This window comes from Vitis riparia, chromosome 19, assembly GCF_004353265.1.
Source record: "Vitis riparia cultivar Riparia Gloire de Montpellier isolate 1030 chromosome 19, EGFV_Vit.rip_1.0, whole genome shotgun sequence".
NCBI classification, from domain to species: domain Eukaryota; kingdom Viridiplantae; phylum Streptophyta; class Magnoliopsida; order Vitales; family Vitaceae; genus Vitis; species Vitis riparia.
In genome coordinates this window covers 2,430,242-2,495,017 of record NC_048449.1, presented here as the reverse complement: position 1 = coordinate 2,495,017, position 64,776 = coordinate 2,430,242, and the positions used below count along the sequence as shown (strand labels likewise).

At 33.3% G+C, this 64,776-nt stretch overlaps 6 protein-coding genes across 11 annotated transcripts in view; 2 read left to right on the top strand and 4 right to left on the bottom strand.

The window, feature by feature from the left end:
* Positions 1 to 4,299: 4,299 nt before the first annotated feature.
* LOC117909607 (protein transport protein Sec24-like At3g07100) lies at positions 4,300 to 20,632 on the top strand. 2 transcript variants are annotated; one of them, XM_034823675.1, is made up of 14 exons: positions 4,300 to 4,527; positions 6,118 to 7,290; positions 7,438 to 7,576; positions 11,104 to 11,294; positions 12,289 to 12,396; positions 12,505 to 12,708; positions 12,936 to 13,167; positions 15,215 to 15,364; positions 15,516 to 15,672; positions 16,484 to 16,611; positions 16,704 to 17,026; positions 17,116 to 17,292; positions 18,514 to 18,748; positions 20,132 to 20,632. In XM_034823675.1, exons 2-13 carry the CDS (start codon positions 6,175 to 6,177, stop codon positions 18,745 to 18,747), a joined length of 3,159 nt encoding a protein of 1,052 aa, XP_034679566.1. In that variant the 5' UTR covers positions 4,300 to 4,527; positions 6,118 to 6,174; the 3' UTR covers position 18,748; positions 20,132 to 20,632. The 2 variants fall into 2 exon arrangements, with proteins under 2 accessions (XP_034679566.1, XP_034679567.1); XM_034823676.1 differs by having other exon boundaries at positions 18,514 to 18,754.
* An 819-nt stretch (positions 20,633 to 21,451) lies between these two features.
* Positions 21,452 to 25,274, bottom strand: LOC117909608 (reticulon-4-interacting protein 1, mitochondrial). Its single transcript, XM_034823677.1, has 7 exons — positions 24,953 to 25,274; positions 24,191 to 24,418; positions 23,831 to 23,904; positions 22,549 to 22,708; positions 22,279 to 22,398; positions 22,040 to 22,148; positions 21,452 to 21,874 (listed from the first exon to the last, which is right to left on the bottom strand). Exons 1-7 carry the CDS (start codon positions 25,163 to 25,165, stop codon positions 21,693 to 21,695), a joined length of 1,086 nt encoding a protein of 361 aa, XP_034679568.1. The 5' UTR covers positions 25,166 to 25,274; the 3' UTR covers positions 21,452 to 21,692.
* Positions 25,275 to 26,307: 1,033 nt separating this feature from the next.
* LOC117909590 (protein SAWADEE HOMEODOMAIN HOMOLOG 2) lies at positions 26,308 to 35,259 on the bottom strand. 2 transcript variants are annotated; one of them, XM_034823650.1, is made up of 11 exons: positions 35,066 to 35,259; positions 34,913 to 34,994; positions 32,677 to 32,762; positions 32,541 to 32,586; positions 32,182 to 32,458; positions 28,924 to 29,002; positions 28,736 to 28,787; positions 28,174 to 28,317; positions 27,960 to 28,079; positions 26,872 to 27,244; positions 26,308 to 26,656 (listed from the first exon to the last, which is right to left on the bottom strand). In XM_034823650.1, the coding sequence occupies exons 2-11, from the start codon at positions 34,964 to 34,966 to the stop codon at positions 26,550 to 26,552; spliced, it is 1,338 nt and encodes a 445-aa protein (XP_034679541.1). In that variant the 5' UTR covers positions 34,967 to 34,994; positions 35,066 to 35,259; the 3' UTR covers positions 26,308 to 26,549. The 2 variants fall into 2 exon arrangements, with proteins under 2 accessions (XP_034679541.1, XP_034679540.1); XM_034823649.1 differs by having other exon boundaries at positions 34,913 to 35,259.
* An 873-nt stretch (positions 35,260 to 36,132) lies between these two features.
* Positions 36,133 to 39,610, bottom strand: LOC117908395 (transcription elongation factor 1 homolog). Of its 3 annotated transcripts, none has more exons than XM_034821973.1 (5): positions 39,545 to 39,610; positions 38,329 to 38,469; positions 37,723 to 37,793; positions 36,698 to 36,719; positions 36,530 to 36,602 (listed from the first exon to the last, which is right to left on the bottom strand). In XM_034821973.1, the coding sequence occupies exons 2-5, from the start codon at positions 38,439 to 38,441 to the stop codon at positions 36,530 to 36,532; spliced, it is 279 nt and encodes a 92-aa protein (XP_034677864.1). In that variant the 5' UTR covers positions 38,442 to 38,469; positions 39,545 to 39,610. The 3 variants fall into 3 exon arrangements, with proteins under 3 accessions (XP_034677863.1, XP_034677864.1, XP_034677865.1); XM_034821974.1 differs by having other exon boundaries at positions 39,475 to 39,557; XM_034821972.1 differs by lacking the exon at positions 39,545 to 39,610 and having other exon boundaries at positions 36,133 to 36,602; positions 38,329 to 38,441.
* A 4,216-nt stretch (positions 39,611 to 43,826) lies between these two features.
* On the bottom strand, positions 43,827 to 50,603 carry LOC117909662 (RNA exonuclease 4). Its single transcript, XM_034823760.1, has 9 exons — positions 50,525 to 50,603; positions 50,376 to 50,454; positions 50,225 to 50,303; positions 47,832 to 47,916; positions 46,634 to 46,742; positions 45,624 to 45,712; positions 45,485 to 45,549; positions 45,302 to 45,383; positions 43,827 to 44,502 (listed from the first exon to the last, which is right to left on the bottom strand). Exons 1-9 carry the CDS (start codon positions 50,597 to 50,599, stop codon positions 44,332 to 44,334), a joined length of 834 nt encoding a protein of 277 aa, XP_034679651.1. The 5' UTR covers positions 50,600 to 50,603; the 3' UTR covers positions 43,827 to 44,331.
* A 7,341-nt stretch (positions 50,604 to 57,944) lies between these two features.
* LOC117908965 (probable E3 ubiquitin-protein ligase ZFP1) overlaps positions 57,945 to 64,776 on the top strand; it is an 8,900-nt gene continuing 2,068 nt past the window's right edge. The window contains exons 1-6 of one of the 2 annotated variants that reach the window (XM_034822830.1): positions 57,945 to 58,046; positions 58,318 to 58,385; positions 60,444 to 61,316; positions 62,470 to 62,861; positions 63,020 to 63,118; positions 63,205 to 63,369. In XM_034822830.1, the coding sequence (XP_034678721.1) occupies positions 60,476 to 61,316; positions 62,470 to 62,861; positions 63,020 to 63,118; positions 63,205 to 63,369 (1,497 nt within the window). In that variant the 5' untranslated portion in view covers positions 57,945 to 58,046; positions 58,318 to 58,385; positions 60,444 to 60,475. Of the gene's footprint in view, positions 58,047 to 58,317; positions 58,395 to 60,443; positions 61,317 to 62,469; positions 62,862 to 63,019; positions 63,119 to 63,204; positions 63,370 to 64,776 lie in introns of both variants that reach the window. The other variant, XM_034822829.1, reaches the window with a different exon arrangement.

The following is a 64,776-nucleotide window of genomic DNA, read 5'->3' as shown; positions in this document are numbered from 1 at the left end:
CAAATTCAAACCCAAACCCAAAGCCATCATGGCAAAGCTCAAACAAACGTTCTCTTCACCGCTTGCCTCTCCACTTGGGTATCAACCTCAAAGGGAGCTTCCATTACCGGCGGCACGATAAAGAGGGGAGTCGTGGCGGCGGTCCGGTGGCGTCCAAAAGATGCTGCCGCCATGGTGGCTAGTGCCAATGCCCGCATAGCTGAAGCGGGTGATGGCGGCTAGTGACGTGAGTGGGCGCCCTGCAGACGCGGTGCATGCAGCGAAAAGAAGTGAAGGATGGGGTGGAGAGAGGGGTAAGTGGTAGCGTTGGAAAGTGAGACTAAGTTCCTCTTCAACGGTAGCGGAATGAGGCTGGCGAAGCCTTTCCGACTCGTCGATGAGGACGGTGACGGCGGGCTTGGAGCGGAGAACGTCTTCCTGTTCTTTGTTGATGGGTTTGCCTTGGGCAATAGCTCCTTCTATTTGTGTGATACAGTTGTATTTCTTGCGGAGGCCACGGAGTTGCTCGTTGATGAGACTAAGAACAGGTTTGTCGGTCACATCAGAGGCCGCCATTGTCCCCCGTTGCTCTGTTGCTCTGGAAGGTGGCGTTTGGTCGGAGCTCCACCTGTGATCGTGCCCCCTTCAGCGGATGAGGGGAAAGACGGGGTTTTTGAGGGCTCAAGTGGCTGAGAAGAGGGAGAGATGGGCTTGGATATGGCGTGGATATAGGTAAGAGGTGGCCATGCATGACCATGCTAAGACGAAGGCTTGAGGTGCATGGCGTGCTGTAGAGAGAGAAAGATAGAGGATGGTGTGCAGGGATGACAGGTTTGAAAGAAAATGGGTATGAAGGGATCCAAAAAAAAATGGGTATGGTGATTTCTGATGAGAGTGATAAACAGGGATTTGTGAACAAAACATGAGTCAATAATATCAAAGCATACTAATAACTCAAACCTCATCCAAAAATACATCAACTAATAGCTATCCACATCTGGATCAAAGGGAAAGTAACCAGAAAATAACCAAAGAAAGAAAAAAAATGAAACAATCAGATGATGAATAGAAGCAAGGAGTCATCAATGGCATACCTGGGGACGCTTCCTTCTTCTCCCCCCCCCCTCCTCTTCTCTTCTTCTTCAAGTTTCACTCTCCAAGATCCTTGAAACCAGCAAGCCTCCTCCTCTGTAACTAGTAGTCTCTCCAGAAAAAAAAAAAAAAAAAAAAACCTTTGCCGTTTCTATCTTCCTTCTCTGTTTTTCTTCCTCAGCAAGCCATCACCAACCTTCCTGTTCATGCATCAACAAGTATGGTTTCTCCACCACCAGCATGGCCCCTGCCATGCCCATGCAGCAGGTTTCCCGGGAGAAAAGGGGCCCCCTTTATTTCAAAAAAGAAATGCAAAGAAGAGCTAAAAACACTCTTCCGGGGCCCCCCACAAAAGGGGTCTACACTTATAAAATGAATTTGTATTATGTGACTATATTGTATCATCCACAACACTTAATTCTCTAATGATTTGTTTTTTAAAAATGATAAAAATAAATAAATTAAACCCCCGTGGAAAGTAAACTTTTGATTTAAAAAGTTTATTTTAATATATAATTTTAAATTATTTTTTAAAATGAAAGTATTAAAATTATTTTTTAAATGATTTCAATATGAATTTTTATTTCATATAATAACAATATATGTGTGATGAAAATTCTAAAATATAAAAAAAAAATCTAAAAAACAATTATGACTCTCTTTCAAATATATGAAAATCACATTTTGAAAATGCTATTATTAATATTAAATTTTAAGAAAAGTTTTATTAATTACTTTCAATAACATTACTAAAATGTTATATTATTAATAATAAAATAAGATAGGAAAATGAAAATGAAAATAAAACTAAAAATAAATTTAAATTATAGAAAATATTCATTTTTACTTAAAAGTTAACTTATTTAATTATAAAATATAAAAATTAAATTAAATTAGAAAAATAAAAATTTTAAATATATAACTAAAATTTTATTAATAAGCATATTGCGCTTTTTTTTTTTTTTAATTTTTTAATAAAAAGATAAATGAAAAAATATGAAAATATTTTTGGAAAATAAATTAAAAATATGAAATAAATATGATATTTGGAGATAAAAAAGGAAGAGTAAATGAGTCCGATTAAAGAAAAAGGAAAATAATATATTCTTTGAAGGATGAGATTCATAAACATATTCATTTTCCCGATTTGATTTTTGTCTTTCATATTTTATATCCTTAACATTAATTATACTAAATATGTGGATCTTAAATCCATTTTCTGCTTTAATTAGCCTTAAATCATAATTGTTCCAACATTTCATTTTTCCTGGTTTTATCATTTAGATAAAGATTTAACAATTTGGAAAAAAATATTTTTATTTTATTTTTTGTCATATTTTCTACAACCAACCAAATAAGATATCTTATTATTGGTAATTTATTTATTTTTATTTATAATTAAACAAAATATTTAATAAACAATCAAATAAATTTGCAAGTCATTTCTAAAACTAAATATATATACATATATATTTAGAATTTTAGGGCCCCTTTGGCAATGTTTTTTAAATTTTGTTTTCAAAATAAAGAACAAAAAAACAGTTTTTTAAGGGTTATTTGGCAACAGTTTTATGTTTTCTATAACAAAAAAAAGGGGGGGAGGGGGGAAATATGTTTGACAACTATAAACTATTTTTTTTTCCAGTTATGAGAAAACGTAAAATGTGGTGTTTTTAGATAACATATTTTAATTGTTTTCAATTGTTTTTTTAGAGTTGTTTTAAAAAATAATTATATAAACATATGTAATGATTAAAACTAAAGCTATGGATGTAAAAATTATTTTTAAAACATATTTAAAAATATTAAAAACAGATTAAAAACATTTTAGGTTTTCAAACAAACTTTTATTTTACAAAACATTAGAAAACAATTTTTAAAAACTGTTATTAAAAATTATTTTTTAGAACTGTTTTAAAAAACAATTATCAAATAGACCCTTAGAATTTTTCAAAAACTAGAGTGTTTGGTAAGATATTTTAAAAAATAGTTTTTTAAAACTAAAAACAAGAAGCTTGTTTGGATGAAATAATTTGTATTATTTTTTAAAAACAATGTATTACTCTTTTCTTTTAATAAAAAAATTATAAAATTAATTTATAATAATATGAAATCAAATTCAAATCAAGTCTTATTAAAAAAATAAAAAACAAATCCACAATTATGTATGAGTTAAAGATAAATATATATTTTTTAATTATGAAACAATTTTTTTATTGTAGTGAAACAAAATTTTCTATAAGATAAAAATAATTTTAATATTCATTTTTAATACAAATCAATTAAGTACTTTAATTATTATTTTTTAATTATTTGTTTGATCATATTTTTTTATTAGAAACTTTTTTAAAGTTAAAGATCAATTTTTTTATTGTTTTATAAAATTAAGGATATTTTATAAATTATTATTATAAAAGGATTTTAAAAATAAAAAAACAAAAAGTCTTGTTCCGATAGATTGTTTTTTTTTTTAATTATTTTGATTTTGTAAAAATATTTTAAATTCAATTTATATAATATTAATTATTAAATTTAATTGAAGTCTTATTGAAAATGAAAATAAATTTGTAATTATAAATAAATTTAAAAATATATAGTTTTTAGTAAAAACATAAATAGTAATATTATAATAAAATTATAAATTATATTTTTAATAGAAAATATACTATTTTATTATATATTAGAAAAAATATAGTTTTATTATATTAATAAATTTATGGTATTAATGAGTTTATTATTTAAGTTTTAAATTATTTTTAAAAATTATTAGACTTGTTAGTAAATTTAAGACATTAAGTCTTGTTTAATTTGGAGTTAATTTACCTAAAGAAAAAATTTGAAAAATAATAATTTTCTATAAAAGAGAAATAATATAATGCATGTGTTTTTCTATTATTTTTAAAAACCGATAAAAACAATCTTTACTTGTTTTTTAAAAGTTGTTGTCTAATTTCATTTTATTTTTAAAAATTGGAAATAGAGAACAAAAATCAAATAGTGTTATAAATTTTTAAAAATTGTTTTTTGTTTTTAAAAATAGAAAATTGTTTTTGAAAACTTTCTCCAACATGCTCTTAATTTTTTGAGTTTTATTATTTTCTTAAAATAATATAATGAAAAATCTGATAAAAATATTTTAGAAAATATGATTGATTTTCTAAATTTGCCACGTGGCACAGCATTAATATAAACCGCAGGAAACAAAACCGGGGGTGAGCCAAACCCCTTAAGCCGGCTGTGCCTTCTTTCTCCCTTCTGCCAACGAGACCAATACACAGTAGAGAGACAAAGAGGAGAGAGAGAGGAGATAGGAGAGAGAAAGGTCTGCGATTCGCAACGGTAATCTCCCACTGCGAGTCTAGGGTTTCACCAACGCCAACAACATCTCCACACTCCAACGACTGTTCTCCGATCTCATACCCCGATCTACACTCCCAATTCTCCACCACTCTTCTGGTACGCGCCTCTGATCTAGGGTTTTCTTCTGTGTCCACTCGTATTTTTCAAGTTCTGGTAGATCTGGATATGGTTTTTTTCTTGATTTGTGTTGGTATGGTTGTTTGTTGTTTAATCCATGGAGGACTTGAGAATTTGGGGTTGGGATTGGTGTCTGTTGCAGTTTGATTGCTATCTGTAGATTTGGAATTTGAATTGGAATCAATTCCGAATGAAAGCTGGATTTTTGGATTTCAAATCTGTCCATGCAAACTTGGTTTTAGGGTTTTGTTGCTGCCTCTGTGTGATCGAGGGTGGGAGGAACAGCTGGGCTTGATTGGGCTGTTGGGTTGTGTAGCTTTAGATCTCTGTTTTATTGCTTGACATTCAAGAAAGTGTAGATTGTAGAATTAGGGGAAAGCTTGATTGAATTATGGGGTTACGTGCACATTCTGTTGTTGTTTATTTCCAGATGTTAAGGTAATTTCATTTTGTTATGCTCTGACTTGATCATTTAGATTTTGGTTCTGTTTGCATTGTGGCTTGTTATTCATTTATCAATCAACTTAGAAGATGCCCTTAATGAGGAAAAAGCCTTCATGTGTTAAAGCAATGAACTCTGCAATCTTAATAGTTGTGCTTGGCAGATGGCATTCTCAATGAGTTTATGTTTTGGGGATTTGATACTAGTTATAGTTGCAGCTGATGCTCCCAATACAATGACAAAAGCTGTTATAGATATTTGGAGGAGATGAAAAGGAAGAATAACTAGTGACTGGTGCTCCATATTGGCTTATATGCTATCCTTACATTCTAGGAAAAATGGGATCCTTAGCTCAACACTTGTAATTGGGACTACCTGACCACATCTAAAGGCTATTTGTAAACCTTGTAAAATTGGAATTTTATTTCCTTGAGAATTCCTACATGAAATTATGGGGCCAAAAAACCTATGAAATAAGGGAATGTTGCCCATCATAATTTAAAAATACATAACATGGAAGCATTATATTTTAGCACCATTCTCTTTCTCAACATCAAAGTTTATCCACTTAGCATTATATATGCTTCGGGATAAAAAACAATAATTTAGTTAATCTGATGAAGCTAAACTGCCTTGTTTTGATATGCAAGGGTTAATAGTTGCCTTGCAAGAAGAAAAAGGATGATTAGTAGTGCTACATTCATGTGGCCCAATCACGGGATCATATGAACTCTATTTTGATGTGATAAATTTTCCTTGTGTGAAAATATATATATGAACCTCACTGACTATAAAATTTTAGAAAACATCTTTTGCACCTATTTCTGGTTGTGCTTTGATTCAGGTTTCTTTGCGTTGCTTGTTGGCCATCAAACAAATTAATCGCTTGCTTACCATTGAGAAAAAGGAAAAAAAATAAGGGATTTCATCAGTCTTACATTTGAAATACAAAATCTCTTTGACATATTTGTTTTGCATTGATATGTCTGCTTTTGTCCTCTTCAGTGAATAAAAAATTCTCTTAACAAAAGACAGATTTCCGCTTCCTAAACTCTAAATTGGTGTGCTGTGATCATTTATTGTTCCTTTTGTGAATGACAGATGTCATGTATTGCATGTTATGACAGGTTTAACTCATGGGAGTATAGATATTACAAGGAGATTGAGTGAGTGAGACAAAACCAATGGGAACTGAGAATCCTAATCGTCCAAGTTTCCCTGCAAGGCCTGCTGCTACGCCCTTTGCAGCTGGTCCCCAGCCTACAATGCCTTTTCTATCATCTGGGCCTGTGGTGGGATCACAGGCCTCTGGATTTAGACCCACCCCATCATCTACTCCCCAGGCTGCAATGCCTTTCTTGTCATCTGGGCCTGTGGTTGGACCAGAGACCTCTGGTTTTAGACCTACTCCACCAGCTAGGTTCAGTGATCCATCCTTGCCTTCTGTGCCTTCAGCAAATGCCCCACCAACTCTGGGACCTTTCCAGCGTTTCACAACACTACAAAATCCTTCAACAGCTCAAGCACCTCCTGCACGCCCTCTACCTGTGGGGCAACCTGTTTTTCCTCCACCAGTTCAACCTCCTGCAGGTCAAGTTCCACCAGTTTCTTTCCGTCCACAGTCTCAGCTACCTTCAGTGCCTATGGGATCTCCGCCACAAAGCATGAATAGTGCACCATTACGTGCAAATGCTCCCCAGCCTCCACTAGATTCTTCATTTTCAGCTTCCAGACCATCGTTTCAGCCATCTTTTCCCCCACCAGAGTCAACTTATCCTGCAGCAAGAGCCAATTTACAGCCATCTTTTCCTGGTTATCCAAGCAAGCAGTCTAATGCAGTTCCACAAGCACCTGCTGTACAGTCTCCTTTTCTTACTCAACAAGGAGGTTATGCAGCAGCCCCACCAACATCTTCTCCCCCTTTTCTTGCTCAACCAGGAGGTTACATCCCACCTCCACCAGTTGCTGCACCATTAGGCCTGCATTCAAGGGAACAAATGCAACATCCAGGCACTGGACCTCCTATAGGAGCTGTCCAGGGCTTGATAGAAGATTTCAGCTCTCTTTCTGTTGGATCTGTTCCTGGATCAATTGATCTAGGGATTGATTCAAAAGCATTGCCAAGGCCATTGGAAGGTGACGTTGAACCAAATTCCTTTGCTGAGATGTATCCCATGAATTGTCATTCCAGATATCTACGGCTGACAACTTCTGGTATACCAAATTCCCAGTCATTGGTTTCAAGGTGGCATTTGCCTCTAGGAGCAGTTGTTTGTCCTCTTGCGGTGCCTCCTGATGGGGTTAGTATCTATATACTAAGCATGACCAAGGTTTATTTGTATCGAGCATGTTATAATGCATATGGAGCATGAAAATATTTTGTTTCTTATGTCTATTCTATTGACACTCTCAGTTCATCTACTTGTCAACTCTTCTTCTCTTTTCAGGAGGAAGTACCAATCGTCAATTTTGCTGCAACTGGCATTATTCGTTGTAGAAGATGTCGCACATATGTGAATCCGTATGTGACATTTACTGATGGTGGCAGAAAGTGGCGTTGCAACATCTGTTCTTTGCTCAATGATGGTAAATTTGCAGCTAAATATCAACACAAAAAGATATATTTGCTATTTGGGAGTGTTTTAGGGGTAGAGAAGCAAATTATTGATGGTTAGCTGTGTGATAAATCTATGGTGAGATTTTGCCTGTTAGTGAGGGTGTGTGAAATGGTTCACATTCCCCATTTGTAAGTTTTTGGCATTGTCTTTGGCATAAGTGGTAAAATGAAGAACTATAAGGGATAAAAGTCATCCTATTGTCACTTTCTGGTTGTAATTAGTGTTTATGAAATCAATCATTGTTGCTTGTCACATAGACTTCTACATCATAATTTTTTTGATAGACAAATGAAAAGAGATTTACAAAAAGCACCAAAAATAGCAACCAAAGTGCTAGACTTCTACATCATAATGAGACTACCTGCATAATTAGGGGCATGTAACCTAGGAATCAGCCATCTATCTTCATATTTTTATATATAATTTAAAAGTAAAAAGCTTACACTCTTTAATGTTTAGATTGCATGATGAAAACTAATCATAAGTAGTTGTTTAGATTTATCTAATCTGCTACTGTTTTACATAAATCTAACTGTATTAGTGTATTATGCAGATAATGTAGGTTGTGGTGGTACTACTTGGATTTGAAAGTTATGTTAATACCTAACATGCTTTAAATTTTATAGATAAGGTGTCCTCCCTTTTTTTGGACACCCATCAATGCATCTTTATTTGCTTTTCTCTGTATATTTCAAATTGGTCTCTATTCAATAATGCAAAAGATCAACTGTCAGCCAATGTGGACCAGAGGGGCTTGGGAGGTGTGACTTGGATGTGGCAACCGCTGTTGAAACTTGAAACCTGTGAATTCAGCCCTTATACAATGAACGTTTCATCGAACTGAATTCTTAGCATGAGTTTTCTTTTCTTCTTCTTCTCCTAATGCAAAGATGTGAATTTAGCCCTTATACAATGAAAGTTTCATAGACCTAAATTCTTGGAATGGGTTTTCTTTTCTTCTTCTTCTTCTCGTAATGCAAAATTATACTCTCCTTACTCTTCGTCTTCTCCTCCTAATGCAAAACTGTACTCTCCTTACTCTTCTTCTCCTTCTTAAGTGTATGGTATTGAGTACAGAATCAAGTTCTTCTTCTTCTTCCTCCTCCTCCTCCTAATGCAAAACTGTACTCCCCCTTAACTCTTAAGAGTATGGTATTAAGTCCAGAATCAAGTTCTTCTTCTTCTTCTTCTCCTAATGCAAAACTGTACTCTCCTTACTCTTAAGAGTATGTTATTAAGGTATTAAGTACAGTATCAAGTTCTCTTTGAGTCACCTATTTCATTATTTTTCACTGTGACTGGAAGCCTTTTATATGATTAGTTTTCATATACCTGATACTTGATATTTATTTTTCAAAACTTATGAAATTAGTGATTTTATCTGGAAATTTGAATTGCTTAGATAGGAGGGCTTCACTAATAGAAATTCTTGTTTATAATATTCTCTTGCTTTACTCATAAAAAAACGGCTTCACTAAAAGAAAGAAAAAGGACTAATACTCAAAATACTTATTATGTTCTTAACTAAAAAGACAATATTATGTTATTTTCTCTTAATTTACTACACTTGTTTGGAAGGGCCATGTTAGACATTTACATTGTTTCTCTTATCCATGTTCTCAAAATAGCTAGTGATTTAATGAGATGGAGTCAGTAAAAAAAATAAAATGGATCACTAAGTCCAAAAAAATATTTAATTTTTTTTTTGGAATTCATGGGTGGCAGACGTTTGGGATGATCCGAGTGAGGGGGACCATTGGAATCCTTGTTCCGATATATATTTGAATGATTGGGAGCTAGATGATGTAAAGTCTTTTTTCTGAAGGCTTCAAGGGAGGTTGGTAAGGATCAAAGAAAATGATAGAGTGGCATGGATGGATTCTAGGAATGGGATCCTTGTCCATCAAATCTTTACATTTCATTTTGGAGTTGAGGCATGCAATTCCTTTCTCAAAGGTCATCATTTGGAATTCATGGGTTCCATCAAAAGTGAGCCTTTTTGTTTGGGAACTTAGTTAGGGCAAAGTGTTGATCGGAGAACCTCTTAAGAAGAGAGAATGGTTGTTGGTGAATAGATGTGTTCTTTGCAAAAGCGAAGAAGAGTCAATAGATCACATTCTCCTGCACTACTTTGAAGTAAGGGCTCTATAACAACTTCTATTCCCTTTGATTAAAAAAAGAAGACTCTCATAAGTTGGGACCAATCTTTTGTAGGAAGAAGACCGAAGAAGTCTTGGAGAACTGCTCTCCTATGCATTTTTTGGACAATTTGGAAGAAAAAGATGTAAAGGGTGTTTGAGAGTAAGGAGCAGACAGTTCAAGCGCTAAAACACACTTTTGTTAGTAATCTCCAGCCATGGGCTACTTTGTACATAGAAGAATGCTCAATGCCTTTAATTGATTTGTTAGATTGGGTGGGCTCTAGCTGAGACAGGGAGTGGTGTTTTTTTATTGTTCTCTCTATCATGGCAATGCCATTTAGCCTTTGTCTATGTCCTGTGTACCTTGGTGTATAGCTTCCTTCTTTATTATTTATAATATTTTCTTGCTTCTTATAAAAAAAAAAAAAAAAAAAAAAGGAATAAAGAAATCCATTTAATCTACATCATTTGTCCCGAAGTATCATATTAGTCCTCTTCACATTATTTCTCTCATTCTTGCATTCATATCCAGTGGTTCAGACATTTCTATTTCAAACCAAGCAGCTTCATTTGCTGGCCTAGTAAGGGCTCTATAACTTCTATTCTATTTTTTTCGCATTGCATGTGTCCTTTGGTCTATGGTCAAAGAGACTCTCCTAAGTTTCTGATTAAAAAAAGAAAGGACTCTTCTTAGTTGGCACGAGTCTTTTGTGGGAAGAAGACGGAAGAAGGCTTGGAGAGTCCTCCTACGCATTTTTTGGACAATTTGGAAGGAAAAGATTTAAAGGGTGTTTGAGAGTAAGGGCGGACAGTTCAAGAGCTAAGATTCACTTTTCTGAACGATCTCAAGTCATGGGTTAGTTTGTACATCGAAGAATGCTCGATGCCTTTAGTTGATTTTGTAGATTGGGTGGGCTCTAGTTGAGATAGGGAGTGGTGTTTATTTTTTGTTTTGTCTATTATGGCAATGCCATTTGGCATTTGTATATGTCTTGTGTACCTTGCTGTATAGCTTCCTTCTCTATTATTTACGATATTTTCTTGCTTCTTATCAAAAAAAAAAAAGAAAAAGAAAAAAGAAATCCATTTAATCTACATTATTTGTCCAGAAGAATCATATTAGACCTATTTACATTGTTTCTCTCATTTCTGTATTCATATTCAGTGGTTTAGACATTGCTATTTCAAACCAAGCAGCTTCATTTGCTGGCCTAGTGAAGCCTCCTTTTCAATAGACTACTTTTCTGTAATTGTGCCATCACCAGTTTACTCAGGGTGGTATGGGATATGGTTGATTACTGTGGTTTTGTTTTTCATTGCATAATTTCTGACCAATTTCAACTCTATTGTTCAGTTTCTGGTGATTATTTCTCCCATTTGGATGCAATTGGCAGAAGAATTGATTTGGATCAACGTCCTGAGCTTATTAAGGGTAGTGTGGAATTTGTTGCTCCCACTGAATATATGGTTCGTCCTCCAATGCCACCACTATATTTTTTCCTCATCGACGTATCACTATCTGCGGTTAGGAGTGGTATGCTTGAGGTAAGCACTTTCATCTTGGAAGGAATATGTTGTGTAGCATATTTTATTTGTTATTTCTATTTCTGGAACTGGTGCCAAGCCAGTACATGATTTAATTGAAACATGATCTATGTGTAACCAATTTTTTTTTATTAGCAAGCAAAAAAGATATATTAATTGCCTACCAAAAAAAAGCCCACCTGAGTATGTGGGTCATATACATGGGCACCAGAGGCAAGGTCAAATCGAAGAAAATGAAAATTAGAAATAATTACTCCTCCCCTTAAATGCCACCCAACCAGCTGACTAAGTCTACCATATACCAAGCATCAATTAAGCCCACCTTCACCCACTCCAAAAATAAAAATAAGGAGGAGAATTTTAGCATTTGATCTGTTTGTTCGACCCTCACCCAACCAATAGACTATGTGTAACCTAATACTTCGAGATTGTTGTGTGTAACATACAATTCATTTTAATTAAAATTTTCTTTAGCCAATGCTTCAACTGAAAAAAAGGAAAAAAAAAAAAAGCAAGCAAGCAAGAAAGAAAGAAAGAAACAAACAAACAAATATGCAACTCATTCTTATTAATTGATCAGCTGTAGAACAAAGAAACAGTTTTGTGGATGTAAGACAAGTATTTTTTTTTGGTAGGAAAACTAACTCTAAGTTAGAAATATTGATTATAGGTCTGCAAGAATAGGAACATTCTTCTAATAAAAGATTACCTTTATGCAAATAAATTTAGAATAAAAAAAGGCTGGCCAGCATGGATAACCGTGTTCTTATGTTTGGCACTGATAAATTAAGGTTTGTGGTTACCCCAGGAAAAGAGATGTGGTGTAATATGACTTTCTCTTACATGGTCTTGCTATTCATAATTTAGTATATCTGCCTGCATTTGTTATGCTGTCATAATTTTATTTATGTTGACCCCTGAGGTAATGGACAGAGGCTGTATGGTTTTTGTTTGGCATAATCTGAAGTTAATGTGCACCATTAACATTCTGCAGGTTGTAGCACAAACTATTAGATCTTGCTTGGATGAGCTACCTGGTTCCACCAGAACACAGATTGGTTTCATAACTTTTGACGGCACCATTCATTTTTATAATATGAAGGCAAGTCATAGATACTGCTATCAGCTATAACATGTATTTATATGCCATCATTTTGCTGCTTCAGCCTTAGGGGGAGTTCTAAGTAACTTGGGGTTTTGTCTGTTCCAGTCGTCATTGACACAGCCTCAAATGATGGTAGTCTCAGATCTAGATGATATATTTGTTCCATTGCCAGATGATCTCCTTGTGAATTTGTCCGAATCAAGAAGTGTGGTGGAAACATTTCTAGATAGCTTGCCATCTATGTTTCAGGACAATGTCAACATAGAATCTGCGTTTGGTCCAGCTCTTAAGGCTGCTTTTATGGTTATGGTGTGTAATTTCTTTCAACCAGCACTATTTTGAACTTCTACTTACTGTAAAAAGTTATCTTTCTTTTTCTTTTTCCCTTCTCTCTCTCTCTCTCTCTCTCTCTCTCCATCTTTTTAAAAGATAATCTTTACCTTTCCACTGAAAATTTTCCCCTGACTCTTTAAACTTTCGAAAGTTTTTTATTCAGTCACTTGGTGTAAACTTAGTGTTTTTCCTGTTCTATGCAGAGCCAACTTGGGGGTAAATTGTTGATTTTCCAGAATACACTGCCTTCTCTTGGCGTTGGCCGCCTGAAGCTGCGTGGTGATGACCTTCGTGTTTATGGAACTGATAAAGAACATGCATTGAGATTACCTGAAGATCCATTTTATAAGCAAATGGCTGCTGATCTTACTAAGTACCAGATAGCGGCGAATATATATGCTTTCAGTGACAAATACACAGATATAGCCTCCTTAGGTATGTGCTTATGGTTTCGAATTTCAAGGGTTAGAAGTTCTGATTGAATTTTAAGTTCACAAATCCTTGCATTTGTATTTGATGACTTTTTGTGAATTCGTTATGTGCTTCTTGATGTTACTTTTTGTGTTTTTATGATGAACAAGTTACCAGTGTGCCTTTTATCTTATTGCCTTATAAGTTCTTTTACTTTGATATTTAGCATTTCAGAACACTTTTTTTTCTTTTTTGATAAGTAGAAGAGAAAAACTGTATTGAAAAAGCCGCAAAAACAGTGGCTCAAAGTATATAAAGAAGAAACACCCCCCCCACCCCACTCCCCAGCTGGAACAACTCAGCTGCTAAGAATGGAGGTGCAAAAGGAACCCCACCCTCAATGGGTTCCCACCCAATCAATATGATCAACTAAAGTTGAAAGACCATCTTTTATGAACAATTTCAGCTCCGATCAAAGGAAATAAACAAAAGAACTTTTGAGTCTTTGGATTGACAGCACTTCTTCCTCAAATGCAATTTTGTTCCTCAGATCGTCCAAAAAATACACAATGGGCTTACTCTCCAAACTTCCTTTCTCTTTTTTCCCACAAAAGACCCGTCTCAGCCCAAAAGCGTCGCCTTAACTGTGGCTAGCAGCACCCACTACACCCCAAAAAGAGTGAAAAACATCGCCCAAAGAGTCCTTGCCTTGGCGCAATGGAGAAGAATGTCATTTCATTGATTCTTCATGCATTTGACAAAGGTAGCATCTGTTCGCTAAAGATAATCCTCTCTTCTGAAGTTGGTCCAAAGTTAGAGTTTTTCCTCATGTTGCTTCCCACCCATAAAAACTTACTTTAGGCTGCACGCAAGCTTTCCAAATGACAGTCGAAGGACAAGAGACTGGAGGGCCTGAAACTAATGCTTTGTAGAGAGACTTAATGGAAAACTTCCCACATTTAGTCTCTCTCTAAAGCACCCTATCTTCCACATCCTACTGAACTCTCTTCCCATTAAGGCCCAGAAAAAACCTGTACACCTCATCCACCTCCCAATCATTGAAAGATCTAGAGAAGTGCAGACTCCAACTCCCCCCTCCCTCAGTAGAACTCCACACATCTTTGACCCAAGCAGCATTTCAGAACATTGCAAATCTTATTATCCACATCAGCTAATTTTTGTTTTTGGACAATTCTGATATAAAAGAATTCTCTTTGGTCATAGAATTTTGAATTTGAGAATCTAGACCTTCACAAATACTTAGGTCTTGTGCAGATGGCTTGAAACTAGATACTGGAACAGAATGGTTAGTAGGTCTTGCTTATCAGTTTACATTGTAAAAATTGACTTGACCAGCTGATCTTGGGTTTTTCTGATGCTTCTATTTAATTTTAGATTGTCGGGATAAATTTTTGGCTTAGTTCTTCAACTCACCTTCAAGATTTAACTGTGATATTTGAAGTCTCAAATCCTTTCCCATGTCCTGAGTGCCTGTGGTAGAGAACTACTTAGTTTTTTTAACACAGACTTTCTTGAGCTCCTATATTTTGTCATTGGGGTTTGCAACTGGGTAATGAGACAGAATAGTTAATGGGCCCTGCTTAATAGTTTTGCATCATAACATTAACATCATCAGACGATTTTGGGCTCTGGTCTTAATTTTCAATTATTAGGCGGTGGGAGAAATTTTTAACCACTATTCTCTTTATTATTATCATTATCATTATTATTTTTGAGATAGGTTTTTTGATAACACATTTCATATGCTCAGGGTGTGGTGATAGTGCTAAAGATCCTAGTTTTGGGGCTGAAGACTAGAGGCTGGATGGTTCCTATTTGTTATTGGTTATAGCTTTTTACTAACTATGTGATGAAGAAAACTTGATTGTCTAAAAATTGAGCTCTATTTTCAATCTTTGAGAATTGTTTAAAAAGTGGTTGTAAATTTTTTTCATTTTCCAGGGTATTGAAGCTTGGGTTGATAAGTTATAACATTGCGTGCAATTTGAAGTTATATTATATATCTATCAATTAGTGGTATCTTAGTTCCAACTAATATTTTTCAACACAGGAACTTTGGCAAAGTACACTGGTGGTCAGGTATACTACTACCCAAGCTTCTTATCAATCATTCACCAAGATAGGTTGAGACATGAGCTATCCAGGGACCTTACAAGGGAAACTGCCTGGGAAGCTGTCATGCGCATAAGATGTGGCAAAGGTCCAACTGTTCCTGAAACTCTTCAACCATCACAATTCTTGAGATTATTTTTTCCCCTTTTTTTTTCTTGTAAATTTTAATTTTACTTCTTCAAGATCTTGTTAATTGCTATTTGGATACTGAAAGTTGAATCTTTTTCCTATAATTTTAGGTGTGCGGTTTACATCTTATCATGGGAACTTCATGCTAAGATCCACTGATTTGTTAGCCCTTCCAGCTGTAGACTGTGATAAAGCTTTTGCAATGCAGTTATGTCTTGAAGAGACTTTACTAACAACTCAGACTGTATATTTCCAAGTTGCTCTGCTGTATCCTTCAATTCCTGGTTAACCTATTCTTTTGCTAACTGAATAGATGGATTCTGATGAGAATGTTTGATTACACACCACACAAGTTGAGATATTATTAACATTAAATCAATTTAGTATTTTGGTTCTGATAAAAAAAAAAAAGAAAATCAATTTAGTATTTTGTCCTTAGATTTTCATAGGATTGGTTGTATTTGGTTGAAGAAATGTTATATCAGTCTTTGTACTTTGCATAGCTCTTAACACCTTCCTACAGACAAAACTCACTTTAATATGGTTTTTTGATTTCATTTCTGATTGATTTGTTTGTGAAGTCTGTTTCGCAGTGACCAATGCAAAAACCAAGAAGCGTATTTGGGCATTTGTAGCTGCCATCTGTGGTTTATGCTTCTGCCACCACCATAAATTTGGCACTGGAAACCTCTTTCTGCTTTTTGGATCTTAGTTTTTTCTTTTCCTTCTTTTGAAAAAAAATCATTTATTTATTTATTTATAAATCTATCAATTTTATTTGAGTTGCCAGCAAACCATTTCTATGAGGGTTCTTTTGGTCTTATATTCCTGGGTGCTTTAATACTAAGATCAATTTAACTAGAGCTCACTAGTCTTTTTGTTGTTTTCTTTGTTTCTTTCAGTTGAAGGAGCTTCTGATCCTACTCTCTGAAAATTTAGTCTATTTTTTTACATTGGGAAAGAGGAGTTTCATCAGTTCTATATTGTTTTAGATATGTGGCTTTTTGTATTGGACATTAGGTCAATGTTATTGGAGTTAAAAGATTGCAAGTGTTGAAAGTGTCCTTAATAATCAAAGATACACTTCATCTTCTGGAGAAAGGCGAATCAGGGTACATACAGCAGCAGCACCAGTGGTTGCAGATCTGGGAGAGATGTACCGCCAGGCTGATACTGGTGCTGTAGTGTCTTTATTTTGTAGGCTAGGTAGGATTTGAAACCTATGCTAGTTGTCATATGTGAAGTTGATTTTCAGATGATATTTAATTTCTCTGCTTATGGACTGAAATTATCTGCAGCAATTGAGAAAACTTTGTCCCATAAGCTGGAAGATGCACGGAACTCCGTGCAATTAAGGCTTGTCAAGGCCTTCAAAGAATATCGAAATCTTTATGCTGTGCAGCATCGGTTGGGAGGCAGGATGATATATCCAGAATCTTTGAAGCTTTTGCCTTTGTATGCATTAGCACTGTGTAAATCAACACCTCTACGTGGAGGGTATGCTGATGCTCAGCTCGATGAACGCTGTGCAGCAGGTTATACTATGATGACTTTACCTGTTAAAAGATTATTGAAGCTTCTATATCCTAGCTTGATTCGGATTGATGAGTATCTTTTAAAGGTAAAGGAATTTCTTTTGGTTTGAATTTTCTCCAATCATGCTGTTTACTACGTGAATCTCTAAAACTGCATCTACATGTCATATTGCAGCCAACTGCTCAGGCAGATGAGTTGAAAAGGTTACCACTAGTTGCGGAGAGCTTAGATTCTAGAGGTCTATATATTTATGATGATGGTTTTCGCTTTGTTATTTGGTTTGGAAGAATGCTTTCACCTGAAATAGCTATGAATCTACTTGGGCAAGACTTTGCTGCTGATTTATCGAAGGTTTGTTCTTTCATTAGTAATGGTTTTAATTAATAGCTTTAAACTATTAGGTTTATATTAGTTTTGATGGTGTATTAGAGAGAGGGAGGACAATGAGATAGGTGTTGATTTCCAAAATGGATAAGGAGTGGCTGACGTGAGGAGTTTTAACTATGGCCTAAAAGTTTGTCCAACTAGAAGAATATTACTCTATGAAACATGAAAACGAGGGCTAAAGATGAATTTTACTCTATTGAAGGTTTGTTTTCATGGAAAGTTATTTAATATTGAAGTTAAATTTCAAGTGTTGTCATCTGTTAGTCAGGGCTGGAATCAGCTATTAAAAAAATTATTTTAGTCATGCCTAAATCAAAATAAAATCCCAGAAGTTCAAAATATTTTCATAATATAAAATGTTTTTGAGTCACTTGACATGAAAAAAAATAATTATTAAAATTCTGAAAGTTTGGTCTAACCTTGCTTGGTACGGTTCCTTAGTGGTCAAGGAGTTGGAAATTATAGCATAATGCAGATTCACATGGCACATAGCCACCTAAAGGTTATATTTTATCAACAGTTGCAATGCGTATGAGCATCTAGGGATACCTGAAGCTCAAGATATTAATATACTATAGCATTTCTCTAATCCATCAAGGGTTTGAGGTTGTAATATTCTTCAAATGAGTTTAAGCTGGAATATGAATACCATATCAAATATTTTTTTTTTTTGGGCCATGTTATGGACTTTCTTGAATCTCCCTGCATTATTTTTAGTTTAATTTAAATTGAATACCATGTGAAACTTTCTCTAGCTTGTAAGGTATATGTAAGGTAAACTTAAGGTTTAAAACTTCAGAAAGGACCATTTCTTTTTTTGAGCTTTGCCTCCCTGGAGTTGCAGAGCCTGAAGAATTCAAATTCCTGACATCTGGGAATAATGCTTTTACACGGGTTTCAAATATGTTGCTTTGTTCTACTTTGTGTCAGCACTGAATTTATTTAGCTTTCATAGTATTTTGTTGTTGTGCATGTTCCTTGGCTTAGAATGTGATTGTTATATTTCCTTCAATCACAACTTTGTATATGATTGCCTTTTTGTTTGTGTATTAATGTGTCTGTTTTTGACTAAATTCTTATCCAGTTCTCTTGATTTCTAATTGGTGTTTCCCTCTCCTGCTCTTCAGTCGGGAGGTTCTTGACACCCTCTAATACTGTATTTCTTGTTTTATTCTTGAGAACCAGGTTAGTCTTTATGAGCATGACAATGAAATGTCAAGAAAGCTAATGGGCATACTTAAGAAATTTAGGGAGAGTGATCCTTCATATTATCAGCTATGCCATCTTGTAAGACAAGGTGAACAACCAAGAGAAGGTTTCTTTTTACTTGCAAATCTTGTTGAAGACCAGATTGGAGGTACCAATGGCTATGCTGATTGGATTTTGCAAATACACCGACAAGTACAGCAAAATGCGTGAGGTACAGGTACCAGTGACTGTTAATACAATGATATTTGTAGGGTGCATTAATTATATTTTAACGTATGGTACACATAACATGTGAATTTTGGTTGAAGTAAAATATTACTAGAACTAAATTGAGGGATTACCCTTGCAGTTGTCCATTCAGTGTACAGTCCAAAGCATGACTCCTGTTATCATACCGGATATATTTTATCCTACATTGACCAATCCTGTCTGATGTTTTGCCTGAACTATTTGCTTCCTTTTTAAATTCATGAGTAAGATTTCATATTTTTTCATGGAAGAAAAGTCTTTATGTTAATGCTGTCATTTGTGACTTGGGAATCACCCTTAGTGTTTAAGATCTTCTGTCATGTTGAAGCGCAATAACTACGTCTTTCCTTAAAGTTAAGAAAATCAATCATAATACAAGATCGTCTAAACTTTTGGGAGTTTCAACAGTATGATATGCTAGAGGCATATCAATTTTACCTGTTCCGCTTTGATTTTGATTTCTTCTGGCAGTGCTTTGTTTTAATCGATATATTATCTTTTTAGGGGAGGGCCCTTTTCTGGTCTTCCTTTTGATCTCTCTTCCAGAACAAATACAAAAGATAACCTGTTCTGTCTCTTGAAACATTTAAAATGCCTGGAAAATGTAAACCGTCTCATTTGAGCATTTTCATAACAACTCTTCCCCAGTGATGAGATGCTAACTGCTCCATTGAATAGGTAGCCAATAAATAGTGAGTGCTATATGCTAATATCACACATTTACATGGTGTTTGTTTTTTTTACTTAATTTTAAATAGAATCTTAATACTTAATAGTGTTAAATATTAGGTTGTTTGTTTTTGTAGTATTTTATTTTTATTAAATATTAAAAAGTAAAGAAAAACCAATATGTTATTTTTTCTATTTAGAAAAAGTTATACATATTTTGGTTTTTTTTATTTAGTAAAAAGTTTATAATAAGTTATGAAAAAATAGAAAAACAAACAACCTAAATTCTGAAAACAAATTGTTTTCTGTAAAAAGCCAAAAAACCAAACACCACCTTAGTCTATGCCACCTTTGAAAGGATGTTGGAGGAGCGAGTCTTGAAGTTTTAAGACTGGAAGGAGATGTGATGAGGAAAAGAAAATTTGAGGCCAAAGATGAGATTAGAAATAAGAAAAAGATGTGCTGAGGAATCTACTTAAAGGACCTTTCTTTCCTTTCTTCATTCCTTCCTTCCTACCTTTCATTTATTTATTTTTTAAAGTTTAGCACATTAAGCATTAATGCGGTTTTAAGCTGATTATGAAAAGAATTTTGTGAATCCCTTCTCTTTGCCTTTTTATATATTTAGAGCAATTTATGGCCAACCTTAACCCTTTTCTTTTCCTTTTGGCTGCAGAAGGTAGCAAGGTGTTAATCATTGGCACACACTGGTTGACAACATTCAGGTAAAGTGATCAGATGTCTTGTTCGAGGCCATTTGAATAATCTGAATTCAGCTGCGGGTCCCCCTTCAATGTGGATGTTGAGTTGACGAAGCTGAACGCTCGAGACATTTGCAAACAGCAATTTGTTGGGTTCTTTTTACGGGATTTAATAATTAGGGGATATGTACTTTTTAGTGATATAATCTTGTGCCGCTGTTTTCATATTAAAAATAGAAAAGTTAAAATTTTTTGTGCTGTGATATGGTTACTCAAGAAATTTTCCTGTTTATGTTGTGCCCGGCACCTTCCCCCCCACCCCCTTCTTCCTAGATTGGCTTGTCTTAGAATTTGGTGATGCCACCATTTGCTTGCCAAATTGCTTTAACATTTTTTGGTTACAACCATAAGTTTATCATGATATTTGAGGTCAATTTCTTTCCCTTATGAAATTAGAAGGATGGTTTATTTATTTATTTTTTGGGATATGTTAAGCTAGTGCTTTGTGCTGTCCTGTGACCTCTTAAGGTGAACACAAAATGATAATACGATTGGCTATTGTATTGATAAATGTATTTGATCTGGTGCTGTGTATCAGGGAAACACTTATCTGGGTTAGCCTAGAATGTCTTTCCAAGTATCTAAATATACTTATCTATCAGGCCAACCGGGACCCCACTGACCCCTTCTGTTTGCAGGTAGATTCTGAACCTTGGAACTACATATTTGTACTGTAGCCATGGCTGATGAAAGTCAGTTATTGTTTTAAGCGTGGCGGCAGGGTTGCTTGGTTTATGAAAACAGGTTCCTGAGGGTAAAAAGACATGGTAGTTAAGCCTGAAAAACCTTAAAACCATTTGGTTTAGTGAGCCTGGAATCTCTTCATATATCAGCAAAAAAAAACTGAGCAACTTGAGGCACTGTCTTCTCGGTTAAAATCATTATCTTATTTGGTGTTTGAGAAAGAAGATCTAGGGTTAGGTATTCTTTGTGCCCTCAGACAATGAACCAAAGGTTCCGAGTTTGAGTTTAAGCCTCCCCGGTATTTAGGTGGTATTTTAGTGTAGGGTAAAAGGGTGACCTAGTGTCACTTGAGTGTTGCTTTGCCTGCAGGTGGGTTAAATGCCCCTTTCAAGGAGCATCATCCCACATTGCCAATAAAATGAAGGTTCTCAAATTGCATAAACCCCTCCAATTACTAACAATTTTGCCTGCAAAGCCTACTGAATTCAGATCTTCAACTACAATCAAGGGATTTTTTAGGTTGATGTGGGGTCGAAATTGATCCACAGAAGTTCAAAATCAAAGATTTACACCCTGTAAAAATTGATTATTAAAAGCTTCTGTCCCAGAAAAGAACAACTGTTACTTTTTCCTGTACAAAATGGTTGTGTTTATTGTATAAAGAAACCAACATGTGAAGCACCTCCTCTCCAAATAACAGTTGGGAGAACTTCAAAGGAATGCCTTTTAAGGTCATTTGTTGATTATTCCAGTCACTGACGGCATCGATTTGCAATCAGTGAGTTCCCATCTTCAATCAAGTTCCAGAACTACCTTACCAGGAATCTGCCGGTTGTCCTTCGCCTCATGAGCCTCCCTCACTTGTGTTATGGGAAATGTTTTCTCCACAGGTATTTTAAGCTTCCCAGCTTCAGATAGCTTGCAGATCTCGTATAAACCTTCGGAGTCGGCCCTCATGTATGTCCAAGAATACTCTACACCATCCAACCAAAAAAACCAGACCTCAGCTCAGCGAGCCATAATGCTAACATAATTTAACAAATTCATGCAGATCAATGGATATTAATTTGAACCCATCTACCTTAGAGTCATAGCTATTAGAGATCCAAAGTACGATAAGATAGTTAAAATTGCAATACCTATTCCATGGGAAAATCGGTATTGCAGTTGTTTCTTCAGTAACATGGCCGTAGCTGCTGGAAGCCCAACAGCTAGTCCATACCTATCACTCAGGGATGCTGCCTCTCCCTACATCAGAAGGAGATGGAAAGTTCTAAATGCTTATATGGTAGAGTTCAGGGTAAAGCATCTTAAAATCCATGTAAGAGACTCTTAACTGCATGCTAAAGTTGCCTAACTGCATGCTAAAGTTGCCTACCTGCAAAGTCATATAGTGTCCACCTCGCTTCAAAAGATTAATTCCTACTCTTTCTGTATCTGGAACACCAATTGTATCCAAAACAGCATCGAAGTTCCCTTTTAATGCTGATTCAATGTCCTGTGAATTGAAAAACATGTAGGCTCAGCAAAGAGAAAATCGCCATTCTTGATTCTCACCCAAAAGAGTGAAGTGGAATTATTATCAAGGAAAAGCTACCCAAATAAAAACAGTGGGCAATATGAACAAATCAGATGAGATCATCATCACCTCGGAAGTATAGTCAACAGCCTGCTCGGCACCAGCAGCCAATATCCGTGCCAAGCTTTGGCTTCCGCAAGTAGTAGAAACATGGCACCCTGTAGCTACACAGAGCTGAATTGCAGCAAAGCCTACTGCTCCTCCTCCACCCACAATTAGTATCCTTTGTCTGCATAAATGAGATTCATGATGCAACTACGAAATAAACATCAAAATTACGACAGAATTACCATATATTTAAACCTGGATTTCATGTTTTCCATCTGTTCATACAAAATTAATGCACAAGCCAATTATCGAAGATGAGATGGAGAAACCACATGAAGAATGCAAACACAATAGCAGAAATTCTTGAGGAGGTAAATATGAAATGCTGTCATTACTACTATTTAGATCCTGCAGGTTGCTCTTTTTGTTAAAGGTGAATGCTAACTCCAAATAAAAGAAGGAAGATAAAGAAAGATATCTTCAGATTGATTAGCATAATCACCAAAAATGGAGAAAAAAGAAGTTGCACATGAAAAACCATGTATGATTGATTCAGCAAAGACGAGTTGGAAAAAAGTGAAAGGGAGGAAACTGGTAGACATAATGGTTTTATATTGAACATTCAATGCAACAAAGCTTATTCCAACTACTATGGACTGCTAAACAAAATTCTTTTTTGCCATTAATCTCTATCAAAGGCAATATTTTCCTCCTGTCCTTGTTTGCAAAATGCAATTAAATAATTTTCATCATATTCTAAGTTCCAAATAAAACAGTGTATAAACCATCAAAATTCAAGCATGCATACATGAAGAATGGGCAAAAGAGTGATGATCCTAAAGCATTTCACCCGTCAATTCAAAGAACTTTTCTCTCTCCAGTGTAGTATCAGGTGGGAATATTTCTTACAATTAGGATGTTCACCATAATTAAAATTGAGATGAAGTTGCATCATGCATATTCACTGTGAATAGAACATATTTAGACATCTCAGTGTAATTGGACTATTCCTATATGTCTTTCACCAAATTGGAATCACGGCCATTGTGTTGCCCATAGAATTTGAATGCACCGAATGGTTATGTGCAAAATGCTAGAAAAGAAATATGATGGAAATAGGACACCCAATTATGTGAATAACATTATCATTAATACAACTTTTATTGGAAAAGCAACCAGAGACCATTTTTTTTTTTTTTTTTTTTTTTGATGAATAACCAGAGACTACATTAAGATAGCTTGTCCACAAAAATTCAATTGTCCTAACAAACAGAAAGTTAAATTTTCAACAATATACACATACCCCTCAGCTATTCTAGCAGTACTCTTTAGAGCACGCCATGCAGTCAGTGCAGCAAAAGGAATCGCACTTGCTTCCTACATTATCAGACAGTTTTTTTAAATCATGTGAACTAGTAAATATATACATCTCTTTAAGTAACTTGAAGACATAAAAGGAAAATTATCATCAGGGGAAACTAATGATATTTGTATATTATGAAAACTTTTGTGGGGGAGATGCAAAATTTTCTACAAGCCATAAAGCAATCGACTCATAGGCTGACTATGATAAAGTGAACTAAGAAACAATTAACCACAAAAAAGAGGGAGGGCGGGGGACAGTTCAATAAGTCACAATACACTCCAAGAAATATGTACATACCACATGGGAAATTGATACTGGCTTTGAAGTAAGTTCATCTTCTGAAAGAATTGCATAGTCAGCATAAGTACCCCTCACAGCAGTGGGATGCAGTGCACCAAAGACCTCCTGTCCAACAGATAATGACCGGACTGACGCTCCAGTGGCTGCAACTTCACCACTAATATCACGACCCAATATGAGTGGCAAAAGTGGTCCAAATATGGAACGACCATAGCCTGATCGCATCTGAAATACCAAAATGTGGATGCTCAATAAAATTATGATTCTAATGCATAGGGCAAGAGTGCATGAATGAAGGGTTTAAGCAAATGGTTTCTCCTCCATTCTAATGCAGAGGTTTCCATTAATCTTAATATAATTGTTTCTCCTCCACGTGCAATTCAAATTAGCTCACATCTCAGATCATATTTACCCTCTAATCCAAGATCAAGAAATAAGTCCCAGAATTCAAAATTTCGTCAAATAATCCCAATTCAGAACAAACATATGGTAACACATGGCAATACTCTGTTTGGTTGCTGGGAAAATTTATTAGAAGGAGAAATTAGAAGTTTGAATCCTAAATGTTTAATTATCTTCAACTGGAGCAAAGAAAAGAAAACTAACCCACTATTTACTTGCTACCATCTGAGCCAAAACTTTGCGCATCAACCCACCATTTAATTGCCATTTCATTTTCCCACATTTTCTCAACAACCAAACGCGCCAAAAAGAAAACAAAACAATAAAAAACACCCAACGGAGAACATTACAACTCACTCTAGTATCAAGCGGATTAATGGATACGGCGCGAGTTCTAACGAGAACCTCAGTGGGCTTGAGATCCGGAACAGGGGCATCGGGTCGAAGCTCCAGCACGTGTGGTCCGCCGAAACGGGGCAAGACAACAGCTCTGCAAGTGGTGACGATGAATCTGCATCGAAACGACGCCGTACCTGGGATTTGGAAGGTGCGGAGCTTCGAAAACCTCATGGTTGCGGCAGAGAGATGAATCAGGAAGCAAAGAAGATACTGGGAGTGTCTGTATTTTGTTATTTTGTGCCTCCATGGGTGACTTTAGTTTTATAGGAGAGGAAGTGATGACGTGGACATACCTATATCCGCACAGGATTTGGAATTTTGGACCAATTTATTTATTTTATTTTTATTTTAAGCAAACATTTAATCTTAATTTTAAAATTTAAAACATATTTCTCAAAGGGAATTTTTTAAAAAATGTCTTAAAAAGAAAATATAAAATATAATTCATGAAATTTTATATTTTTGATAAAAATAAAAGTATATTTAATAATTTTTCAAATAATAAGGGTTAATTTTTATTTTATATGATTGGGTTATAGGATTAGACTAACTTAGCCAAGCTATCAAATCTTCCCAACAATCCAATTAGGAATAATTTTGATCAAAATATTTTTAATGGTAAAGCTTTTCAAAATTTATTTTTTTGGAAGAATTGTTACAAAATCACTTCAAATGATTATTAAAATATTTTAAAATTTGTTAAATACTTAAATTTTACAAGAAAACGCTTTAAAATGAATATTAAAAAGCATGATTAATAATATTTTCATTTAAAAATATGTTTGACAATGATTTTAAGAAGTATTTATAATCTTTTTAATATTTTAAAAAATTAAAACTCTTCCTAAAATTATAACCAAACGGACTTAAAAAAAATTTAGTGAAAATATTTTCTTTAAAAGTGCTTTTAAAAGAATCACAAATCTAATGTTTTTTAATAAAACACTTTAAATGATTTTTTAGTACTTAAAAGAAGTGCGTTCAAGTGTTAAAAAGATTAGAAAAACTTTCTAAATCACTGTCAAACAAACAAATTGTTTTGCAGTGATTCTAGGAAATATTTTGAATACTTAAAAATTTTAATTATTCAAATGTTAAAAATGCTAAAAATGTTTTCCAAAATTACTCTCACACACACTCTAAAAATGTGTTTAACAATAATTTTAAGAAATATTTCTAATATTTTTAATACTTGAAAAATAAAATAATTTTCATATTTGTAAGTGTTTCTTAAAATTTATTAAAACACTTAATTTTTTTTTTAAAAACATTTTAAGTTAAAAACGCTTCTTAAAATCATTACCAGTCAATCGTAAGAAATGCTTCTCAACTCTTTGCAAATAACTCACAAACAAGATCCAAAGCCTAGAAACCAGCTTTTAGATCTTAAATCCAGTGTATTCCAATTTTAGAGCAAATCCTGATGTAAACCCTAGCTCCAAGCCTACCAGACAATGACCAACACAAACCAACTTGAGCGTTGAGCTTGAAGCTTTAGCACGAAAATCAGCTTCTTTTATTGATTTTTTTTCCCACTAAACCCATTTTTTTGTAGTCAATGTAATTTTGCTACTGCTGTTTCTTCACTGCTGCCATCAGGGGGAGCATGATGCTCTGTTTGGTTGCCAAGAAAGTTGCTAAAAGGAAGTGAAGACTTGGAATCTGAGAACAAGAGATCAAAGCAGCAATTGTAATTCTCAGCAACCAAACAAAAAGAAGCGAAGACTTAAAAAATCAATACCCAATGTCAAATGCCAATGCCATTGTATTCAAGAACACCGATCATCTCAACAAGGGAACATTCAACTGAGGTTCAGATAAAAGAGAAGGATGCTAAAGAGGAGAAATCTACAGTTAACCTTGCACTACTTTCTCACCGGGGTTTCCAGCAATGGCATTTGCAGAAATGATGCCTGTCACTACAGCATTTTCTGAGAGAATGCCAGGGTTTCCCCCATTACCAGTGCTGCTGATTTCCAGAGGTTTTGGTTCTGGAGCCGTAGTTCCAGCAGGCATAGGAGTATCAGCAGAAGGAGGCTTCACAACTGATCCAGCACCCGCAATGTCCACTGCCACATGGAGCTTCTGCATCATTTCAGGTGGCGTAGGAAAGATCCTCGATATGCTGCCTCCATAAGAAGGTTCAGGTTTCTGCTGGTCTACAGACCCGGACTCATTTGAAGCATGAAGTTGCTGCAACCTGTAATCAGTCTCAGGTCGGCGACAAACTTTCCTCAGTGGCACAATTTCCTGAGAGAAAATATATATTCAAGAACAAAATACATTGTTAAACATGATAGAACACTTACAGAACCCAAATTCAATAGAATGTGGCATGCCAAAATAAATATCAATGCACATTTTACTGTAGTGGGTAGAAATTGTTTTGCACCTAAAACAAAAACCATGCTAAATGAACAAATAAGAACTTTTCTTTAGGGAGGTATCTCAGAAATATGTGTAAACCTAACCACCTGCAAGACATGTTCGTGTTCAGTTTTATGTCAAAAATGATTTCATGGATGAAAATCCATTTCAAGCTACCAGCTCTGACAAGAATGCAGATAAGATGAGCATCCATGAAGGTTTCATTTATTACAAAAGAAGCAAGGAATAAAACTGTAAAAATGACATAATTCGGCTGTGTAATTTCGAGTTTCAAGAAATATGTCACATTCTGAAGAAAAACAATTAATAAAATTGGCATCCTACAACAGGCACTCTAACCACAACCTCTTACAGGGTTTCAAATTTTCCTATAACTAACAACCACCTCATACTCATACAGGGATGACATCAGTGAGATATGTGACCACCCAACTAATGAAGTTAAGGGTAACCATAGTCACCCGCCATGGCCATAAAGAATATCAGATCTATTGAATGGACCAAGAACCGTAACCAGTGAAAGGAAGAAGAAAGAATTTTAAAAATCCATGCTAGGACAACATCAAGGGGGTAATACCTCAGATTGATCATGATCATAGCGCACCAGAAACCTACAACGACAACCTCTCACATCATGCCTCCTCCTTTGGGCATCAAGGACATGGGCATCATAGTAAAGAGCCTGTTCTTTACCTTCCTGTAATTTTATTCAACTGGTTAAAAATAATTCCCAAGAAGATCTGAACAAAAAGAAAAAGACCTTTTTGTGGCACTAGCAAAGAAATTCCCACCTGAAAACAGAGTATGAGATCTCCAGGGATAACTACGACACATTCTGATGATTCACATGGGAGAGAGCGTTGTCTAACATTCCGCTTAACATTAACCCATTCATCTTCTTCTGGTCCAAAACCAGCAAACCGAACCAGGACATCCTAAAATGAGCAGGCAGATTTAAAAATTAACATGAAGGCATCACATCAACCGAAGGCTGGTAAAGGAAATATAATCCAAACAAAATAGGCTAATCTGTAAAGGAAAAGGAGATGTGATTTCAATGACATATTTCAAGGAAAAGATATGATATGCATGTTGGGGAAAAAGCAGCTATTGTCCACATTTGAAGGGATTCACAAAGGTGATTGGAAAAAGATCCAACAGTATCTTAACTAGTAAGTTGTCAATTGATGTACAGCTATAGCCACCTTATGAGACTTTTAAAAGACAAAAGGAATTAATTCATAATAATAATAGAGGAAACAAACCTATAAAACATGGGTAGAAGGGTCCAAAAATGATTCTTTTTAACAAATTGTATTAATCTACGCATGGGGAAACAAGTTTGAGAATTACCGGATCAGCGGTATCAAGATATCTATGAGATAGAAAGGCTGCAACGTCATACCTGAGAAAGCAAGACAAAACAATCAGGTCTGTTGCCTAAGGTTATCATTAGTCAAGCTAAGAAATGTGGGCAAATATCAAACATCTAACAGCCAAATTTCCTAAACCTGAACGAGCAAGAACTAGTAAATACTGACCATGCACCATCCCTTGCAGATTTAGCTTCGAACTCCATCTGGGAAGAATCTGAAGGAGCACTCTTTCCTGCATTTGGAACTGGCACTAAAATCAAATCAGTACAAATTTGAAGGATGATGGCAAGAACAAGTGGACATTTAAAATAAGCCTCATCTAAAAACTGTTTCAGGCTTTGCATCAAAACTATTTTTGGTATGTTTTATTTCTAATTATCTTTTTTTTTTTTCACCTCTACTCAGACAAAGCAACCGCACACAGCTTAATCCTCCCAAAATGTAATCAAACAAATTCACCACTTTATACTCATCAAATAAACCATTTCTCATAAAAAAAAAATGCAGAAACTGATTCATTGTTTCTATGTCCAGGTAGTTTAACACTTATTCTAGTGATCAATTTGACTTTTACTGGACCATGACACAAACAAAAATCAAGCCCCATGATTCTTCAAGAGGATATTGTTGAAGGTTAGGCAGGTTTGTGGGGGTTCAAGTCCCAATGAGAACAAAAATTTACCTATTTAAAATAAATAAATAAATAAAAGAAGAGAGGAATCCAACTCCAGAAGGGATCTTTGAGTAACCCAGAACATAGTGGTTGGAAGTTGAGAGCCTTTTCCAAACATGTGGGAGAAGGATTGACCATTGAGGGGAAGATTTTAGTACTCTTGCAAGCTTTGCAATAGGCCAGATTTTGAGTTTCTGCAATCTATATGTGGATATGTGGAGAGGGATTCTGCAGTTCTGATGTTGGAGTTGAAGAAGGAAAGAAGTATGTGGAAGTTTGACGTGGGCTACTATATCACTAGTGACTTTGCATGCTCTTCTTGGACACCCTGTTTAGCAAATCAGGTTGCAGATCAATTAGCCAGGCGAGAAGCAACGCAGTTGGTGTATTTTGCAGGGAATTCATTACCCTCTAAAGTTGTTTACTGGCATCCTTAAACTGTATAGTTTGTTTTTGTTTAGCATCCGTGCAGTGTATTATCACTTTTCTGTTTTTGGTTAGATCTTGTAGCTTTGGAAGGATTTTTACTTCTTGAGTTCAGAGAAAGAGGGAGATGTATAGCTTGTTTGTTTAGCATTTGAGCAGTTTACTATCACTTTTTTTCATTTTCTATTGGATCTTGTAATTTTAGAAAGATTTTTACTTTTGACTTTCTTTATACTTTACACACCAGGATGGCATCTGAGTACTTATCACCCTGGCCCATTACTTCTAATTCTTTGATGAAACAAAAGATTTCTAGTAATGTACATTTTTTCTTGATAAGGAGGACTACTAGCAATGTAAATGGACTAATAATTACCACAAACATACTCAAGGAACCAGCATCAAGAAAATCTATATATGGATTGCTTTTTAATCCGCTTCAAAACTACCAGTGACCATTGATACAGCATTTACCACCCCATGTCACAAGAGAATCACCCAAAAAAGAGCAAAATATCCAACTCAGAAAGTAGAAAAATAAGGCCATCCTTGGACCACTGTTCAAACAGCATAATTGGACATTGCTTTGTAGTTGGCCGATGAATCTTGCAGCCAGTCAATGGCCTCAAAAAAAAAAAAAAAAAAAAAAAAAAAAAGGAGAAGGAAAAGGAAAAACCAACTGATCTTGAGAAGCCCAGTAGTACCAAGCAAACACCTCAAAGTTCAGGCCACCACTTAATAATTTGTAGACAAAGTGATAATATTTTACTATAGATTCATTTGTATGCAAATATCTAGAAGAAATCTATCTCAGAGGAAGTTCCTGAAATAAGGAAATTATGGAGGATAATAAGGACTATTATTGGTTCCCACAAAGAGATGTAGGGATGATAAGGAGGCTTTATAACTATGGTGCTCAGTTCAGCAGTGAAGCCAGTATGATAATAAATTTTAATTTCTTATACCAGAAATACCCAAAGGAAAAGAGAAAGAAAAGGCAGAAACCAGAGACACAACAGCAAAAAGAAAATGAAAAAGAGAAAGCAAAAAAAAGAAGCAAACAGTAGTCCAAACCATCCTGACCTATCATTAAGGTCCAAGAAAGCCAAACCCCTCTCTGGATGAGTTGGCATATCAAACAACAAAGATCAGAGGGCATATTATGGAAAATACTCTTTTTTGCAAAAAAAAAAAAAAAACCCAAGAGAATATTGATAACAAAGAAGCTTCACAATCTAACAATTGTAGTATGTGGAAGAGTAACTCGATAATTTATTAATAACGAAGAAGTTTCACAATCTAACAATTGTAGTATGTGGAAGAGTAACTCAATAATTAGTTACCAATTCTGGTGAAGCTGATAAACTATAATATGGAAGAGTATCTCTTATTGCAGTATATGGAAGACCATCTAAAGGATAAAATCGTCAAAAATATATGATGCCCTACGTATTCACCATAGCTGGAAATGATGCTTGGAGATATAGCACATCAGTGATGGAACGGTCTGAAGATGGTAGTGATGAAGAAGAAGATAGTGAGAATGTGGTTAGTTCCAGCAGCAGGGGATGTGGTAGTGAACATGAAGATGGCAGAGGTGGTGTCATTGGTGGTGGAGCTGAACCACAAGGAGAGCCTTTGGTTTGTCTTGTATCATTTTCTTCCCAAATGGTGGATTTTTCTCTCAAGAATTCCTTCACCACTTTCTTAGGGATATTTAGGGCAAAAAATTGTATGGATGCCCATTTTTATGATTACTTGCATTTCATGACTAATACAATGACATACACAGAATTGCTGCCTGTTTTTACAAATTTCCCAAGCACAAACATCTTACATTGTAGATCAATCTCTTTTTTCATGGATTGCATGGAAGAGGCTGCACAAGAGCTTGCAAAGAAAGAAACAGAAAAGAATTAAGAGAGAGGAGGAAGCTATAAGAAATAATGATACTTTGTACATTTTGACATTCATTGGGCAAAATAAAGAACTGTATGAGAGACTGACAAACATATCTATATCCATATAAACCGCTGAATGTTAACCCCAAAATACTCAATTTTATGAGACTCAAATAATTCCTAAGCCACCAAATTGACAAAATTAGCTAACTCAAGCATGGACACTTTTGTCATTTTAAAGGACATTGAGTCAGTCAGCTACCATATGATAATCGAATACCCAAATAGAAGCATCAATTGAGCCTACAAGGCTAGATATAAAGCAGTACAAGATGAAACATATGTGACTAAATGAGAATGCACACATACAGGGAGGGTAGAAGGAAGCTCTGAAAATTTGAACATATAGCATACTGAATTTACCTGGTGCAAATGGTGCAGGTTGAGCAGGTTGTGCTGGTTGTGCAGGTTGAGCAGGCTGTGCTGGTTGTGCAGGTTGTGCAGGTTGTGTAGGTTGTGTGGGTTGTATAGGCTGTAGAGGTTGTACAGGCGGAACAGGTTGTGCAGGGAGAGGACCTTGAGGCACATTTTTCACTTGAGTCAAGTCATCCTTAGGCAGAGACGACACACTTAACTTCCCAGGAGCTTTAGTAGTTTTTGCCCTAATAGCATAGCGTCTATTTTGGAACCAATTCCACACCTGCAACAAATAATCAAATGAGAAAAATAGGGAGAAAATTTAAATCACTCATAATAATGCAGTAAAACAGAAAGCACCATACTTGCTTCACTTGAACAACAATTCTCCCTGCTCGATCCGTTGAAGCACTAAAACCCAAGACAAACCATATCAATGTTATAACTTAATGCCATTTTTTTTCTATTGTTTATTAACTGAAGACAAATTTCATCACAAACCTGAATTTCTCTGAAAGAGCTACAAGAATTTCACGTGCCGGCATGGAATTATTGTGCTCTTGCAAAATATTTTCCATCTCCGCAACCTTAAGAAACAATTAAATAATGCATTACACATGAGAAATCATGATGTAGTCAATGTAACTAGCTAATAACTTTACTTCTATTGCATCATGCCAGAAAATCATAGCAAGCAACTGATTAAGATATTCATAAAAATGAAATTCAATAAGATAAATGGAGATAATCTATATAATATGAGTTGCTATCTTTCTTTTTATCAGTCATCTTCTCATGTACACATCCAAGCAAATGCAGTGCTCCAACAGATGTAACTTTTGAATGTCTAACATCTAAGATCGTTCAATAGTGTCATATGATCAAAGGAAGAGAGGGAGAGAGAGGGGGGAGACAATTGTTTGCCATTGCAATCGGGGACTGTAATAAGCCAATGACATAATCCCTTGATTGGATAACCTTGTATAACTCACACATACACACAACAATACATACATACATACATACATACATAAATATATATATATATATATATATGAATACATAAAATTGGACATTCAGAGCAGAGGGCTGAATGTCTAAATAAACCTCCATACTTGTTTTATCATGCACCAAATCCTTCTGCACTAGGAATACTCAACACAGGCAGACACGCACACACACAAACACCCAAGATTGTTTGATACTCTTCTGATCAAGGGAAAAAAAGATTGTTTTATACTGCAATTTGGAGCTATAACTGATAAACTGATCCATTGATTGAATAATCCATGAATAACACAGTATACACACAAGCACCCATGCACACACAACACAAAACACACACACACATTTAAACATACATTTAGCATTCAAAGGAGAAAGCTGCTCCCAAAATTGTTTCATTATGTAAGGAATCCTTTTCCACTAGGAATTCTCAACACGCACACACACTTTTCTTATGTATCAAATCCTTAGGAATACTCGCACGCACAGATGCACACACACTCTTGCCAACATCCAATTGGCCATTAAAGGAGGGAACAGAGAATTAGATATACACACCTATCTGCACACATTTAGCATTCAGAGGAGAGCTCAGAAGTTCTAGAGAAACTGTATTATGTATCAAATCCTTCATCACTAGGAACATCAATACACACACAAAGAGATCTGCCTACATTGATTTGGCATTTAAAGGAGGGGAAAGCAAATATATAAACATCTAAACCTTTTCTATTGTCCATGCACTAGGAAGATTTATAAACGTAGAAATCCAAGTGGCATGCAATTGAACTCCAGCCAGCTCATATTGGCATGGAGGTTCAAGTCCAATGATCTTATAACCGAACTAAATATGTAATCTTATAAGGCAACAGCTGGCAGTATATACATCAATCCAGAAAAAGAAACAAAATTAAATGGACTCAGAGAAGAAAATTTCTGAACATCATTAGGGAACTCAGAACATAAAATAAAATAAATTAAATACAGACCCCAACAGAAACTCAACTATCAGATCAAACTGAGGCCAGCTTCTCAGCTTCCTGAATACGTGAGGGATAGACGAAATGAGAATTTTTGGACCCCAGATAACAAAAAACTCTCACTGAACAGAATTTAATACAACCGTTTGGTCCAATTGCAGTGGGTTTCTCAATTACTTAAAAAATGAAAAATAAATAAAAAAAAAATCCAAAACAACATAACGTATAATTCAGAATTTCATTTCCTTAGTTTTCCCACCAAGCAAACAGAAGGCAGAGAAAAAAAAGTACGTGAGAATAAATGGAAACAGACATGAAAATGTTTCCCACAACAACCCCTCCAGAAAATCGAACTACAGAAACCCCAAGTCAGAATGGCCCCAGAATATTAAAAAAAAAAAAAAAAAAAAAACAAAGTACACTCTAAGCCAGAAAATCAAACACAAGATTATTCATAAAAAAAGTCGACACAGTAAAATTTCCATCTCTAAATGCGAAACTCAATGTGATAAAATCCAGAAAAAAATCACCCGCATATGTATAAACCCATATCAGATAACCCCAGAATCAAAACCATCCCAGAATAAAAAAGGAGAAACACTAAAACCCAGAAAATCAAACACAACATAATTCATAAACAAAGCAACCCATTTGAAATCTTCACCTCCAAACTCGAAATTCGATGTGAACGGGATACAAAAATTCATATAAACGCACACATACAAACCAAAACCCATATGGAGATAGATTACCTCATTGGGTGTGAAGCGAAAGGCGGGGCCTCCGTTACTGGGCGGTCTTCCCATTCTATCTCCTTCTCAGCCTCTCCTGAAACTGACGACGAGAAAAACCTGAATATATGTAGAGAAAGAAGTGGGATAGAAATGTCAGGTCAGATTCTCAACGTATTTTCTTCGTATTCGGTCCCGGCGATGATTTTAGTCAATATCCAAGAATCAATACAAATGAAACCATGTAAGAGGATCGGTGAAGGGTTGCCGTTTGTATTCAAAGAAATTGTAGGCGACCCTTAATATTTTTCTTTAGAAAACAGCAAATTAATCAGATTTTCTCTCCCTCGCTCTCTCTTTTTCCTGGGTTTTACCTCGGAGTTCGGGTTACGATTATTAATTTGAGAAATTCGAAATAAATTTTTAAGCTTGATCCAATCTAAAATTTCTCAAGACATTGAATTTTGATCCAAGTACGATATTATTTAGAGTGCCCGCCAGCCCGGGAAGGTGAAAACCTAAAAAGGCTTTTATATTTTTATTTATAATATTATTTTCTTTCTATAAATTTGGTATGTATGAAAGTTTTAAAATCGAATTTTTTTAAAAAAAATATACATATTTCTTTTTATATAATACCAAAATTTTCTTTAATTATTTTGTTGTGAATGAGAATGAGATTTCTCATTTGAATTGCATTTTTAGTATGACAATAAGAATATAAAAAAATTTAAATTTTTTTTATTTCTGTTCTCACATATCAAACGCTCCCCAATCCAAATGAAAATAAGATCCCGTTTGATAATGATTCTAACAAGCGTTTTTAATATTTCTAATACTTGAAAATTTTTATCCTTCAAGTATTAAAAATACTAAAAACGTTTTTTAAAATCACTCCCTAACGCATTCTAAATCTTTCTTTCAAACCTAATTTATTAACATTTGATGTCAAATTATCATTTTTGGTGCACTAGTATGGGCACTGTTTGTTTAGAAATATTTTGTTACCAAAGCATAAAAACAGAACATAAGAGATAGAGAGAGAGAGAGATAGGGATATTCTTTTTTCAAGGTAATATTAAAAAGAAAGAAAGAAAGAAAGAAAGAAATGAGAGAATATGAGAGAGAGAACACTCCATATGTAAAATGGTTGCATTTGCCATTTAGAAGGGGAAAAATCATGTGAATGAAAAAGATAATCTTGAAGAGCAAATGTTTTCATCCCATGTCCATTTTGCAGATATCTGAATTGAATTCTCCCAAAATATAACCCAAATTACACAACATTTTACTATATATTTGATCCAACATCCAGGTGACTAGATCCTATTAGACATAAATAGGAAACTATAAACTATTTTCCACCCAATTTGGCCTAATCAGAAGCCAAATCATAAGCTGTTTTAGTTCTTCCCAACATCTCTGACCTAAAAAGGCTAAAAAGATGGAAAATTAATACAGACCTACATTAATTTAACGGAAATGTAGAAGGATTATGTTTATTCAAGCTACAACATAAGCATCACCAAGTTTTATCAACCATCATACCAAGAGCAGATCCTCAGAACACCCCAGACTAAGCTATAAACTACTGATTGCCTATGTCGATGTACAGAAGGGAGATCCTTCCACCTACATCTAATCTTCATCTTTAGCAGCATCTTCATCAAGGGTGTTCACCCTTTCGCATTCATCTATCCATTCAGAATATCTGCAAAGATGGGATTTTTAGTTGGACAAGGGACTCAGCTAGAGAAAAATATATTATGTAAGTATGAATTGGATTTATATGGGTTTTTGACTTACACGTCGATGGGTTCAGATAAAGCTGCAAACACAAAGAGAAACAGAAAGATCAGTGTGTCTCATATGTAAACTCCAAACAATCATCAAAACATTAGCAAGTAAAAAATTACACCAAACAAAATCAATTCCCTTCAGAATTTCTCATTAAGGTTACAGTTTTCTGTAATAAGGATTCTGAATCCAGAGGTTTTGGCACATAATTTGGCATACAAATATTTCACTTCCTTCGTGCGTGTGTGTGGAAAGAGAAAGAGAAAGAGCGACTCTTGGAATAGCAGAAACTACTTAAAATAATTTCTTAGAACAAATGCAATAATCAACTTCAAGAAATTTCAAACTTTAAAAAAGAAAAAAAAGAAAAAAAGAAAAAAAACTAAACGTATAATCTTCGTGCTCAATTTATAACGATTGCCTTAAAAAGTTTTACTTTCTGAAACAGAAATCTTCCATTTTGTTATGCCATTTCGATCCAGACAACAGATCATTTGGGTACTAGCATTTTGTGGTAGAGCAAGGCTATCAGGATTCAGGACTCAACCATTATCTTGCTAAAAGCTTTATCTGGTAATCAACAAAATTATGGTACGCATTTCAAGAATTTCAATTTACAACCTACTTCAGTTTGGGATGGAGTCCCATTTAAATAGGCCATCCCAAACCGTAAAACCAACTAAGGGCGGAAAGCATTTTATAGTTGGTTTTCCATTTTAAGATGGAAGTTTCTACATCAATGAACTGGAGCTCAAAAGTAATATCCTTCTTTTGTTTAGGGGATAATTGGATAAAAGATAAAGGAGGTATTTTCCAATTTACCACTTCTCCTAAACTTCTTTCAACACATGCTTCAATAATAATGGAGCAATATGTCAATCATGAGATATAGAACAATATTTTGAACAATGTTAAAGTAAACATTGCCATTGCATTTTATTTCTTTGCAGATATGATGGGAATGGGATATCGTTCCCATATTTTCCCCGCTTGTGGATACATGGAATAGATATCGGCAAGGAACTGAAACATACCATTGACGGTCATGCTAAAGCTTTCTTGGCAAATTCTGCACATAGCCTCACCAATCAAGTTCTTCATGTCACTGAAACCAGATATCTTGAGAGTCAGTGCCAAAAGAATAATAAAATGGAGTGGCAATTATGCACAAACCCAACTTAAAAGACCGAATTGCAACAGCCCATTGGATTGACATATCATGTATGATGCCAGAAACACAATAATGGAGATGAAACAGTGTGGGAAAACTGGAGGTAAGGTGGTTCATCACCCTCCAGTGGCATGAATCCCACACTCATGGCTGCTGTATAGATGAATCATTTTAAAGTATAGATTCTACTATTTTGTCCTCAATAAATTTAATAATGTCAGTGGGGACTTGGGGAGAAGGTGAGTCTAACTAAAATAGACACAAAAGAGAAAGAAATAATGACTTGGATGATATTACTTGTTCACCCTTAATAAATCAATCCATCTTGTAGGAACATGCCAAATGATAGTAATTCCAAGAAGTCAAGACCAAGGCATGGTGTGAAAGAGACATCAAGCACATACAAATGGGGTATTGGCCTAAGTAATGGTAATGATACAAGGCACAAATAAAACTCAATGAGACTTACATTCTACATTCAACACTGGTTCCATGATTGCAGAAGGGACAGCTGAAAACAGTGTCGAGCTTGTCCATACGCTTCTTAGGAGGGGGCTTAGCCCTAGACTTCCGTTTCCCCATTTTTTTCCTTCAGCAATAATATCCCAACCTGCTAATTCATTTTGAAACCAAAAGCAAGTGAAAAAGGCAGTTCATTTTAAAAACCCATTCTATATCGAGGACAAACAAATGAAGCTACTAAGCAAAACACAACAATAACAACAATAAAACCTGATAAATTAGAGACTATATATTGTAATTTTTAAATAAGAGACTATGCAGTGTAATTTTTTTTCCCCTGCCTCAAATATTAAAGCCATCCTAAGAAATAAAAAGACTGTTTTTAATGGGAATAAAATGTGCTTGATAGGCTTATTTCATATCAAAGCAATGGAAGTACTTCTCCCTCTAATTATAAGGTTCTACACTAAACAATTTTTTAAAAATAATCAAGCCAAATGATTTTGAGATTATTCTTCTCACCTATACGATACAAATTCAACGGTAAAAACCGAATCAACAGTCGAATAACAAACAAACAGTCCACCTAGTTAGCAAGTTGAGAAAAATGTACAACTAGGGCAGATTACAACATATTGAATGCACCAAACAATAGCAACCCTGGATCACTCTCACAACAATAACTTCAATGAGGGAAACAACACGAAAGAGCTTAAACAACCCGCAAGAAGATCAATAAATTCATGTACTTTTGAATCAAAAGAAACAATAAAACCACAAGAATCAAACCCTAAAACCAAAACCAAAACCCACGTTTGCCCCAAGTCAAAAACCAAAAAATAAAAAAATAAAAAAAAACTGAACAGATAACCAAACCCTAACCCTAACCCTGAAATCCAGAATTCGACTAAACTGAACCCCAGAAACCATATCAGCAAACTACCCAAACTTAAATTTCTTTTTCTTTTTATTACAAAAAAAAACCCATGATCAAACCAATCAAACCCAGTTCAAAATATCATAAACAGCAAGAAAATAAACAATGATCACATTGAAACCATCAACAAAAGAGAAACTAAAAACAAACTGCAAGAAACCTTAGTTGAAACAGAGAGTTATGTTGATATATCTATATCTAAGTCAGAAAACTAACATCCAATTCCGCTAAAAATTGATAGAAGGGTATGAAGAGATTGAAATTGGGATTGTAGAATGGAAGCAACCTGAGAAAATGGAGTGTGTTTTCTTCTCTCTTCGTGTGTTTTGTGTGGTCGTACATAGGCGGCAGAATTTGGAGTTGATTAAATAGGTCACACCGCCATATTTTTAATGTAATAATAAAAATAAATTAATTAATTAATGTAGTAATAAAAAAATTAATTTTTAGTCCGACTATCTATCCTTTTTTTAAAACAAAAAACATTTGAATAATTATAATATTTATAAATTTTGACATAATAAATTTTTTTAATAGCTTCATTTTTAAAAATAATTTTTAAATAATTTTTTTTTTTTTTTTGTATAGGAGTTATTTTTTGGATTTTAAAATATTTATGGTATCCTAAAATTAGAGTTTCCTTTTTAAAATTAAAATTTTTTATCGTATCATAAATTTTGTATGTATTACAATTGAAAAAAATTACTTGAGATATTTTCTTACCTTAATTTACTTTTCTCTAATTTTTTATTTCTTATTGTCTTAAGTTACTCTAGGATTTTAGAGCAATGAATAGGAAATTCTATCTTATGATTTAAGATAATTTGTTCAATATCTTTTTATATATTTGTAAAATATAATACCTTAATTTAAGAAATAAAAGATATATTTTTTATTTTTATATTATTCATTTTATAAAAATAATATTAAAAATTAAAATTTTAGTTAAAAAAAAAAGAATTAAAAAATAAATATAACATTTTATTTAGAAAATTTTTTATATATCTAAAAAATGATATGATATTTTTTTATTTATAAATTATAAATATTATTAACAAAGTATAAAATTATAAAATTGTTGTAAAATTATAGAGTTAAAAAATAAGAAAACAGATAAATTATAATGTAGGGAGAGAATATAATAGATTTTCATTAGAGGTATCTTCATTTTATAGAGAGTCACAAAGAGATATACATCAATATGGATGATCATCCACGAGTTCTCATATTCCGATAAATTCTCATATTTTATAACACTCCCCCTTGGATGATCATAAGAATATGCCTCATTAAAACCTTACTAGGAAAAATTGCCTATATAGCTTCTTTCCATTTTGACCAATCATTTCTATGTCGGCATTCTTCCACTTCATGGTTCGAGATCTTCATCATTTCTTATGATATGTCACTTGGAAAACGAAAATATTGTTAATAACAATATTATTTCGATCCCATTTTTCTCCCATGTATACATAACTTACTAAGATCTCACAATTTTTAGGTACCTGTGCCTCTTCGGAGGCTTCTCATTCAATATGTGCTTCTTCAGGGGTTTCTTGTTCAATATGTGCCTCCTCAAACGCTTTTTTCATTATTTATGCCTATTTTGGGGTTATAGATTTATCAATTTTAAACTGATCAGTCATTTTGATGGTCTCTTTTAGAGTGTCAAGTTTTTATTGGGTTCTCCTCTTCCGGGGAGTTACATCATTTGAGTCAACAAATCTACCACGCTTCAGGCATATCTTAGATTCATTTGTTAACTGTCTTACAGGAACATCAATTCGTGTTGGAGTATTTGTAGCCAGGATATATGACTTTGTCACTTTCTTTGTATCAATAAATGTATCTGATAATTGATTTGCAAGATTTTACAAATAAATAATCTTTTAAACTTCCAGTTCACATTGATTGGTATGAAAATCAAGATAAGTCAAAGTCAATGCATTCCAAATAATTTCACGTCGATCTTCTAATAGCTAGAAAATTATCTCATTAAAATGATAATTTGCACAACATGTCATTCTACATTTTAAATGTATAGGTAGACTAGTCACTAAATAAGAACTTCTGGTTTTATAATATACATTCATACGACCTTTTACCCTGAGGGACCAAGTTGGTCTTACAAAATTCTTCTAGATCTAGTATCGTATAAAGTGTCATTCACATGGAATCAAATACTATTAGTGACATGGTATAAGCTTTTCTAGAGCCTTTAATCAGGTTTCTATCACCTGATATAATATTAACATTGTCTATCATCAATGTTGTGCAATTGATGAAACAAAAGTTTCATCAAAATAACAAGTCATAAAACATTAACATAAAGACCTCGTCTTTATAGAGTTAAAGAAATATTATCATAGAGAAATAGTTAAAATCAATGGAAAAATATTAGTCATTGACGATGATTTAACTTAATAAGTTGTGTAAAAGCAATGAGAGCATATATAATACAATAAAACAAATATGAAAAGATAATTTAAAGTTATGTATTTCTTAAATATCTCATATATTTGATTTTGTAAGTGTGGAGCAATTTATACATGAAATAACTATGAAGTATTTCAATAATCAAACTAATTGTAGTGATAGATCAATAATTTTATTCAAAATATTATTATGATCTAAATTAATGTGCAAAAATTAATTCATAAATCAAAATTTCAAGAGAACATATCATGATTTAAAGCATCTTATTGTCTTAAAACTTTAATTAAAATACTACAAATTCATATGAACATATATATAAAGATATAACATAATATATTGAGAATAATAGTTAAACCTATTTTAATTTTAAAATTATTTTGGATAATGAAATTATTGCGTTAATAAAAATACCATATATGGCAACATGCAATAATATATATTATTTTATATAATTCAAAATTTTTCAATCATAAAAACATGCTATAAAGAAAATTGACATGCAAAATCAATTTATTGATCATATGACCAAGTCATATATTTCACATGTATCCAAAAAAATCTCAATTTTCTAAATTAAAACAACTAGAATAAAAAAATATTCCAAACTATCACCTCTAATGCAAAAATATTATGCAATCTGAAATTCCACGTCTATATGTAAATTTTTATACTAATAATAGTATAACTTCTAATAATATAAATTTATAAAAACTATCAAACACTTACCTATTTGCATAACTTGATATACAAAATGTTGATATTTTGATAATATGTAAATATTATCAATATGCTTGTTATCATATTTTCAGGCTATAATATATTTTATTATAACTTTTGGTTATATAAATTTCATAAAGTTGTACAAAATTGTTAGTTAACAATTTTGTTCTCTATAACTTCTAACTATAAGAAAGTACATATTAACAACTTTGGTATAACCTTTTATTAGCACAAAGTATATTAATTTTCTTATTTTCATAACTTCGAGAATAATAATACTTATATAACTTTTAGTTATGTAACAAAATTTTAAAAAATTATGTATCTTCTAGGTACATAGTTGTTCATTGACAATTTTGTTTTGTATAACTTCTGGTTATACAGGAAAATTAGAAATTGTATGCATAGCTTCTGGGTATGAAACAATTGTTAATAGAATTTGTTTTCCATAGTTCCTGTTGTGAAAAATAAGTGAGTACGAAATAAAAATTAAAAGCCAATATTTTTCATAACTTTGAGTTATGATTATTTTGTCAAAACAATAAAATATTCAACTTTGTACATAATATCAAGTTATGAACTATTTATGTATAACTTCTAGTTACACAATATAATTAAAATAAATTAAAAAAAATTAAAAGTTAATATCTTTCATAACTTCAGGTCATAATTATTTTGTTAGAACAAAAAAATATTTAAATTTGAACATAGCTTCAGGTTATGAACTGTTATATATAGATTTATACATAACTTCAGATTATGAACATTTATTTATTTATTTTATACTTTCTAGCAATATAATATTGTTTGGTATAACTTCCAGTTATACCGTATAATTAAAAACAAATAATTAAGGATCATATACATAACTTCTGGTCATGTATTTTTAATTTTTTAATTTTCCCCATAATTTTTTATTATAGGGATTGCACATATTTTTCATAACTTCTGGTTATGAATTTACCCCATAATTTATAATTTACCTCATAACTTCTAGTTATAGTGATTGTACATATTTATGTATGCAAATAAAATAAATGAAAATAGAGATCAAAGGGTTATAAAATAGAAAATCATGATATAAGATTATCATGTTCTTTTTTGTGAGAAAGAAAAGAGAAGAGTCTTTCTATTTATCTGAAAATAAGAACATCTTTCTATTTCTTTGAATAGATAAAAAATTTTATATTTCTTATGTAAAGACTAATTATGCTGATAGAGTCATAAAAAGATATATATTAATATGAATGATCATTCACAAGTTCCCAATAAATATAATTTTCAGATAATACTTATATTTTTTTAGTAATGAAGATTGGTGATACCTTTTCGATTAATACCAAGAGATTAGGTGCGCTCATGTGTCACCCTTGATTGATAATATCAAAAGGTGCAATTACCCAAATAGAAAATATATTGGGAAGACTTCCTCAATAGCCCATTACCATAAATGTTACTATCAGAAGATCCGGTGTTTCAAGATTTGGAGCAAGACTTTCACAACATCAAACCCAGTAAAAAAACCTGTCACTTATAACAAACTGATGACATACACCTAAACCCTAAAAGCTCAATGTGGATAAAACATTTCAATCCAGGCGTTCATGGGAAGAGTGGCAGTCAAAGGGCAGCTTGAAACCGATGATCAATGAAGAATTTCAGAGTTTTACCAGAAGGTGGCCACAAAATGCTTCACACCCATGATGATGAAACAATGATTTCCCCTTGTGTATCAGACTAAAATATGTTTTTGGTGATAACTCATGTTTAGGATAAATAATTGCAGCAGTAGCGTGAAGTTTAGCTGAGAATAATAGTTGTGGATGCTGCTTCCGCTGCTTGCTTTCTTTGGATTAATGGAAACTCATGGGCGATCTCCAAATAACATTCATGGAACTTGCAGATGAAGAGTCCAAGTTAAGAAGCTGTTGCAGCATGGTTAACATCTGAAGCATCTCTCCTCTTTGGTTTCTTTTTCTGCTTCCGTTTCTTCTGCTTTTGCCTCATCCTAATCTGATCTTTGATATTCTTCTCCCATTGTTTTCTGTTTCTCTGATAAAGCAGCATTGCAGCGCGGGCATCTTCTACCTGAAACCAGAACTATCCGTGAGACATGGCCACTGAAGTAGTTTTCCCTTCACGTCAACTATGATCTCAGCTGAGAATGATAGAAGTATATATGTATACATATTTGATAGGCAAACAAAGTTCAGAAAGGGACCCTCAAAACAGGAAGCACAGCCCGAGTACATTGGAAAATGAATAAAAGTATATCTGTTAAATATGTAGGTTGGCATCATAATGTTTAGAGCAAGGTAGTTAAAAAATGATGAGGGTCATGAAATATGAGAATGAAAACAAAGCCAAACCTCCAAGACCTTTGCTTCTTTTTTTTTTTTTTTGATAGGTACCTCGAAGACCTTTGCTTTAATGAAGGTAAATTAGACTAGTTGTTAATAAGTTCTTAGAACTACTTTAGTAATTAATGGTCTGATTTTACATTGCATGCAACATGCAACAAATGATAATGAAGATGATAAAAGTCAATAATAGCAATAATATATGTAAGTATGTAAATGTGTGTGTGTATATATATATAAAATAAACTGCGTAAGTAACACTCAGGCTGCTGTCTTGGAGGGTGGTCTTTGATGTTCAGACTGTCAGCCAAAACTCAATTTCACACCTCAACGGTTAGATCAGGTCCAGTCCAAGCATCAAAAGTACAGGCTGAACTGGCCAAATTTTGGGTGGCAAGGCTATATTTTGTAGTATGCCAACTAAATGTTCATCCTTATTCTATAAACATACGACTACATAAGAAAATGAGATATCATCTTGCAAATGAACAAAGAAATAATCACCACAATAAGTTAAAAGAACTTACAGGGCAGTGCTCTCCATTCTGGATCTTAACGCCAAGAAACTCAGCTGCAAGATGTCGAAGGGCCACCCTCCTGCGTTCTTCCCTAATTCATCAAGGATATGCTTTAAAAGGATATACCACAGGAAATGCAGAACATAACTGACAGTGCAAGTATTGATCATGAAATAGTTTAAGGGGTAGTACTTTAAAAAGAGTTCACACTCAGATGTATCTCGCATGTCCACCTTTGGATGACTTAATAGCAGAGCCTGTCCCAAGAAAAAGAATTTCAATGTAAACAAAATACCTCAGGCACCCAAATCTAAATACCAGATATACCAACCTTAAGATCATTACGTAACGCATGACCAACAAGAAGTCTTCCTTTAATCAACTCTGCCACTTGCCTCTGAACAGTCTGGAAATCTTTAGCTGCAGCAAAAACATCATAAGTTTGACTGAGGCTTTCTACAAATACAGTGTAGTTAAAAATTGATATGTTACAACAGAAAACTCCTACTATGTAATATTTTCAGCCAAAAAAGAAAATAAAACAAAACAGCCACTATGATGTTCAGATGTTTAAAGCATTTTTTCTCTCCTAATACTGGCCAACTGACCACATTTCAAGGATATTTGACTACATTATACCATATTAGAAATTTAGAATGAATTACTGCATTCACAATTACCTTTTAAAATTTTACATATGTATACAATATCACAAAGCATCAATTCAGCAAGCAACCATCTCAATACTTATATAACATAAAATACAGTCTGCGCTTCAAGGGAAAAAGGAATATCAAAAAAAAAAAAAAAACATTAAATGCTAGAATCGCAATGTAAAACACTGATTTTCCCCAACAAACTCTGCACGCAGTGGATGAAAGGGATATCCTTAAGTTCAATCAACTCGAATCCAAGCAATGGATACTTGCCTCCAGAGATTTTTTAGCTGCAACTTCCCAATCACTGTTGACATATGTTTCATTCTAATTCTCATGGAGATAATAGATGTGCAATGGGTAGAGACCAACTGGAATCAACCTTTTAACAATGCAGGGTCTTACAGAAACTGGGAAAATCTACAACAAATCAAGGAACGGGGTGCATATGTATATATATATTCACAACTAAATTAGGATTTCAAGCTTCTGTTTACATAACTTAAAAATATTTCAAGTGTCATATTAACATGTACTCTCTTTGCTGGCTCAGACACATACTATGCACAAAAGTTGCTTGAACTTAAAAACATAATGAATGTTTGGAAAAACAGCCTATTGTTCATACAAGTTCCAATTTTGCACATACAAGAAAGAAAGCAGCAAAAGAAAATATTAGGCCAACCTTTTTTCAAGTCACGGGGTCGGATTCCACTAATTTCTGTACGGAAATCAACAACCCATTCAACTGGGCGAACATACTCATCATATATAACATTTCCCCACTTATTAACCTGCCATAGACTGAACTACAGTTAGTAAACATTAATGCTAAATAAATAAGTAAATGTAACCTGGAATTTTTATCCATAGAAAAACTTGAAAGTCACATTATAGTATCTGAAATCAATAGTTTTATGGATTACATATAGTTTCAACATTAGCACCACTCAGTAAAGTATTAAACTCCACTATAAAATAAGGTATTTACACCACAAAGTTGTATCCAAATAAAGTAGAAGCCTTAGAAAAGCTCTGATGCATTAAAGATTAAAAGTCCCTAAAGTTTAGGAATCGCTAGGTTAAAGGAAAGTTCTACAGTGCAACTGGCTGGTATCTTTGTACAAAAAAACATCCATGAAGACTGTCCCAATTATGCATGCTAGGGATATTACCTCAAAACTGAACTTCTGTCTAGCAACATCTTATTAGATGGTAAATGATCTTTGCATGAAGATTTAAAGTCCCTAAAGTTCAGGAACCGCTAGGTTAAAGGAGAGTTCTACAGTGCAACTGGCTGGGAACTTTGTATGAAGAAATGTCCATGGAGATTGTCCCAATTATGCATGCTAGGGATATTACTTCATATTACCTCAAAACTGAACTTCTGTCTAAAAAACAGCTCATTAAATGGTAAATGATGTTTGTATTTAGCTATGGCATTTGCAGGTTTCTCTAGTTTTATCTGCTGCTATTGGTTCTCCTTGGCACCCTTTTATCATAAGTTCTCCCATATAGATAAATAAAAATAGAACAAAAAGGGGGTGCCATACCCAGTGTGGGTCCCATTTTCAGGGTTCTGGGAGGGGTGAACTGGTACAGGAAACTTCAGCAATTTTGCATGAAGTGGCTGCACGTAGACTTAAGCCTGTGCTTCCGCACTTGACAGCCTTTGAAGTCACCATTGCATCAAGCAATGGCTCCTTATTGTGACAAACAAAAATCTGGGGCAAAATAAACAATTAAGGTTATCCTTCTCTGTGAGTTAGCACAGAACCTTTTCAAGCATACATGAGATCTTCAGGTCATGATACCAAATTACAGACGCATGCTATGCACCCAATGAGAAAGACAAAGAAACATAAGACAGGAGGAACTAATACCAATGTCACTCGGCCAAGAGCACTTTTATTTCCTTCAGAACCAACACCAACCATTTCGCAATCTATAGCTACTGCATCCGTCAGACTGGAAAATCAGTTAAGCACCATAACACTCAGCAAGATAGAAAACAAAAAATTGAAAACAAACTATATTAACAAGATAATTTAACTTTTTAGAGTAGTATAAAAAATGGAGCACTTGCCATTTGAATAGAACAATAAAAAAAAAAACCCATTCACAATAAATACAATAAGAATTACAATTACTGTTGTTTGACATCTGATTTTAACATAAAATTACTTCAGAAAAGAACAAAAATAAACGATCTTTTTTTTGCTGACAGTCAAAAGTAAAGACCTGTATGAATTACTTTACTAACCTGGGAAATATGCTTTGGTCCAATCAATAAAAGCCATAAATGAAAATACATTGAATATGAATATAATCTGTTTCAGTCACCCTTTAAAAGTGTGACATGGACCTTTTAAAATTGTGTTTTCAATTAAGCCATTCATATATTTAGATGTTTTATGCTTATTAAAATGGATGTAAATTCATGCAACACAATAGTCAAGATTTTTAAAGGCCTTGACATACAAGTCAAACAATAATAAAATTGAAAACCATTAAAGCAGCTTCAAGAAACTATTGGTAAGTATTTGACAGCAATTCCCTTGAATCATATCAGCACAAATAGATCTTTCCCGACATAGATGGAGTCAACAGATGTGCAACATGATCACCAAAAGAAATGTACTGATGTCCCCTAGACCTTTAAAAGGAAAGAAGAGCTAAATCACTAGACAAGCAATCAGGTGCCTTCCGAAACAATATTAAGTGACACATTTAAGGGAGTAGTTGGTTAGATCAAAACACCTTTGCATGTTCCTTTCTGTGATAGTCAGACAATCCAAATTCACTAAGCATTACCCATGTCAACACAACATGACACGATACAGGTGTAGGTGCGATATCGTTGTTGGATAATCCTACTTTGCTTTAGCTATGGTTGTATGATTTTGATTGATTTTTTTTTCCAATTTCCCTAGTATATATTTACAATGAAAAAAAAAAAGTGAAAGCTTAAGAATATTTAGGGACAAGAATGAAAAAAATAAGATAAAAGGAATAAAAAAAAAGGGATGTTCTTACAAAGATATCTTACTTGTTTTTCATTTTATTATGTCGTATCCAAGTGTCCATACCCCTTACTGAGATCCTTTCTAAGCAAGTCCCCATATTCTAAATTTTGAAAAGTAAAAAAAAATTGACTCCTAGATATGTACCAGCACCTGACACTAGCACCCCGGTCCAAACAACATAGGTTCTTTTAGTCGAGGGATAATTTATTGGAAGGAAACTTGTCATTTTCTTGATTTCATTGATAAGTTGTTAGCCTAGGGCATTATTTAAGGGCTTCTGTTTTGTCCCTCATTTTTTCTATCTTTTACATTTTTTTTTCTGTTCCTTGTGCACTTCCCCTATCCCCTTTAGGTGCTTTTAATATGCTTTTATTATCCATCAAAATAAATAATAAATAAATAAACATTTAATGTGTGAGCACTATTTAGTTAGGTAACATGACTAACAACATGCAAAAATCAGTATGCCATATTTATTGGATAAGTTTCAATCCCATGGCTGCATAAAATACCTGGTACATCATCTTACCTACTCTAGTAACTATAGTTTATCTTCAGGGTTATGCTATCCAAAACCTTAAAAGAGGAATAACAGAAGAAAATATTTATTTGTTTAACAGGTTGAATTTTGGAAAGTTAAACTGTGCTCCATTCTATTCAAGGGAAAACACAGGACAAAAAATAAAATCTCGTAATTGTAGTTGTTGTTGGATGGACTGCATGCTGTCAGATTCCAAGTGTTCTTTTCTTTTCCTACTATTTCTTGTCAACATGGTTATAAACTCTCAAAATATTCACAAGAAGACAGTAAAATATTGATTCAGATTGGGACAAATTAGGACAAAAAAATCAGCTTTAACTGCTCAATCAAATTCAGGAAACTTCAGATTTAAAATTTTGGGAAAAATGTTATTCTAATATTTTTCATTAATTCGAACAAAAATTTGGCCGAATTATACACAGATTTTGTTGAAATTTGACTCAGCTATTACAAATGAAAAAAATAAAAATAAAATCGGATTGTCCAAACTAAGCAGAAATTTCTACATTTTCCAGACAAGTTCAAATTTGAATTTGAGCATTTAATCTGCAACAGACTAGAGAACTAACATCTTCCGTGCAATCAAACAACGAATGAGGTCCAAGTAAATTCCAGCAGAAAATTAACTTTCTCTAGGGAATGAATAAAAAGAAAAGAAAAAACAAATTTTCTCTGGGAAAAAAGCATCAAAAAGGTTTTAAAGAATCACCTCGAATCAGTATTGGTTGGAATAAGAATGTTGCGCTGAGAAGCATCAGGCTCTGCATCGGGTCTCTCTTTGCGCTTACCTGGAAAAAAAAAATTGCAGAGAAAATTAGAGGAAAAAAAAAAAAGGCGAAACTGAAGAAAAAGTACATTACCTAAAATGGTTTTCGGGGTTTGGGGCTCTGCACCGTTTGAGGATTTTTGTGAAGGCCTTGAGCCATGGAGTTTCAGCTTCTGCACAACATCAAAGTCAATAAAGATAGATATTATTTAGAGAAGAAAGTAGAGAGAGGAAGAGTTGTACTTGTTGGAGCTGAGTCCAGTTGGGATTAAGCTGATAATGGCTATTAGGTTTAGGGTTTCTCTGTTGAGTTCCCATCTTTTGCACACTGGATTTGCTCAGAGGAGAAAGATAAAAGGTTTCGTGGACCATGGGCTATGGGCTCAAGGTTGGGCTTCCCCCATTTGCTGCTCTGGCCCAATCAGTGGCATGAAATGTAATTTTGTGTAAAAGGTTTTCCTTTTCTTTTCTTTTCTTTTTCTTTATTTACTATTTATTATTATTTAGGTTTCTAAATTTGGAAGTTCCACACTGAAACCGGGTTGTTTAAGTACTTTATAATGCAATTGATTGAGCATGTAAAAAATCGATTGAGTCGGTAAAACTTAAACAATCGAGGTGCACTTTGCACATTCTCATTTTCAATAGCATATGTTTAGTCGATTGAGGCAGAGCTTCAATCAATCGAGGACTAATTGAATTGGTTGAAGGTTTTAACCCCAACGGTCACTTGTTAATTAATGCACAACAACTAGTAGCTGGTTTGATCGATTGGTCAACCTGTTGATCACAAACTGTGTCTAACTGCTAATTTGGGCTCCAAGCTTCTTGTATTGAAAGGGAAATAGTTTTAAATCGTTCTTGAATTTTATTTGAGTCTTGGGATAGAATTTTGAGTGTACTTTGATTTAATACTTATATATTAAATTGATGCACTTCTATCATAGTTTTTCTTTGTATCATTTAGGTTCAAATTTATATTAAGATTTTATAATATTATATTTCTATCTTTTTTGTAAATTTTATGAGGTGAGTTCAAGTATAGGATATCACTTGAGGGAAGAAATCTAAGTGCAATGTATCATTTGAGGATTCTCAAATGTGGGATGTCATTTGATATGTTATTCGAGAGTGATTTTTCTCTTGAAGATTATGAAGGTTCGTTGGAACCTGTTAATCCAAGTGCAAGAATGTTGAAGACTTTGACTTTAAAGTCTTGGTGACAATGAAACCCTTATTCGATTACAAGTTTGAAGAGAGTGAATATAGGTCGGATTGTGCTGAACCATTATAAAAATCTTGAGTTTATATTTTATCTTTCTTACTACATTTTATATATAATGGTGTTTCATTGTATTTACTACACAATTGCATATATTTGTCATTTGAATTCATTTAGTTTAACTTTGTAAATAGTAACCATCATCCTATTCACCCCTTATCTGTTGGGTGATTACTTGAGGTTGATACAATAAAATCCTAACAAATATAATTAAAGTTAGTAAAAAATTTAGGTATCTTTAAATTATTTTATTTTTATATAAACTATGAAAGATTACATTATTTTTATTCAAACACCTCAAGACCAAAAATATTTAAACATTTTTATCAAATTCAATGATATATATCACATCATATATATTTCTTAAACAAACTCTTTTCACAGCTTGCAACAATCATATATTGACTAAAAAGTATTCCAAGGCTCTTATCCAGGGACATATGTCGATGCCACTCGTTAATCCACGCATGGATCTTCCTAGGAATGTTTTAGGTTTTTCACCTTATGGTATTTTACCTTCCACTATTGGTTTTTACCTTTCCTTCAAGCCACCTATCATGATGTGTTTTTCACAAGTTGTATTAGAGCTTTCGACACTTTACGTGATGCTCATGTTGCATCAATAAGTTAGTTTCAACAAAAATAGCAAGGCATATTTTAATCATAAGCAACAAATCTTAATTAGAATTTCTTGTATTCGAATGTCATATATAAGTAGAACGTTTATAGCTTCACATCTCAATTTATTTTAAATATCTTAACTTATTTCTTAATTATCTTTTAATTAGCTTAATAAACTTATTAACAAACTAATCAATTTCTTTAATTTACCAACTAAATCAATTCACTAATCAAATCATTAATTTTCATCAAATAAATAAATAAACTTAAATTAACTTGTAATTAAATTATGGTCATTACATAGAGAAAATTTAGATTTAAGAATCACAAAAGAGAAGTTTTAGAGGTAGTAGTAGAGGAACTAAAAAATAAAAATAAAAGGATTTATAAGAAAAAGTTGAGTGGAGGATAAATTTAGAATATAATAGAAAGAGGAAAGTGGAAGATAAATTTATAGTAAATACATAATTTTTTTTTGGGATTACCTATTAAAAGGGATGAAATATTTTCCACTTTGGAAAATTAACCCTTCACATTTTTTCAACCTAAAAAATACCAATTTTTAACAAAAATGTTCTTATCTTTTTATTGCAAAAGTAATATTTATTTTAAAATACATATGTAAATAATGAAAATATTGAAAGGTATTTATGTCAAAAATGGGTTACTTTTCAAGTTCAAAAATAGGGAAGGTTAGTTTTATAAATTTGGGATATTTTCATCATTTTTGATCAATTAATCTTTTTTTTTTAAGTTAAAAAATATTTGACTTGAAATGAATATTAAAAGGGATGAAATATTTTCCACTTTGGAAAATTAACCCTTCACATTTTTTCAACCTAAAAAATACCAATTTTTAACAAAAATGTTCTTATCTTTTTATTGCAAAAGTAATATTTATTTTAAAATACATATGTAAATAATGAAAATATTGAAAGGTATTTATGTCAAAAATGGGTTACTTTTCAAGTTCAAAAATAGGGAAGGTTAGTTTTATAAATTTGGGATATTTTCATCATTTTTGATCAATTAATCTTTTTTTTTTAAGTTAAAAAATATTTGACTTGAAATGAATATAAAAACTTGATAAAGAATATGACAACCTAAAAAGAATCATATTTCAAAATTTTAAATTACAATTATTTTTTATTTAAAATTATTTTACCCCTTTTTAATAAAATATTCCTTAAATTAAATATACAAAATTGATTCATACTCAAAACCTTTTTGCCATACATCATTCACTCTATTTGGAATCTCCCCTTGGTGGGGTTTGCACAAAATGCCATTAAGAGGGGGAGGTTGTGACTTGGGCTTTTGGCCACCTAATGATACCTTAAATAATTATAAAAGAAAACCCACGATCACCTCACTTCATGATTGATAACCCTACTTTGCTGTATGATTAATAAAAAATATTAAATATAAAAATAAAAGAAAGAGAGAATCTTGGGAAAATTTTAAAAAGCAATTTAGGAGAGGAAGGTGTGGGTGATGGTGCAGGTAGCCTCCAAAATAGACAAGCCAGCACATTCTCCAAGGTTGGAAGAGAATTTGGGTTGAACCCACTGTTCAAGCAAATTACAAGATGCCTTCATCTTTAGCCTTCTCCCCCTCTCCAAAAGTCCTTTTCTTTCTTTTTGCTTTGCCTCTTTCAAAGGTCATCTTTGTCAAGTTTGAAGGGAAGAAGTAAACAAAAAAAAAAAAAAGGGAAGAATGCCACGCTCAAGTAGCCAAAATTTGAATTTTTGTGTTTGAAAATGTTTTTTGATAACTTCCTTCGTACCCCCTTACCTATAGGGATCAAACCTCCAAATTATCAATTAGTAACCCATCCCTAGGTCAGCGCTTAAGAGCGATATTCTCCAACATGATGCTCCCGTGACTCAAATTCAAGATCCTGATTTTGATATCAATTTTTGAATCGAGTTTTAATCATCTCATTTGAAAATCAATTGGTGTTCAATAAGAATAAATAAAACTTTTAATAACATTCGACATCACACATTGCAGACATGTTTAAAGAGTTATCATTTGAGTGACTCATCCCTAAGTTTAAGAGCGACATTATTGTGTCGTAACACTCTCTTTTATAAATATTATTTACTTTGAGTCTAAAGTCCATATAATTTAAAAATACATTTGTAAAATTAAATAATAAATATCTCACTCGGAAATGTGAAATCTCATTCTTATATATATTGTTTATTTTGAGTCTAAAGTCTTTGTAATTTAAAAATGCATTTACGATGTTCAATAAAATATTTTTAATTCGCGATTGTAAAGTCTCCCTCACAATCATCCTCACATCTCTTCTTAGTTCATATGAAATTTCGTAATTACCTTTATACAAATGAGTCTATTAATTTGAATTCAAATTAAATTATAAAATATTTTTTGAACACTCGTTTCTTATTTCATTTTAAGTTTTCATGCATGAGATGTTTTAAAATTAATTTCAATTATTAAATGATTAATCCTATCATATCATTTTAATTTTAAATAGAACTTGTTTAAAGCAAATAAGGCATGCAACTCTCCATCCTTAACCTAATGGAAATTCAAGACAAAAAGTCAAGAAAGGCAAGTACATTCAACATGTGATTTTATTTCATATTATTTATTTATTTTTATTATTAGAAATAATAATAATAATAATAATAATAATAATATGAAATCAAAACAAATTTCTTATCAAATTCAAATTCCACAATAATTTGCATGTGCTTGTGTTCTAATAGTCAAGAAAGTTCCAACACATTAAACACGTGGTAGAACAAAAAAAAAATGGTCAAGACGGCTATTGAATGTATGAACAGTGTCAAACCTGTTTGGTGGCTGGGGAAGTGCGGAGGAAAGCCCGCATGCAAATGACTGAAATTCAGCTTCCCATGCGAAACAACAAAAGTCAAAGAACTTTCAAGGCCAGATGCTTCAATGTTTGGTTTTGTTGCCCAACTTCCAGTAAAATGGAGGAAAGAAAAGACAGCAATAAAATGCAAAAAGAAAAAAGTCCCAAACTCCCTTGTTTGGTTTATTAGAAAATTTTGAAAAAAAGAAAAGAAAAAAAAAATGCAATTAAAATCTAAAAAATGTATATATGTTTTGTTTTCTTACTATTTTATACAAAAGTTGGGTGAAAAGTTGAATAAGTGTTATTTAGTTGTTTTTTTTTTTAATTATATTAGTTCATTTTTATTTTATTTTATTTTTACTTTTTTCATAATTAAAATAAAGTTTTAAACCTAATTTATGACATCTTACATAGGAAAGTTCATAACGCTGTATAAGCATATATTCTTCTTAACCATGTAAATACATTTTAAAGCCGTGAATAATATCTATACGGTCGGATTACAAATGGTATCAGAGCTAATCCCTGACCCGAGTGGGAGGTTTGTTTGGCCCCATAAGGGGTGCTTATTTGTTTGAGCTCCCATGAGACATAATAAAGAGTTGTGTTAGGAGGTGTTTGTGACATCTCATATTGGATAGGGGGAAAAGTTCTTAACACCTTTTAACCCTGTGTTTTAAAGTCACACAATTAAGAATAAGTCATTACATAATTTGAATTGGTTTTTAAAAAATAAAAAACGGTCTTTTTAAACTTAATAAGGTCTCATTTGGAAACAAGTTTTTACCTAATTTAATATTTTTGTTATAATCAATGATTTAAAAAATAATTTAATATAAAACTAACAAAATTTTATATTAACAAAATGATAAGTATGTAAGGAAAGTTATTAGTGGTTTAGATAAGTATGTCATTTTTCCATTCAATTACTGTCTTTTAGCAAATAAGGTATTACCTTTGGTGTCAGAAATACTACCTTCTCTATATGCCTCAATTTTGTATTCACCTTATCGATCTTATGGTAATAGTCTCGTTGGCAGCTTAGAAGATTCATGAATACCATAATCTATGGTGTCATGAACATTTTAGAAGATATTTTATATTTCTACATTGGTACGATTTTTTTTCTTAAACATTTACCACCATTTATTAACTAAGGTGGTGTTTGTTTTTTGACTTTTTGCTGAAAACAATTTAGTTTTAAAATTTAGATTGTTTGTTTTTCTACTTTTTCATGACTTATTATAAACTTTTTACTAAATAGAAAAAGCCAAAATATGTAACTTTTTCTAAATAGAAAAAATAACATATTGATTTTTTTTTTTTTACTTTTTAATACTTAATAGAAATAAAATACTACAAAAACAAACAACCTAATATTTAACACTATTAAGCATTAAAGTTCCATTTAAAATTAAATAAAAAAACAAACACCACCTAAGATATTTCCTTCAATATCATGGATATTACCCATTTCATTGCATTACTTCGATATCAAACTTATCGATTGTTCTTAATAGTCTTGTTTGCATCTTAGTATGCTTATAGATGATCAAATTCATGGTGTCGTAAATATTTTAGATGAGTATCGACATCTTTAAGATCATTCCTAGATGATCCAAACCATGGTGTTATTGATGAGATATACTATATGTTATAATACATCATCATAGAAATATAAATTTATTTTCTAAAAATTGACTATTCAAATAATCTGGTAACCATGGCACAATGCACATCCATTGATATAAAAATGCTTTTAATAATACATTTGTTATCAATAAACAATTGACGATATGATGCCCTTGAGGGCCAACTCAAGTGATAAAAGGGATGGAGAAAGTTTTGTAGTGTAGGAGGTTTTAGGTTTAAGTCTCAAGGTGGCAAAAATTTACCTATGAAAAAGAAAATTTACCTATAAACAATTGATATAATACCATTTTTTTTAAATATTTTATCTTTTCATATTTATTGATTTTAATTATTTATGAATATTTTAAATATAAAATAAAAATATATAATATGAATAAATTTAATATAAACATAAATATATGGTGAATAAATTTAGAAATTTATGATATAAGATTTTTTTTTTGTTAAAAAAAATATTAATTTATTTTATAAATCTTATTACATTGTCATATATTTTATTGTTTATATTTTTTTAATTTGTTTAACTTTCATGTGAAAATTATAAATATGGTTTTATCTTTTTATGGATCTAACTTAATCGTGGTTTTAATTTTTTTTTTGTTAAAATATTTAATATTTTAAATTACGAAAGATAAAAACAACTTGGTTGTGGTTATAATATTTTAATTGTTAAAAATTTTAATTTTAATTTATATAAAATAAGAATAAAATATATTTCATAAAAATTATACTTAATCATTTATATTAATTTTATTAAAAATTAAAAATTTTGAGTATCAAAACTTAAATATGGATAAACACAACTCTTGAAAAAGAAGGAACCACTTCTTTATAAAATAAAATAAGTAACACTTAAAAAAAAAAATGTGAAAATCATATCATTAATTTTGATTTTTATATGAAAATGTAAAAAAGTAAAAAAAATAAAAAATAAAATAATATGATAATATATCTTAATTTAATTTATATATATATATATATATATAAATAAAATTTATCAAATAAATAAATATTTTTAATATAAATATATAAAATATTATATTTTAAACCTTTAAATTTATTTATTGTATATTTAGTTTTATATTATTATTTTATATTACTTATTTATTAAAATTATTTTATGTTTAAAGTGTTTATAAATAATTAAAATTAAAAATATATATATTTTTGATAGTGCGTCTTGACGTTATTCTCCCCCGTTTCTGATTTGGTAAATACTTTTTGCATATAAATATGTATACCTAAATTACGAAATACGCAATTGGCTTCTCTGTGAGTACGAATCTCTCTCTCTATCGTTCTTCTCTTTCTCTCATAGATCTCTCGATCTCCTGCGCCCTTGCATCCTCCGATTCGTATGCTTTCTTATTAATTATCTTCTCGCAATTGCAATTTTGCGTTCAAGCCCCATTTTAATTTCAATTTTCCCCAACTTTTTTTAAAAGGAATCTGTGTCTTTTTGTTTTTTCCCGGTTCAGTTTGTTGAATTCCTTGTGGTTTTAGCCGTTGGGGGTCGGAATTGAAATGGGTATCTTTTTAATTCTAGGGTTTGTTTGACCGATTGTGGTAACCCTTGGATTTTTGTTGGTTTCGAAGGAAGTAAGGGTTTCTTTGGTATGTTTGCAGGGATTTTCGGTATACATTTGGGTTTTGGTTTCCGGAGACTTAATCGGTGAAGCTCTATGTTTGTTGAGGTAAAAAAGGTACCGAATTTCAATCTTTTTCTTTTGGATTCTTTTTTTTTTTTTCTGTAAATTTGGTCTCTGGTGACAATTTGTGTGTTTTTTTAGGGAAAAGTCACCGATCATGATATGTAACTTTTATTTTTTTGGTTGCCGAGAAAATTGTTAAAAAGGAAAGGAATCAGAGAATAAAAAATTGAATTTTAGGTTATATTTTTTTGGGTATTTTCTAAAAAATTTGAAAATCTAAAATCTGTTCAATTTCATGTTCTGGTTTTTGAATTTTCCGGTCCCTAATTAAAAGTCGTCTAAGGTCTAATGTTAAAATTTTGAATTCTTTTATTTTGTTGCCTTTTGTCAACAAGCAAGCGGAATGTAAATGCTTGAATTTATTTTAGAAATTGTGTTTTTGGTTTGAGTTTAAATTCTGATTTATTGTGAAGTTTGTTATTTTTTTGCTGTTTCTCAGAGTGGGAAATTTCATTGGCGATCATTTAGGTTTGTTGCTTGCATATTCCGTTTTTATTGTTCTTGCAAGATTGGTCCTTTTTAAAACTTAGGTCTACTTGGATTTCGTTGAACTGCTATTGCAGTGATAAAACCCAATAAGCATTTTTACTTCTGGATCATTTCTTAGCCATATAACAGATATATTATTTTCTTTTTATTTATCCTTTCAATGTTTAAATTGGTTCATGTGGTTTCCACACTGTATTCCAAGTGGAATGAAATTGCTTTCTTGTTAAAATTTATTTATACTGAGTTTTGATGAATATATTACAATGAGAAACTTGCTTTATCAGTTGCTTTTTTGCTTCAAAATGACTATGCTATATGGGTTTTGAAATTTACATCTTGAACACATATGTGGTTTTCTTTCTTTTTCTTCTTCTTGTTGTTTCACCTTGAATGTTGCAAACTTTTGCATTGCCTTTGTTCTGATACATGGTCTCTTATATTATGCCTCCCTTTTTGTTTCTGTCTTGCTTAACCTTGACTGCTGATGGTGTATTGTGCCATCTCAGTTCATTGCTTTTTCTCCTTGGAAATTTTGTTGAACTTCTAGGTAATTGTGCTGTTATCCAGTAATACAGGCAAATGTATTGAATTTAGAATGCAGCAAAGAAGTAGAGCTTCTGTGATATACTGTTTTGGACAAATTCAGGTGCAGAATATAAATGTTGTTGCTAGATTATTATGAATAACGCCTGTGATAACACAAAGTTTTGTGGTAGTTGTGATGTGTTGGGTAAAGTAGAATCAAACAAATAGGAAGAGAATCAATGAGTTTAGCCAGAGTGCCCTTTTGCCCTTTTCCCCTCCCTTGTACAAACCACTACAGTTGTTTTTTTTTCAACAATTCTTCTTAGAAGGGTTCTTTGGAATTTGGAGTATGTCAAATAATCCATTTATTGGGTATAAGTGCCTGTTTATGAACAACTGTGTAGATTAGTTTAGTAGATTGTACTCCTGTGGAGAATTTCATATGGGGACAAGGACTAAACTTTCATTTATTATTTGGATCATTTCAAGCAAGTTAGGGGCAAGTACTAGACATGAGTCATTCTTTAGTGTTTTGAGGTAGTCCCAAACTTTTGTATTTCACTTGGGAAGAGCATTCTTTTCATGGAAATTGGAATCAGAGAACAAAGGAATTGTTCACTCTTCTCATAATCAACAAAACTATAGGATTTGATATGCTTCATTAAGAAGCTAATATAGAATATTCTAAATTAAGAGAAGAGGGATATTTGGGTTGTTTATGTACATGATCTCCCATTTTTGAACTCTTTGAGAATATGCAAGGAGGTTGAATGCCATGTCCCGATTTTGAGCTGTAAGTTGAACATAGATGGAAATTTATTTGATGACTTCTCTTTCTTTAGTTATTCATTGTCTATCATATTCTACCACCTCCTACTTGAATTAAGGACACATAAATGACTGGGTTGATGAAAGGTCGCCAATTTAGATTTTCTCATGATATTTAGATGTCTGCTTATGTTTTGGGTTATTATTCCCTGATGATATTTCTGACTGCATCTCTACAAATATTTTGACTTCAAGCAGGGACGACTCACAGTATTGAATTATTCAACAACATGGGGCAAAGAAATATGATGTGCACTGGTCAGATGATTGATTTGCAAATGGATGAACGGAACCAAGGACATCATGTTATCAGTGTAACAAATTTTCCACAGCCTAATATGCACAGCATGTTATCAGCTCCAGGGAATTCAAGTAATTTTGATGTACGTCATTTACCTGAGCATTATGATGGCTCTGCTATGTTCTATGGGATTGGGCAGTACAATGGTGTTCAGCATCATCATCCAGTCCCAAGTCTTGATATGGGTGTTGCTCCTGGATCCAACATTTATAATCCTTACTTGACCCCTTCATCTGGAAACCGAGGGTTCCCTGTTTCTATAAATCACGGACCATCTGATCAGTTGCCATCTTCCAGCAATCATGGAGTCATTGGAGTTTCTACAGATGAGTATGGGAGGGAAAATCACTTTATGGATGGTGTTAGAGGTGCATGCAAACGAAAGAATGCTGAAGGCATCCTGGGGAATTTTCAGTATATTAATGGCTTAGCGAGCTCTAGTTCTTCAGTTCCTCCTTTCAATACAAGGCATCTTGAATCCGGGGTTTCCATGATGGATTCTGCATCTTTTGCCCAGCCACAGTACAGAGGGAATAATGCTCCTTCAATCATGGAAGTAGGATCTCACAGAAGTGTGAGGAACAGATCAGGTGCTGTTGGACTGGATTCTGTTCTGGCACATAATCATAACCATTTGGTTCAAGGAAACTATATTGGCCATCCTTTTCAGCCTTCTGGCAATCCCTGGGTCGACCAACAATCAGGCAATAACGGTAGTGATGGGGGAACTTTGGCCTGGAATCATGGACCTGCTTTACCTTATTTGCATGGTATATTGTCATCCCATATATTTGTTTCTCATTTTAGGTTTTTGAATGGAAGCCATTTAATGACAAAATCAAGTTTTATTTCTACACATTGACTTTATGGTCAACCGGCTGGCTGTAGAAATATTTCCAACAGGGATTTTCTGAATCATGTCATGTATGTGTCAGATATGTCTGTCCTCGCCTCCTCCCCATGTGTGTGATATCTCTCCCTCCTTTCCTGATGTAGGACAACTCAAGGATGGCTGCCTACAATCAAATTGGTGGGTTAGGGTTTTTATCTTTTAGGGTTTAAGGAGAGGAACAAGAGATAAAATTTATGGCAGCAAAATAAAATAAAATAGACAAAAAGAAGATAAGGAGAAGAAGGGATAGAACCTTAGACTCTCACTAAGCTCTTCTAGGAATCTCACCATTGAAAATTGCAAAGTATGCAAGAAGGCTTCTTTAGGAAATGCAAGTTTACTAGGATTCTAAAAACCTATTATGACTCTAATTCTAATTCTCCTATAACTTAATTAGCCAATACTAATTTGACTCCAATAAATACTAATCCCAATTTAATTCCAACTAATACTAATCCTACTTTAATTGCAACTAATGCTGATTTGAGATATCTTGGAGATTCATCCTCATCACTCCCTTTATTGTCTTTTTTTATTTTTTTCAATGTTTTTGTCAGATTGCATTTTGTATCATTAATTCATTAACATACTTGTTGTAAATTTTTGACAACTTAGAAGTGGTTCTTGCTGTTTGAGACCAGCTTACTTTGTTTATTTTCAAGGAGCTTGTTTGCATTGTGACAAAAAGAGGCTATAAAATAAATAAATAAATAAATAAATAAATAAACAACAACAACAAAGCCTAAGGAAAGTCAGTTTTTGACAACTATGTGTATAGGTGGTTGTTGCTGTTTGAGATCAGCTTACTTTATTTGTTAAGGAGATTTTTTGCATTGTGACAAACAGAGCCTAAGGAAAAACCAGTTATACTTGTTTTGTTCTAATAGTAGCTATAAAATATATACACTTATTATATTTGTGGCTTTCTGCCCCTTACTATATTTGCGCTCACTTAACAAAAAAAAAATACATATATATATATACACTTATTACATTCTGATCTAATGATGTTTCTCCCATTTACTTTCCAGGGAGCAATATCAGTGGAGGTTCTAGAGAGGCTGGGAATGTGGGTATACAGGGATATCATGATACATCTAGTGGCAGAAGTTCCACAAATTACCTTCAACCTCCTGTCCTTCACCGGCCCCATACTCTTCATTATCCACCACCACCACCACCACCTATGCAAGGAGCAAGAAGCCATTTCCACCCTCAAGTGGTGGCATCTTCGTATAGACTTCCCACAATTAGTTCACGTGGTCCTGTGCCTCCTCAGGTTGGTGTAGAGGCAGGGCCCAGGCATCCAGGACCTGTTCCACCAACTGGGATTAGGATATACCGATCTAATCGAGGGGGTGTTGCACCTGAGGCAACATCGAGACATCATAATCTTCCTTACTTGAGAATGCTCCCAGCAGAAGTAATATTTTCTCACCATTTCTGCAATTTTCCATTTCCTCTCTCTCTGTCTGTGATTTTGTTTTATTTGAAATGCAGTATATGGTATATTAGCAGTCATCAACTGCTTGGATTCTTCTGTAATATGCATTAACATGTGCCATATGTTGATGTATGTAGGAAGTTGCCATACTAGATCTTTCAGCATTTTATGAAGTAGGGGATCTCATTGACCATCACAGAGATATGCGATTAGACATAGAAGATATGTCTTATGAGGTACCCACAGGAAGCTTGATTACTTAATCTTTGTAAAGAAGGTTTGATTGTTGGATATGGGCAACCTATATATGAATGTATTGCAGGAGCTTCTTGCATTGGGGGAACGGATTGGTCACGTAAGCACTGGATTGTCAGAGGAATCCATTACAAATTGTCTAAAAACTAGAACTTATATATCTTCAACTTGTCTCAATCTGGAAGAGGCAGCAAGTATGGATCTGGAAAATGATTCTTGCATTATATGCCAGGTATTGTCATATTACTCAAGCAGTTGAAAATTAACTTTGTGGAATGGCTGGGTTCTTGTTGAGGGCCAGTGAGTGCTTGTGTTTTTGTTGTTTTTTTTAGGTGACACTTTACCTATCAAAAAAAAATTACTCAAGCAGTTGAAAAGCTTGTTATAATTTGACCTTTTCAGTTTTCATTCCAATTTTTATCATATATAATTTAATGAATTCCAACTTTCTAGAATAATTTTCAGTTAGTTTGCCAAACTTGCTATTTTCTCTAAATATTGTTGTAGTGGTATGTATGCTTTTTTCTTCTTTAACATGGCAAGAGCTTTGCTAGGGGCTAGGGCTAGACCTCATTAGTATAATAAAATAGGAGTATCTTAGCATTAGGAATTAGAATATAGAGTAGGTGTCCTTATATTCAAGTTAAGTTCACTATTTGATAAGGCTTTATTTATGTTCTGATTAGAATTTTAGTGGATTCTATTTTATCTAGGCTTGTAGTTTATGTTTCCTATTAGGAATGATTCAGTCAAGATTAGGATTGATTTCCTATTATATTTGGGAACAGAGAATTTTTCATTCACTATTTGTTCGATAAAATTATTTGTTAGAAAACTCTCTCTCTCTCTCTCTAATTTATTCAAGAGTTGTTTTTTTTATTCCTTTCTTAATTCCCTTTTCCCCATTCTTTTTCTGGTGTGTCAAATTGGTGTCAGCCCAAAAATACCTAGATCTATACTTTTATACCATGGTTGGACTTGGTAAGGGGTCATGGTGAAAGAGGGAACCAAGATCAACCATCAGAGATGGTGTAGATGAGGTGAATGATTGAGGATTTGTCACAAGCTGTTCAAATGCTTCAGCGATGTGAATTGATGGAAGCCCATATGAAGAGTCTGGAAGGCACTGTACTGCCTTGGACATAGCAGGAGGTAGTCATGAGGAAGAATCTTTTGAGGTAGAAGAAAACCCCTTTTATGATTCTAGACAAATAGAACATCAAACAAAATGAGTTGGAAGATAAGTTGGTTCATACACTTGATTTGAATGGAGGAATCAGAATTGAAGTTGCTGATTTTTTTGGGAAGATGCATGCCGAAAATTATTTGAATTAGGAATCAAGTTTGGAGAAACCTTTGGTTGAAGAAAGAAAAATGTTGTTTGTAAAGCTTAAAGTTGAAGGGTATTGTTCTTCAATGGCGGAAGAGAGTTGAAGGGCCACATAGTCGACAAGGGAAACTAAAAGTTAGCACATGTGATGAGAATACATGAAAGCTAAAATGCAGAAACAATTCTTACTGGCTGATTATGTGATGGAGTTTATGTGCAGTTCCACTCATTGGAACAAAGAGGTGCCTCAGTTGGGTGGGTGTATGCTTCTGAGTTTGATAAATCTCTCTACTCAGGCTGGTTTCAATG

Excerpts from the sequence above, each read along its gene's own strand:
- LOC117909607 (XM_034823675.1), top strand. The coding sequence starts at position 6,175 with ATGGGAACTGAGAATCCTAATCGTCCAAGTTTCCCTGCAAGGCCTGCT. Across the intron at positions 15,365-15,515 it reads GCGCATAAGATGTGGCAAAG|GTGTGCGGTTTACATCTTAT; the intron begins GTCCAACTGTTC and ends CTATAATTTTAG. Across the intron at positions 17,293-18,513 it reads TTGCTGCTGATTTATCGAAG|GTTAGTCTTTATGAGCATGA; the intron begins GTTTGTTCTTTC and ends CTTGAGAACCAG.
- LOC117909608 (XM_034823677.1), bottom strand. The coding sequence starts at position 25,165 with ATGAGGTTTTCGAAGCTCCGCACCTTCCAAATCCCAGGTACGGCGTCG. Across the intron at positions 22,149-22,278 it reads GACACTATATGACTTTGCAG|GGAGAGGCAGCATCCCTGAG; the intron begins GTAGGCAACTTT and ends CTTCTGATGTAG. Across the intron at positions 21,875-22,039 it reads CCGATTTTCCCATGGAATAG|AGTATTCTTGGACATACATG; the intron begins GTATTGCAATTT and ends TGGATGGTGTAG.
- LOC117909590 (XM_034823649.1), bottom strand. The coding sequence starts at position 34,966 with ATGGGAAGACCGCCCAGTAACGGAGGCCCCGCCTTTCGCTTCACACCC. Across the intron at positions 28,788-28,923 it reads TCTGCAAGGGATGGTGCATG|GTATGACGTTGCAGCCTTTC; the intron begins GTCAGTATTTAC and ends TTGCTTTCTCAG. Across the intron at positions 28,080-28,173 it reads ATCTCATACTCTGTTTTCAG|GAAGGTAAAGAACAGGCTCT; the intron begins GTGGGAATTTCT and ends ATAAAATTACAG.
- LOC117908395 (XM_034821973.1), bottom strand. The coding sequence starts at position 38,441 with ATGGGGAAACGGAAGTCTAGGGCTAAGCCCCCTCCTAAGAAGCGTATG. Across the intron at positions 36,720-37,722 it reads CTTTAGCATGACCGTCAATG|CTTTATCTGAACCCATCGAC; the intron begins GTATGTTTCAGT and ends TTGTGTTTGCAG. Across the intron at positions 36,603-36,697 it reads TTATCTGAACCCATCGACGT|ATATTCTGAATGGATAGATG; the intron begins GTAAGTCAAAAA and ends CCATCTTTGCAG.
- LOC117909662 (XM_034823760.1), bottom strand. The coding sequence starts at position 50,599 with ATGGGAACTCAACAGAGAAACCCTAAACCTAATAGCCATTATCAGCTT. Across the intron at positions 50,455-50,524 it reads ACTGGACTCAGCTCCAACAA|AAGCTGAAACTCCATGGCTC; the intron begins GTACAACTCTTC and ends GATGTTGTGCAG. Across the intron at positions 45,550-45,623 it reads CGTTACGTAATGATCTTAAG|GCTCTGCTATTAAGTCATCC; the intron begins GTTGGTATATCT and ends TTCTTGGGACAG.